The 72,089-nt window shown below is 45.1% G+C and overlaps 1 gene segment (V, D, J or C); it reads right to left on the bottom strand.

The window, feature by feature from the left end:
• Positions 1-25,065: 25,065 nt before the first annotated feature.
• On the bottom strand, positions 25,066-58,231 carry LOC127576722 (T cell receptor delta constant-like). The segment is given in 5 exon segments: positions 25,066-26,258; positions 28,518-28,628; positions 29,215-29,271; positions 29,844-30,161; positions 58,120-58,231. Coding segments are annotated over 4 exon segments (516 nt in total).
• Positions 58,232-72,089: the final 13,858 nt, after the last annotated feature.

The raw sequence follows: 72,089 nt of genomic DNA, 5'->3' as shown, positions 1-72,089 counted from the left end.
TTGGTTGTGGAAATTCAATTATTGCTTTCAAATAGGACTCGTTAAATATCTGAGAAGAAGCCACTTGTGCGGCATTGGGGGTGGTAATGGGAGGAGCTACATTTTTCTTACTGAGATCCGCTATGGACCTCAGGGGCCGAACGGCTTCCTTCCGTGCTGTACCGTGATTCCGCAGCTGCAGAGAGGGAAACGCAGTGTTGCAGTTCGAAGGCTTTTCATTGGAGTATTTCCAGCGTTGTCTGTTTTCAGTGCACGTTTCCATCATCCGCAATATTGTGCAACACACACAAAATGCTGGAGGAACTCAGCAGGTTAGGCAGCATTTGTGGAGGGACATAAATCGTCGACGTGTCGGGCAGAGACCCTACATCAGGACATCTGCCTGGCCCGCTGAGTTCCTCCAACATTTTTGTGTGTTGGTCCAGATTTCCAGCATCTGCAGTCTCCCCTGTGCATCCGCAATACTGTGTTGTTTTGCGAGAGAGATGTTGGAAGAATTTGATAACATTGATCCGCCTGCATTAGTTGACAGCGTTCACGACGTCGCACTACCTAGTTTTACCTTGCGGTTTCACTACACGATCATTTTTAGCTTGTGGTTAATACCTAAGATTCACAACTCAGCCGAAAGAGATAGAATCTAACAACTTTGCGGGTTCTCTGCCAAGCGCTTGATCTCTGCCACAACCTGAGATGAAAAACAAGTTTGAGACAGTAATTCGTTTTGTCTTGGTTTGCGAGAGCATTCTCCCGTTTCTTCCAATTGAATGCAGCCTACGCCACTGCAAACGACCCGTGACCGGAGGGAAGGGAACTGGTCCATGTTACGGAATTGGAAAGAGAAGCCACCTTGTCGAAGTATGTATTTTTCCCTCTCTTTCTATCCATATGGTTATTGACGGGCAATAATAACTATTGTTTCATTTTTCAGGAACTATGAAATAATTTGTCCTGCTGTACATGCTACGATAAAGCCCTGAAATTGTACAACAACGGCCTCACAGAAGATAGTCAGTGAGACGCCTTTGGTCATGCGTCTTGTGAAAATGAAGACCACACTTACAGGACCGCACAAAGCATTATCAAGCTGTTAATTGAGCATGAAATTGAGGTGAGCGCGGACGAAGTTCAAATGGAAGCGGGAACGAGCATGTTGCTTGGTATCGTCTCTTTAGTTTCCACTCTCTTTCTCCGAGAGTAATTGAGAGAGACAGCACGGAAACAGACCCTTTGGTCCACCCAGTCTGCGCTGACCATTCAACACCTATTGATAGCAATCCTACAAGAATACAATTTTTTTTTATTTCGCCACATTCCCAACAGCCCCCTCCATATTCTACCACGCATCTGCACACTAAATTATCCCTAGTGTGCCAACTGTCCGATCAGCCCTCACGTCTTTGGGACGTATGAGGAAACCGGATCACTCGGAAGAAACACACGCACTGTTGTCCATTGGGAGTTCTCTCCTACACCTTGCAGGTATCGAAGAACCGTGGGCTGTGGATATTCGAGTTCTGGAAAAAAACGGGCTCCACCCAGAACAGCGAGTATATGGATGCTTCCATTTCACGTAATGCTTTCTTTAAGATCAAAGGAGAAAACTAGGGAACGTCGTGCTCGTAGAGTCGTGAGAGAGTTGGAGGTAAGGGACTGGAAGATAAGGGATGGGAAGGAGAAGATGCGAACGGAGAGGAAGAAGTAATGGAGGGGTCTAGATTGGAATTTTAACACCATCGGTGTGATAGCTCTCTCGCCTCCGAGTCTAAACACCAGACATTGACGAGTTGCGAACAAAGGACGCTGCCGGACCGGTGGGTGGTGCCATTTTATAAACGACGGGATGATCTGTTTTCCTTTTGGGTTGCGATGCCCAAACCCACTGTCACCATTTCTGAGGACAGTGGGAGCCTGTGTGATTAATCCAGCGTCGTCGTTTGTCTTTCATCTGGGGAACGTCGCTCTACGGCGTGTGGGATCTTGCTGTGCACAAATTGACTGCCGCCTTTTCTTCGGCCTCAAGCTCAAGTCTTTCACGGGCGCAAAGCGCCCTGTATAATGAAATGCGCCGAACCTCCACAAGGGGGAACAGGTACCCGATTAACGACGGGAAAGACGGACGGACTGCGAGAACACAGGAGGAACAGGACTATCAGTGGGAGCATCGACTGACCATTCAGTCCCATCTTTGGTGACCTTTTACCTCAGAACTATTTTCGTGCACGAACACCATAACTCCGGATTCACCCATCAAGGAAAACAGCTTAGCCACATCTACTCTGCCCAGTCCTTTCAACATTCTAAATGTTTCTATGAGGACCCCTCTCATTCTTCTGTACTCCAGTGAGTACAGTCCATTTGCCATAGATAAGCCTCTCAGAATTTTCTATGCCCCTATTGCGTCACATGCAGATATTCAGAAATCAGAGGCCGCCCATATAAAGTAATGGGCAAAAGAACGGGAGAAGAAACGGGGAGATTGTCCTTTCCGTAAGCCAGCAACGGGCTGTCTGGGAGAAAGTGGGAGAAGGTTCGTTAGGAGCTTTCAATTTGGAATCTCGATGGGGGAAAATTCTCAATGCGGTGTCGATGCAAGGTATGGATAGATCTAACTGATTCGCTCTAACTGTGGGGAAGTTTAAAGGCGACGTGAGGGTCTAGTGTTTTCCGCAGAGAGTGGTATGTGCCTGCAATGGGTTACCGGGGTAGTAGTGGAAGCAGGCAGTTTGGTGGAGTTAACAGGCTTTTATATAGAGACATGAATATGAAGGGAGTGGAGGGATATTGATGATACACTGGAGGACATTTGGTATAAATCGGCATCAAGATCGGCAGAACATCTTGGACAGAATGGTCTGTCCAGTGCTGTACTCTTCTATGTTAGAACATAGAACATTACAGCACAGTACAGGCCCTTCGGCCCACGATTTTGCGCCTACATTTTATCCTGCTCTAAGATCTATCCAACCCTTCGCTCCCACATAACCTTCCATTTCTCTATCTTTCACGTGGCTATCTAAGTTCTCTTACGTGTCCCTAATGCATCTACCCCCACAACCTCTGCCGGTAGTGCGGTCTACGCACCCGCCATTCTCTATGTAAAGAACTGACCTCTGACATCCCCCTTAAACTTTCCTCCAATCACCTTAAAATTACGCCCCTTGTGTTAGCCATTTTCACCCTGGGAAAAAGTCTCTGACTGTCCACTCTATCTATGCCTCTTATCATCTTGTACAACTCTATCAAGTCACCTCTCATCCTCCTCTCCAAAGAGAAAAGCCCCAACTCACTCAACCTATCCTCATAAGACATGTGCTCCAATAAGGCAACATCCTCGGAAATCTCCTCCGCACCCTCTCTAAAACTTCCACGTCCTTCCTATAATGGGGCGACCATAACGGAACACAATACTCCCAAGTGTGGTCTAACGGGAGTTTTGTAGTGCTGCAACATTACCTCGCAGCACTTGAACGCAACACCCCGACTAATAAAGTGCAACACACCATACGCCTTCTTAACAACCCTATCGACCTACGCGGCAACTTTGAGGGATCTATGGACGTGGACCCCAAGATCCCTCTGTTCCTCCACACTGCTAAAATTCCTGCCATTAACCTTGTATTCTGCCTTCAAATTCGATCTCCCGAAATGTATCACTTCACACTTTTTCGGGTTGAACTCCATCTGTCACTTCTCAGCCCAGGTCTGCATTCTACCAATATCCTGTTGTAACCGGCAGCAACTTTCTACACTATCCACAACACCACCGACCTATGTATCATCAGCAAACTTACTAACCCACCCTTCCACATCCTCATCCAAGTCATTTATAAAAATCACAAAAAGCTGGTGTCCCAGAACAGATCCCTGCGGAACACCACTGGTCACCAACCTCCAGGCAGAATACGTTGTATCTACCACGACCCTCTCCCTTGAATGGACGACTCAATCCTGAATCCACTCAGCTAAGTGTCCCTGGATCCCATGCTTCTTGACTTTCTGAATGAGCATTCAATGAGGAACTTTATCAAACGTCTTACTAAAATCTATGTACACCACATCCACTGCTTCACCTTCATCAATGTGCTTTGTCACATCCTTAAAGAATTCTGTCAGGCTCGTGAGCCACGACCTGCCCCTCACAAAGCCATGCTGACCATCCCTAATCAGCCAACGCTTCTCCAAATGCCCATAAATGCAGTCTCTTAGAATCTTCTCCAGTAAGTTGTCCACCACTGAAGTAAGACCTACTGGTCTGTAATTCCAAGGGTTATCCCTACCCCTTTTCTTAAACAAAGGAACAATATTTGCCACCTTCCAATCATCTGATACAATTCCTGTGGCCAGTACAGTCGCAAAGATCATCTCCAAAGGCGCAGTAATCTCTTCCCTCGGTTCCAGCAATAACCTTGGATATATCCCGTCCGTCCCCGGTGACTTATCTATCCTAATGTTTTACAGAAGTTCCAGCCCAGCCTCTTTCCTCATGTCGACATGTCCGAGCATATCAGCCTGTTGTACGCCATCCTCACAATCGTCAAGGTCTCGCTCACTGGTGAATACTGAAGCAAAGGATTCATTAAGGACACCCCTACCTCTTCCGACTCCAGGCACATGTTTCACCTTTTATCCCTGATCGGTTCTACCCTCACTGTAGGCGTCCTCCTATCCTTCACATAAAGTACGTATAGAACGCCTTGGGGGTTTCCTTAATCCTACTCTTCAAGGACTTCTCATGCCCCCTTCTAGCTCTGCTTAGTCCATTTTTAAGCTCCCTCCTGGCGACCTTGTAACTCTCCGGAGCCATGTCTGATCCATGCTTTCTAAACCTTAGGTAAGCTTCTTTCTTCCTCTTGACAGCCACAGTTCCTTCACTCTACCATCCTATCCTGTCTCAATGGGGCAAACGTATCCAGAACCCCATGCAAGTACTCCCTGAAAAACCTCCACATTTTCTCTGTGCACTTCCAATTTATGCTCCCAAGTTCCTGCCTAATAGCATCATAATTCCCCCTCCCAGGTAAATACGTTCCCATATCGTCTGCTCCTATCCTTCTACAAGGCTATGGTAAAGGTCAAAGAGTTAAGATCACTATATCCAAAATGCTCTCCCACCGAGAGATTTGAAACCTGATCAGGCTCATTGCCTACTACCATGTCCAGAATGGCCTCTCCTCTCATCGGCCTGTCCACATACTGTGTCAGGTATCCTTCCTGGACACACGTAACAAACTCCGCTCCATCTATCCACTTTACACTAAGGAGGTGCAATCAATATTCTGGGAAGTTGAAATCACCCATGAAAACAACCCTGTTATTTTTGCACCTCTCCAAAATCTGCCTCCCGTTCTGCCCATCAGTGTCTCTGCTGCTGTTGGGGGTCTGTAGAATACTCCCAATAGAGTGATCGCTCCCTTCCTGTTTCTGACTTCTATCCACGCTGACTCAGTGGACGATCCCTCCAGGACATCTTCCCTTTCTACAGCTGTGACACTGTCCCTGATCACCAAAGCCACTCCCCCATCTCTTTTCCCTCCGTCCCTGTCACTTTTGAAACATCTAAACCCTGGAATATCCAGCAGCCATTCCTGCCCTTGCGACAGCCAAGTCTCTGTAATGGCCACCACGTCATATTTCCACGTACTTACCCATGCTCTAAGTTCATCACCCTTATTCCTGATACTTCTCGCATTAAAGTAGACACACTTCAGCCCATCCAACGGACTGCAATTTTGCCCTTTCAAATGCCCATCCTTCCCCACAGTCTTTCTACACCCTGCATCTACTTGTACATCAAATGAACCAAGGTCTGACATATCACTCTGTTTCCCGTCCCCCTTCCAAGCTAGTTTAAACTCGCCACAACAGTTCTAGCAAACCTGCCCGCACGAATATTGCCCCCCCTTCCAGTTCAGGTGCAACACGTCCCTTCTGCACAGGTCGTACCTTCCCCAGAAGAGATCCCAACGATCAACAAATCTGAAACCCTGCCTCTGCACCAATTTCTCAGCCACGCATTCATCTGCCAAATCATCCTATTCTTACCCTCACTGGCGTGTGCACTGGCATCAATCCAGAGATAACTACCCTTGAGTATCTGCTTTTCAGCTTCCTACCTAGCTCCATATACTCCCTCTTCAGGCCCTCAGCTCTTCTCCTTCCTATATCATTGGTACCAATATGTACCACGACCTCCAGCTGTTCACCCTCCTCCTTCACAATGCTGTTGATCCGATCCGAGACGTCCCTGACCCTGGCACACGGGAGGCAACATACCATCCTGGAATCTCTTTCACATTCACAGAATCTCCTGTTTACCCTCATTACGATGGAATCTCCTATCACTACCGCCCTCCTTTTCTCCCCCCTGCACCACACGACCAGGCTTAGTGCCAGAGACCTGGTCAATGCAGCTTTCCCCTGTTAGGGCGCCCCCCCCCCACAATATCCAAAGCGGTATACTTGTTATTGAGTGGAATGGCCACAGGGGTACTCTGCACTACCTGCACTACCTGAACGACTGTCTTTTCTTCGTTCTTCTGACAGTCACCCAGCTACCTATCTACCTGCCTCCTGCAGTTTAGGAGTGACTGCATCCCTGTAGTTCTTATCTATGAACTCCTCGTTCTCCCGTTGGGGCCGAAGGTCATCCAGCTGCATCCCCAGTTCCCTAACACGGGAAGCGAACAGTGTGTGTGTGTGTGTGTGTGTGAGAGAGAGAGAGAGAGAGGTGGGGGTGGGAATGAAAGAGAAAGAGATCGGTTCGACCAGCCACATATTTGTACCAATGATCCAACTGCGCTCCTTGATTGTGTGATTCTCTGACACTACGATTGATGCAGAAACGAAAGCGGCATTCCTTTGCAAGCTTTTGCAATCGGAATCCATCAGGTTCACTGTTTGTATCTGGACGGCAGGGCATTTGGCTCAACGCCACTCAGAAATATGCAACGTTTAGATTGGGTAGAAATGGGGAAATACCTTCTACTTGCAAGAAAAGAAAAATATTTAAGAAGCAGAACTCTGCTATTCAGTTTCGACTGATGTTTGTAAACTGAAAGGCTGGCATCGAAATCCAGAGCATGTCAGCGTTACGTTTTCTTATTTCAATGCAAATGCATTTTGATTATAACAAGGGACAGACAATAGAGGGCGTTCGCTGTACAAACGAAGAGACGGCACACGCTATCAACACAGCCGGCCAGATGGATAGTGCTCGGGAGGTTATTGTGACCATCTTATAAACAAGACAGAAGGTCGATTCGGGTTATGTCCCCTCCAAGGGAGCAATCCCATGAATCCATTCACACTCTCCTTATTTCGCAGTAACACCGTCTCTCTCCACCCCCCCCCCCACCCTACATCCGCTCCACGCACACTAACTCCTCATTTTGGTTATTTTTACTATTAACTGACACAGTGGGAATTTGAAGTGGCCAATTAAACTACTAGCACGTCCTTTGGCTGTGGGAAGGAACCGGAGCACTCGGCGGTGACGGAAGTCAGGGTCGAACCCTGTTTCATGACCCACTTGTTCATGACCCATGTCACCGATTTGACTGGGTAGACCAACTGGCATATTTTTATTTTTCCTAACGATAGAAAACTAGGTGGCATTGCGAGAAGGAGGAATAAAGAGGCTTCAAGGGCCTGCAGACAAGCTGAACGAACGGGCAAGAATGTGGCAAATAGAATACGATAAAGAACCGTGCGATGAGCCCCACTTTTGCGCACAAAACAGAAAAGCAGAGTACTTTCTCAAATGGTGATGTATGGTGGTGTTGATGTTTAATGGGACGAAGATGTCCACAAGTCACCGAAAACCAACAACAAGATGCAGCAAGCATTCAGAAATGGTAGTTGCATATTGGCCTATATTATTCGAGGATCTGAATACAGATGTAACGATGCCTTGCTGCAACTATATGGGGCCTCGCTGAGCCCGCATCTAGAGCACTGTATAAGGTTTTGGTCTCCTGAACTGAAAAAAAATGATATCATTGCCAAAGAGGTGGTGCAGAGAACATTCACCAGGGTGGTTCCAGAGACGCAGGGAGTCAAAAGGATCAGCCAGGATTCTGTTCAAAGGCGGATCAGACACGGGGAGGGCGGGAGTAATGGCCTGCTCTTGCATTGATTTCTGATGTTCAGAATCCTTGTATCCCCTGGAGTTCAAAAGAATAGGAGGTGATCTTATTAAAACTTCGTAAATCCTTACAGGCTCAATAGGCTTGAGTATAACTATAGCCTGTTGACAAGGCAGGTGGCAGCTGTGTAAAACTTCAGTTAGATCGCATTTGGTGTATTTTATCTGCCATGGGCCCTTCACCTCACAATCTACCTCGATATGGCCTTGCACTTCATGGTCTGCCTGCATTCCACCTTCTCAGTAACTTTTACACTTTATTCTGCTTTCCGCTATTGTTTTCCCTTGCACCATTAAATTTATTGATGTGATGAAATCATCTGTAAGGATGGCATGCAGAACAAAGCTTTTCACTGTACCTCAGTACATGTGATCATAATAAACCAATTTATCAATAATCAGATTTACCAATTTATACATGTGTCTGGTCTATATCCCACCGTAGTAACTGGAAACCTTCTGCACTATCTACAACATCATCCATCTTGTATCTGCCGCGAACTTACTAACCCACCCATCTGTAGAAGTCCCAGTGCGGATCCCTACAGAACACCATCAGTCACGAAACTCCGGTCAGAATAAGTCTCATCGACAACTACCCTTTGTCTTATATGGGCAAGCCAATTTTGAATGCAAAGAGGATCCCTTGCATCATAATCTTCTGGATCTGACCTTGTCAAACGCTTTATTAAAATCCATGCAGACAACGTCCACTGCTAGACCTTCATCAATCACCTTCTACACCTACTTGAAAAACTCAATCAAGTTCGTAAGACACGACTTGCCCCACACAAAGCCATGCTGACTGTCCCTTTATTGGGCCACGTTTTTCCAAAGGCTCTTAAATCCTATGCCAAATAATCCTCTCCAATAGCTTCCCTCCCACTGACGTGAGACTCGCCAGTGTCTAGTTTCCAGGATTATCCCTATTTCCCTTCTTGAACAAAGGAACAGCTTGCCAGACTGGAGAGGACACAGAAATCTTGGTCAAGGCCCAAACAAGATTGTCCAACCTGAGGAAATGTTAAAAACTGAAAGGCATAGACAGGGTAGGACGTCAGTGTTTTTTCCCCCAGAGTGGAAATATGAAATACTGGAGGGTATAGGTTTGAACTGAGAGGGAGGAAGCATATAGCAGATGCAAGAGGCAGCCATGACCATAATGAAAGCTGGACGGGCTGGAGGGACCTGCGGCCTCTTCCTGCTGTTATTTTCTTGAGATGATGTGCACAACGAAGGGGAGGTCTGCCCGACGGACGGATAGAAGGCGGAGATGGTGGTGACGGGTACGAGGAAAAAGGGCATTTAAAAACTTATTTTCTGGCCACCATTAATTTCCTGTTCACAATGGGCCTTGGAAAGATGGCGGTGAAACGACACTTTGAACTGCTCCAGTCCTTCTGTTGCTGGGATTTTCATATCACTGTTGGAGCGGAAGATCCAGAATTTATCGGTAGGACCGCGAGGCCTCAGTGGCGCAGGTCCAGTGACCAGGATTCAATCGTAACCACCGACGTGAGGAGTTTCTGTGGAGTTTGCACGTTCCCCCTGTGATCACATGGGTTTCCCCAGGGTGCTCCGGTTTTCCCTCACACCCGAGAAACGTGCGGGTGGGAGGGGCTCGTTGGCCGCTGTAAATTGCTTCTAATATGTAGGTGAGTGGCAGAAACTGGGGGGGGGGGGCGTTGATGAAAATGTGAGGAGAACAAGAAGGGATTGATGTAAATGGGTGATTGGTGGCCGGCACAGAAGCGGTAGGTGTTTATATGACATCATGGCGAGCCATATATTTCCAGCTTAGTATGGCGTGAAGTTCAACTATTCCCGGATGAGTTGTATTGTTTCCCTAGTCACAGACCATAGCGCCAAGCCCAGCTTCCGCTCCTGCTCCAAGAATCACAAATTTACCGTACACAACCAGGCCACTTGACCCATGGTGTCCATGCCAGTCCAGAAAGCCACAGGATCACACTTCGCGGATGCATACACAACAGCGACGCAACCTGCGATGTTGCCTCACAGCTCCAGAGACGCGGGTTCGATCCTGACCTCCGCTGCTGACTGTGTGGAGTTTGCATGTTCTCCCCGTGACCACACTATCGTGACTTGGACATGTATTGGGGAACGAGACCACTCACGAGGGTGGGGCGGTTTGGCTGGCGTTGTTGATCTTTGTAACAAATAAAACTGAGGACAAATTTAAACATGTTTTGAAAAACCAAGACAACGGAAACTGAATTGTATATCTATCTTAGCAGACACCTCAACATGTAGTGGCGGGTCGATGTCGCCATGCATTTATTAACTGGTGATTATGAACGAGGAGCCTGCAACTCACTCGCCGACAGAGTGGTGGAGACAGAATACCTCACTGCAATTGAGGATTATCCGGATAAACTGATATTGTACATTTTGTTACGACACAGAAGGAGACAATTCTGCCCATCGAGACCTTGCCGACTTGTATCTGTCACTTTCCGCCATTGATTTTACTGCAACATATTTTCTCTCGCATGCAAAGCAACTCCCCTCTAATTCTCCCACCTCAAAAGGGGTAATTTTCAGTAATCATTTAACCGACAGATCCGCACGTTTTTGGGATGTTTGAGGAAACCGGAGGAGACCCGCGCGGTCACAGAGAGGACAGGCAGACTTCACACAAACAGACAGCACCGGAGATCAGGATGGATCCAGGGTCGCTGATGCTGTGCGTCAACAGAACTGCGGTGCAGTTGTGTAGACATGCGTGAAGCATGATTACTGTAAAATCGATTTTCTGCACTAGCATGGATACAATGGGCCGAGTGGCCTTATTGTGTTCCGTAAATTTTTGAGATTCTCAGAGCAGAAGGTAGAGCTGTGTTTCGAGACTATAGAAGCAAAGCTAAAGACCCGAGGATAGCTGAACCCAGGGGTGATTAGTGAAGGCGCTACAATACTTGGGTCGAAATATACTCAAAGAGTGGTGGTCTTCACTGAAAGAGTGGTGGGGGTGTGGAATGAGCTGCCATCTGATGTGGTAAATGCGGGCTCGCTCTCAACTTTTAAGAGTAAATTGGATAGATACATGTACGAGAGAGGTCTGGAGGCGTATGGACTGGGGGCAGGTAAATGGGACTAGCCGGATAATATTTCGGCACAGACTAGAAGGGCCAAATGACCTGTTTTTTGTGCTGTAGTTTTTCTATGGTTCTCTGGTTCTATAGGGTGCTGCTCCCGGAACTTGCTTGGAGAGGCTGGGGTTTGAAGCGTTAGAGTGGAAGGGAGGACAGTGAGTTAAAAAAAAACGCCACCCTCCTTAGTTGATTCGCGATCACGAGGACCAAATCGTTTCCCTTAATTTATGATCTGTAATTCCTTGCAAAGTGTTAAGCCGAAGCTTTACGCTGTTGTAATGAAATCTGATCGACAGGAAATCGCCTGTACTGGCCCTGTCTGCTCTCAAGGTCATGAGCGATTTTCTCTGAGATTTGATTTTCTGGAATCTGCAGTATTTGGATTTATACTTGGGACTGGTTCGTTCCTTCGGAGACAAACCAGCCCTCTTTTGGATATTATCAGCATCTATTCAGAAGCATTGGAATTTATTCAGGTCCAGGCTCGCCATAAGATGGGAATTATTTTATTTAAGTATCACTATTTCAGTTTGCGTGGAACTTCGTTCTCATAATGCCGTGGTATTTAGGAAAGAACTGGAGACAAAGGAATTAAATATGAAATGGAAGCAGTAAAGACCTCAAAATAGTTCACATGGCGTTATTGAAAGAACGTAAGAACTAGGATCAGGAAGAGGCCATTCAGCCCGTCGCGCCTGTTCCGCCATTCTATGTGATCATGGCTGATCGTTTGCCTCAGCGCCACTCCTCAGCACTAAATCCTTGTCTCTTGGTTTCAGTAAACCAGGTCGTCTGTTCAAGACGGGTTTCACCACCTTCCTGAGCAGGGAATTCCCTTCCTTTTGGGAAAAGAAATGTATTCACTTCTCACCTCATATCAAATAAATCTCCCAGGGAACAATAGATCAATTGACAAGAAGCTGTGTGGAAGGGCGGGGGTTAACCGGACGTCTTTTGCGATAGGTATGAAGATATAAAAAAAACGATATATAGGAAGCAAAAGAGGCAGAGAGTATTAGGGAGAAAATTCCAGAACCTTGGCCCCAGGTTCCAGCTATTTCTTCCACTTCCCGACAATATAGGTACTTGTTTATGACCACTGGTACAACTGGATATTGATACCATCGGGATCTAAGTTGTTAAGACACACCCGCATCGATGGAGTCCACAGTGGAAATTGAGTCATCTTGTCGAAAATCCAATTTCCAAAGTTATTGTATTCATTTTTGGATGTTGACTTGGGATGCTTATATGCAAAACATGCCAAGTGAATGTCCGAAAATAAATGTGTCAAGGAGATTGATCCAATCCACACAGTATGGTCGCATCGAAGTTTTTCATTGGATGTTACAATTCCTGCTGGGACCCAAGAGAGTCCAGAGAGAGGAGATTCGTTTATCTTGGAAAAGTGAAAGAGGTTAAGCGCAGATTGAAGGACGATGCTGAGATTCATGCTTTTTTCGCCTGGTGTGAAAGAAAATCAATACTGCTTCCCGCGCGAGTGTAGAGTTGAGGAATTTGCAAACAGAATAAGCAGTAGCGACCTGTAGTGTACTGTCTGAAACAGGAGCCGGAAACGGATCCAGCTGTACGTTTTAAAACGGATTCACTTCTGGGGAAAAATGAAATTCTTTGCATGATTTAGAGAATGGAAGATGCAAGACCAATATTTGTAACTAATCTGTAATTGTTCCTCTACTTCCTGGGCAAGTTCAGTCGGTCGATAAGAACTTAACATAATCGTGGGCCTTAGCGATAACAGATTTTTGTCACCGTTTAAAAACCATAATTAAATTCCTCAACATCCATGGTGGGATTTGTATCTCCAGGTCAAGGCTTCAGGCGTTTCAGATTCCAAAGCTGCAATTAACCACCGTGTCATTTGATCAGCATTCACGGGAAACGGGGAGGAGTGAGCCAGGAAAGGTCACCTGTTGCACTGCCGTTCTTTCATAAAAGTGGCGTGAGCAAAATGTCCTCCGTCCCTACCGCAGGGGTCCAGGATTCTGAGAAGTAAATTCATTGTCCCCTCCAGCAAGACAGCGAAGGGACAATGTTGGACCCGATTACTTCCACAAGCTCACTGAACAGGCTGCTTTGAATTCATAATTTAGATACTGAATCACAATAGGTGCATCGGACCGAATTTCTCTGCAGAAAACTGGAGGAAGTTTGAGCATGAAGGTTGGATTGATTTCTTCCTTCCCTCCTTCCTTCCTCCTTCCTTACTTCCTCCGTCCCTTCCTTCCTCCTTCCTTCCTTCCTTCTCACCTTCCTCCTTCATCCGTCCCTTCCTCCCTCTATTCCTTCCTTCCTTCTTTCCTTTCTTTCTTTTTCTTTCTCTCTTTCTCTCTTTCTTTCCTTCTCTCTTTCTCTCTTTCTTTCTCTCTTTCTTTCATTCTCTCTTTCTTTCTTTCTCTCTTTCTTTCTCTGTTTCTCTCTTTCTCTCTTTATCTCTCTCTTTCTCTCTTTCTTCCTTCTCTCTTTCTTTCTTTTTCTCTTTCTTTCTCTCTTTCTCTCTTTCTTTCTCTCTCTCTTTCTTTCTACTTTCTCTCTCTCTTTCTTGTTTTCTCTTTCTTCCTTTTTTCTTTCTCTCTGTCTTTCTCTCTCTCTCTTTGTCACTCGATTTGTCTATCTGTCAATCCCCTCTCTCTGTCTTTCTTCTTTTCCTTTCTGTTCCTTCTATATTCTCTTCAGAAACTTGTTTTCTTTCTTTCTATCTCTCCTTCTCTCTATCTTACTTATCTTTCTTTTCTTATAATGTTTGCTCTTCATTGCACATTTCTATCTCGCATTTCCACCGGGACGTCTCAATGACCGGAAAAAAAAACAAACGTAATCATGTTTTGCTCTCTGTATCAGTCTGAGAATAAAGAGAAACAAATTCAAAATCAGAAGTTTAAATCTGAGCGTCGTTTATTTCCATAACGTCAGAAATCAAAGCGCAGCGGATTTATTAACATAATGTTGGTAAACAGGGAACATAGCTCATTCCTAATGACCTGCCAATCAATAACTGATGGGTGAAATTCAAATGATATGGGGCCAGACAACAGGTGAAGGTGAGAGCCATGGAGAACTCGTTCCCATGTGAAATTGTTGAGGTGAATTGTTCAGGTCCATTCGCAGTGAAGCCTGAAAAGGACAGGAATGGAAGTATAACTGCTGGGGTAAAGAAATGAATAGAAGAAAACGCTGATGGGGTAAAGTCTGTGTGTGTGTGTGTGTGTGTGTGTGTGTGTGTGTGTGTGTGTGTGTGTGTGTGTGTCTGTCTGTCTGTCTGTCTGTGTGTCTATGTGTCTGTGTGTCTGTGTATGTGTGTCTGTGTGTTTGTATGTGTGTGTGTCTGTGTATGTATGTCCGTGTGTGTGTGTGTGTGTCTGTGTGTGTGTTTATATGTGTCTGTGTCTGTGTGTGTGTATTTGTGTGTGTGTATTTGTGTGTGTGCTTGTGGGTGTGTGTATGTCTCTGTGTGTATCTGGGCGTGTGGTTGTGTGTGTGTGTATCTGTCTGTGTCTGTGTGTGTGTTTGTGTGTGGTGGTGTGTGTGTCTGTCTGTGTGTGTGTTTGTGTGTGTGTGTTTGTGTGTGTGTGTGTGTGTGGTTGTGTGTGTTTGTGTGTGGGTGTTTGTGTGTGGGTGTTCGTGTGTGTGTATGTCTGTGTGTGTGTTTGTGTGTGTGTGGTTGTGTGTGTTTGTGTGTGTGTTTGTGTGTGTGTGTTTGTGTGTGTATGTCTGTGTGTGTGTGTTTGTGTGTGTGTTTGTGTGTGTGTATGTCTGTGTGTGTGTGTGTGTGTGATTATGCGTGTGTTTTCGCGAGGGGCTGATGAGCTGAATAATTTACATCCTTGTAGCAGCTTTTAAGAGGTCACGGTTTCAAGCAGAGTGACCAGTTCTGCATCTCAGTGTTGGAATTTGTGGAATCTAAAGAGGCTCCGAAAAATGTTAGTGTAGGTGCTGTTGAAGACGGCAGTCTTCGGCCAAGGAACAATGTTGATTAGTTGGTAAAATGAGCAGAGAAATGGCAGGTGGAACTTATATGTGAAAATATGAGGTGTTACATTTTGGGAGAGAAACAGCATGCAAAATGAATGGCAGGAGGCCAGAGAGTGCTGAGAAACAGGGGGAACTTGGTTCACATGTCCAGGGGTCACTGAAGGCAGAAACCCAGATATATGAGGTGGTTAAGAAGACCTACAGCGCTTTTTTTCATTCGATGGTGGATGAGCTTAAGAGCAGGGAAGTCACACAAAACATTAGTCAGACGACAGATGGAGTACTGCGTGCAGTTCTGTTCAACAGCATATGAAGGGTGTGATTGCACTGGGGAGGTTGGAGAAATTGACCAGGACGTTTCCCGGGAAGGGACTGACGAGGGAAGACTGGAGAGGTTGGGTCTGCTCTCCTTGCAGCAGAGGAGGCTGCGGCGGGGGCGGGCTATCTGATGGAGATGATTGGATAAGATAGATAATTGAGGAATAATTACCCTTCGTGGGTGTCTATAACCAGAAGCCAGAGTTTTACTTTAGAGACAGGAAATGTATAGAGTGTCATAGAGTCACGGAGATTCACAGAGTTGAACGGCAGAGAAACAGGCCCTTCGGCCCAATTTCCCATGCCCACGGTGAAGCCAGACTACGCTAATACAATTTTCCCCCATTAAGCCCGAATCCCTCCCCTCCTGTCCTATTCAAGTACCTGTCTAAATGCCATTTAAAGGCTCTCATTATATCTGCGTCTACCATGTCCTTTGTCAGCTCATTCCATGCACACACCAGCAACTGTGTGTCAATCCTGCTCCTCAGATCTCCTTTATATTTGTCTCTCTCAACTTAAACCTGTACCCTCTAGTTTTAGACTCCCCCACCCGAGTTAAAGGACTCTGACGATCTACCCTATTTATGCCCCTCGTAATTTTAAACCTCCACAAAATCAACCTCAGCCTCCCACGTTCCACGAAGAATAAACCCAGTCTAGTTAATTTTCCATTCACAGAGTGGTACATCACGGCAACGGGCCCTTCGGCCCTTCACGTCCATTCCGAACATTTTTGTCCCTCTACACGGATATCATTTGGCTGCAGAAGGACCGTATCCTTCTGAGCCTTGCCTATGTAAGTGTCTGGCTTAATGTCTCTTAAACGTAGGAGTTTAAATACGGAAGGTACTGATTGTGGGGTTGGTGAAGGCAGGTATTCCTACATTTATGAAATATTTAGCTGAACACTTGAAACACCAGGGACAGAAGGCTCCACGCCGCGGGCTAGCAAATGGAGAAAGTTTGGAGAGATTATTGATAGTAGGCACGGGCACGGTGGCCCGAAGGTCCTGTTTCCATCATACATGAATTGCAGGTTCCGTGCTTTATTGGCTGAATGTCCTGGACTCCCCGGTTTGCCTAGACCTGTGGCTCACCTTATCCACGCTTCATCCTGATGATCTGGACGAGCGTACCACTAGGCGCAGGGTTTGGTGGTGGTGCTGGTGTTAGGGGAGGGGGTGTGGGTGTCGCAAGGCGGAGTTTCAGGCGGAATATTGTGTTCAGTTTTGGTCACCCTGCGATAGAAAAGATGCAACTGAGCTGGAAAAAGGTGCCGAGGAGATATCATAGAATCATAGAACAGTACACCACAAAACAGGCCCTTCGGCCTACAATGTTGTGCCGACCTTTAAACCTCACCTAAGACTATCTAACTCCTTCCTCCCACATATCCTGCTATTTCAAATTCCTCCCTATGCTTATCTAGCAATCTCTTGAATTTGACCAGTGTACCTGCCCCCACCACCGCCCCAGGCAGCGTATTCCATGCCCCAACCACTCTCTGGGTAAAAAACCTTCCTCTGATATCTCCTATGAACTTCCCACCCGTTACTTTAAAGCCATGCCTTCTTGTATTGAGCATTGGTGCCCTGGGAGAGAGGCGCTGGCTCTCTACTCTATCTATTCCTCTTAATATTTTGTACACCTTTATCATGTCTCCTCTCATCCTTCTTCTCTCCAAAGAGTAAAGCCCTAGCTCCCTTAGTCTCTCATAATGCATTTATGAGGAGATTTACAAGGATGCTGCCAGGGTACGAGGGACTGAGTTATTGAGAGAAGTTGAGTAAGTTGGGCCTTCCATTACTGGAGCATAGAAGAATGACGGATTATCTTACAGAGGTGTACAAAATAATGAGGGACACAGATCGGGTCAATGCGCACAGTCTTTTTCCCCCCAGGGTTGAAGAATCAAGAACTGGTTTAAGGTGAGAGGGGAGAGATTTAATAGGAACCTGAGGGGTAACGTTTTCAACCAGAGAGTGGTCATACATGGAATGAGCTGCCATGGGAAGTGGTTGAGGCAGGTATATTAAGAACATATCAAGGATACGTGGACAGGTAGATGGACTGGAAAGCCCTCCACACAGAGGGCCATAGACTGCTCGCCTGCTGCCATTGACATTAAAACACTACTTTTGGAATATAAAGGATAGCCAAACTGCTTAATTTCAGGCAGACACGAAAACATTAAATATATTTTGCATACAAATGAAAAGAGAAATAAAGCATATCTAAACAGGAAGAAAGAATTGACGAAAACATCATAAAAGTGAAGCATTCGTCCATCAGGTTTCTTATCTCCTGATGGCACATAAAGAGGCTATTCAGTCCATCGAGTGTTTAACGGATCTCTGAGCCCATCCATCACCCACTTAATTCTCTGACACCTTCTCTCTCTCTCTCTCTCTCACATGCCCACCGACTTCCCTTTGATCCTTCGACCACCTACAGGAGCGACCATTTGTAGTGGCCACTTAACCTGTCAGCTAGCCTTTGGGATGCGGAAAGAGTAGCCGGGGGAGCCTTTCCGTTTCAGGGACAAAGTGTGAATATCACAGAGACAGCAGCCGGGGTCACCTGCTGCGCCAACGTGTTTTTGTTTGGCACACTCCGACGGTATAGCCACCTCCGTTAGTTACAGAGGGTCCCCAGGGATTGTTTAGCTGAATGCGATACAGTTTAGATGAGAAACCTCCCAAGTCAAGGGAAATCACCGTGCAATATTCACAAAACATCACCGGAGGTCTGCATCGCACCCCGGGTTCATAGAGATGTGGGCGGCACAGAGGCACAGCGAGTAGAGATGCTGCCTCTCAATGCCAGAAACCCGGATTCAAATTTGACCTCGGGTTCTGTCTGTGTGGAGTTTGCACGCTCTCCCTGTGACCGCTTGAGTTTCTTCCGGGTGCTCCGGTTTCCTCCCGCGTCCTGAAGACACGCGTGTTCGTCAGTTAACCGGCCGCTGTAAATTGCTCCGAGTGTGCAGGCGATTGAGAGATTCTGGGAGAGGAGGGATTGATGCGAATTGGCGAAGAGTAAAAAATGAGCTTTATCTGGGATTAGTTGACTGTCAGCACAGACTCGGTGGGGCTAAGGTCCTCTCCGTGCTGTATCACTCTATCACACTCTACTGATGAGCGATCGGCTACCATATGTTGCTGTCCATTTCATATGATGATCCCCTGAATCACATCCTTTACACACAGGGAAATGTTCAGCACAGAGCGCCTGAGTGTTGGTTGAAAGAGGCTATCCAAAGATGGTGAAGGGGTAGGGAGAGAAGAGGGAGGGGATTTTCGAGGCAAAATGTCGGGCAATCTAAAGGATACTGAGAAAGTTAATTTATAACAGCTCAGCTCACTGGATTAACACTTCCATTGGTTCATTCGACTACGTGCAGAAAACGTACAATTTGAAGCATGAGGTTTATTTGAATTGCTGCGCTGAAGCGAAAATGATCACAAGCCAAAATCGGAGAAAGCAGTATCTCAAATATTTCCTGATAGTGGCCATTGTTGCAAGGGAAAAGGCGCATAAAACCGGGCAATTTCAATGCAATCTCGCAGCCCACCGGTGAGGCGTCTGGGGTGCTGATTCCTGTTGTGGTCTTCATGTTCAGGAATAATCTGGTGAAACTTCTCTGGCGGTAGCGCAGAGGAAGTTCAGCAGGTTACTTTCTGGGATAAAGGAGTTGATGTATGAATCAAAATTACAGAGTCTTTATTCATTGGAGTTTAGGAAAATTAGACGTGGTGTTATTGATAGAAGTGGTGATATTTGTTACAAGGTTAATAACCAAGACCTGCTATAATATAGCACCGTTCGCGTCGTTCTGAGACAGTCCCAAAAGACATGACAGCCACTAACTTATGATCATCAGCGCGCCAGCGAGGTATTATTGATTGAGGAACACATAATGGTCCGACCCTTGGCCAGTCTGCTTTTCAAAGTAATGCCAATTGAGACTTTGATAATAGAGTAGATGGGATCTCGGTTCAACGTCTAATCAATAAGAACGGTCGAGGGACGGCAGAGCGTTCCACAGCACTGCACTGGGCACTCAATACTTTTGTTGATTGTTAGGTAGTGCTTGGACTCGGAGCCTTACGACTCCGAAACAAAAGTGCTGACGACCAGGCCACACTTAGGACTTCGGTCTCCTTCCTGTTCGTGAATGGGACGTTTCTTTTGCAGGAATCTGGGGTGAGGGCAGGGGGAGTGGTCCAAGTGGAATAAAATGTCAGCACAGCCACTGGGGACGATAACTGCCCTCTGTGCTCAGTGGCAATAGATTGCTGATTTCAAAAATGCTTTTCCAGCATTCAAGTTATATTTCATTCTGCATGTTTGTAAATTAACGTAAGGACCCGCACTGATTTTTTTTTATTATTTTGGTGTGGATAAAGCGTTTATCAACAATGATTTTCCTGAAAGCTGTGAACACTTGGAGAATATTGACTCCATAACTAGCGCCGATTTATTGAAGGCAAATCCTGTTTGACTGAACTGTACTGAAAGTCTTTATGAAGACAAAGATAACGTGCGGTTCACAGAACTGCAACACAGTCATGCGATAATTATTTCCCTTTGGTTGTTGTCCAATAGTTTGATACTTATAAAAAAAACAGATCTGCTGCAGGCTGACATGCTCAGAAAGTCGCTGGTTGATCTTGAAAATATTTTGTTTTCTTGCTTATTGCAGCATCCGTCCGCAACATCCCTCCCCTTAACTGCCACCTCGCTTCACCAGGTTTCAGTCGGAGGTGATGAAACTGCGGTTTCCCCGTTTGAGCAAACAGACTCAGCCTGCTAGCGCATTTGCTGAAACCGCACCTCCAACACATTTCCTGCTGCCGTTGGTTGTCATGTCAACCGGGCCTCTGGTTCCACCAATCAAGAGGAAGCCCGTGTCTCCTTATCAGCGCACTGTTACTGTCGAAACATGCAGCCTGTATTAACACTACCGGTACCGGTTGTTTTTAAAGTAAGATTTACAAAATGTATTATCTTACAAATCCCATGAACAGATCCAGGCTCCAGAGGCTTGTGTCTGTCAAAAATAGGCTACTAATTACAAAAGGGTTTCTTTGACAAGTTAATTGTCCTTCTCTCTTAATGTTCGAAGAAGAATGTAACCAAATGCCCTTTTGATAAGCAGACTATTCTGTTTAGTTTTGATGTTGGGGTCGATTTTATTAAAAAATAACCGGCACCCAGAAGATTTCGCATTAGTAAAAACATGATATTTTTCAATTAAAATATACTGCAGATGCTGGAATTGTGAAACAAAAACAGAAAATGCTCCAAAAAATTTCGGCAGGTCAGGCAGGATTTGTAGAGAGAAGAACAGTCAACGTTTCGGGTTTGTGACCCTTTATTAGAACTGGAAAAGAGAGAGATGCAAGTTAGCCTTCAGTAGGAGAGAAGGTGGCTGTTGAGCAAAGGGAATGCCTGTATTAGGACGAGTCGAAATGGCTTGATGGTGGCAGTTACCAGGACATTAAGGCTCTTGGTTTGTTGTAATGTGTTGTTAATGGGAAGTTGGCGGGATCCACCCAGCAGGCCAGGTTGAGTCGTGTAGGGTAAGATGGTAGGACCTACCCGGCTAGACTTAGAGTGGTAGAGTCGTAGATAGATAGAGCACGCAAATAGGACATTCGGCCCATCAAGTCCCACCGACAATTAACCACACATTTGCAATAATCGTGCATTAATCCCATTGTTATATTTCCCTCACATTTCCATCAACTCCCGCCCCCCCCGTTCCGAGATTCTACCAGTCACCGACACACAAGGGGCAATTTACACCTGCCAATTAACCTACCATCCTGCGCATCTCTGGGATGTGGGAGGAAACCAGACATCCAGAGGAAACCCATGCGCAAACTCCACGCAGACAGCAGCCAAGGTCAGGATCGAACCAAGGTTCCTGGTGCTGTGAGACACTCTCTGGCCACTGTGCGCCCAAAGTAGTGGCAGGATAAGAAAGCGGAAATGCTGGAAAAACTCAGCAGGTTAGGCTGCGTCTATGGAAAGAGAAACAGTTCACGATTCAGACGAGGGACCCTTCACCAGATCAGGGAAGGATAGAAATAAGTTCGTTTGGGCAGCAGCGAAATATAGATAGAAATAAAATGTCTCAGATGGAGTGAAGGCATCTGGCAGAGGGGATCAGATCAAGCAATTATGGCTCTGCAATTTATTGCTGATGTAGTTCTGGTGTATGAGGATATGCTCAGCTGGATAGAACATAGACAGCGATGAAAGGGGGTTAAAGGAATTTCAGGCAGAATTGGGTCCTGTCATGGGTCACGGGAAGAAAAGTGTGTTATCCAAATTTAGAGAACTTAAAATTGAGTTGAACGAGGTCTGCTTGTTGCCCAGAACTAACATGGGGTATGATTGCTGTGGCGTGAGAACAGAGAAGCTTCATAAGGCTGGTTCCAGGGATGGCGGGTCTGTCATATGAGAAGAGCTGGGATAGATAAGACCTGTATTCTCTGGAGTTTAGCTGGATAAGAGGCGATAGTGAAACATACATAATTCTCAGAGGGCTTCACAGGATGGAATGCTTCTCCGTGGACCAACGGCCCAGAACTTGAGGTCCTCATCCAGGGCGATTTTAGACTCTAATGAGGAGAAAGTTCTTCTTCAAAGAGTGGTGAAACTTTGGAATTCTCTGTCCTGGAGGTGTGTGACGGCCGAGGCACTGCTTATGGACAAAGTGGAGGCCGATACAAGAAAATCATTTTTTTAAAAAAGGAAATGCAACTCCCGGCAATCTGAGAGAAAACAACATGTTGGAAACTCTCAGCAGGTATGGCAGGACCCGTGGGAAAAAAGGATGGAGTTATCGTTTCATTTGCGTTTCTGACGAAGGGAGTTTGAGCAGAAGCGTTAATTATGTTTCTCTGGCCTAACCTGCTGAGTATTTCGTACATTTTCTGCTTGTATTCCAGAGATTGATAGATTTCTGTCCATTAATGATATCAAGGGATGTGGAGGCAGAGAATGAGCGTGGTGTTGACATACATGATCAGTAACGATCCTGGTGAATGATGGACCTGGCTTGGGGCCTAGGATCTGGCTTCTGCATCTTATGATCTTCAGAAAGTGCCGTCACGGCAGATAGGGCTCGACTAATGAGATGAAATTTCTGAAGGCACAGAGAATATTTTTGTAGGGATGGTAATCCCCACAACTTGCATTGATTACCAGAAGAGGCTTGATAAAGAGAAGGTTTCCCGAATTGAGACGCAGACATGGGTCAATAGGACAAGAGACAAAAATTTGGCTTAAGGGCCAACAACAGAATTGTAGTGAAACTTGATAAATAGTTGTTTAAAAGACTTGGCAGTACTTAGTAGCATCAGTGTAGGGGCCACCTTCAGTTAATACACTACCAATGAGTTAGATATGAATATTTGGGGTAAATAATCAATATTTGGAAAAGGCAGAGTGCTCGGAAGTTTTATAACCATAAGGAGAATAGTAATCGTCTGCAAATGGGCAGACATAGGTTGAAATTGGGCAGGCGAGTGGCAGATGAAGTTTAGTATGGACAAGCGTGAAGTGGAACGGTGTGGCAAAAATAACTAGCAGACTTATCAGGATAATTCCTGAAGGTGTACAACAATAGAAGTTTCTTACTGTGCCTGACCGGAGTAGGACACGTTGATAGATTGACTGATGACGCAAAAAGCATCCCTAGATTCGTAACTTTGCGGAATCTTTATTAAACACTGGTTAGTCTACAGCCGGAGCATTTCTTTCGATTCTATTCGCCACAGTTTAGGAAGGGGATCAAGATGAAGGGGGTGGGGTGAAATTTTCTGGAATGCTTTCAATGAAAGGAGTTGGCTTGCTTAAACACTTCAGAGCGGAGAAGCTGGGATTGGTTTCCTCGGAGCAATGGAAGTTGTGAACCGGTTTGATAGAGATGTAAGATCATTACTGGTTCAGGTAGGCAGCAGGGAGGAAGGTATTCCTATTAGAGGACAGATTGAATACCAGGGCACACATTTAAAAGGGGGCGGGGAAGATGTAAAGGGGATCACTTTTATATAGAGAGATTTTGCGGACTACCAGCTGGAGAAACAGCCAATAAAAGCTTTCAAAGGGAAAGCGCATGGCGGTTGAGGGAAGATAATTTGCAGGGAGTCAAGGAGTGAGATATATTGTTTCATTGGAGCTTGAATGGGCCTAACAGCCTTATTCTGCTAAACAATACTTTTCTGATTCTATATTAACCGAGTAATGCCAATTTTCACAAATTTTTGCTTGGAGTATTGAAGACGCAAGAGACTGTAGATGCTGGAACCTGCAGCAACAAACAATCTGCTGGAGGATTCCAGCGGCTCGAGCAGCTCCTGTGGTGCGAAAGGTATTGTCAACTGCTTCAGAACTGAGAGTGACGAGGGGAGATGGCCGGTAAAAAGATAGGGGCGGGGGATAAGTGGTGAGACGTGGAGCGGCATGTGATTGGTGGACCAAAGAAGGGTAAAGGATGATGGGCAGGATGGGGAGGCAGAAGGGTGGTGTTGGGAGCCAGAGGCGGGTGGATGATGGACACGAGGCAGACAGAGTCAATTAGGGAGAGGGGAGGGGAGGGTGAAGGTGGAGACAGCCAGGAGAGTGACAAGCAGGAACACAAAGGCTACAAGTGCTGGAATCTAGTGAGTAAGAAAGGGAATAATAGGAACCAACCAGATGGAGGAGACGAGGCTGGAGACGGAGGGTAAAGTGTGCGTTTAGTTTGTGGACGGAACGCGTAGCGGGAGGGAGCTTGGAGAAGAGTTTATTCCAGTTATCAAGAAGGATATCAATTCATTGGAGTGTAGGAAATGAATGGTATACTGGAGTCAATCTACAGTTTATTTGGAGACATTTCAAACACAGAAATTTCTTTCTGCAGAGGTTATAGAAGATTAAGTGGAGGTTTAATATCAAAATATTTAGAGTTCAATAGAAAAGGCAACCAGTTCGCATTCAAAAGCACTGAAAAAGGTTGGGCACCACTAACAAAACGCGCTCATCTCCCGTCACTTAAATGGCACCGCATGCACCGGATTTGCAGTGTGTGTACCACTTATAAAATGCACTGCCGCCAGTGCGAGGCGACTCCGTCAGGATCCTTAGAATTTGCACCGTCCGCCAACTGGGAGACCAGCCGCTCCAAGTGCTCTGCCGAGCTACCCACCGTCCTGACTTGGAACCATATCTCCGACGCTTCATCGTGGTTGGGACTAGATCCTGGAACTCATCCGTTTGCATCACTGTGGGGGTGGGGTGGGGTGGGGGGTGGGGGGCGGGCAGCTTCGTCATATTGTTCAAGAAGGCTGCTGAGCTACCACCTTTTCCAGCCTCCAACATTTCCAAGGGCACTAATAGATCTGAATGGATTACACGCATTCCACATACACCATGATATCCATATTAATTCAGCCTAGTCGATTTTAAGTGGAGATAAATGGAAACCACGCATCATTAAAGATAGCATATTTATTGATCACTGCAGTTAAAACAACAAGGAGGATATTATACTGGGTGCCGTCATTCAATATAAGATTGGCTACCCTCACATCTAACCCAAGGTAACACTGATATTCTCTCTGAGCAAAGCATTCAATACATCCTTGATTTTCTGCTGCGCAAACGATGATATTCTATCAAATTCCTTTTCTGGGGAAAAAAAAACCTGGCAGTATAATGGCAGAGCTAATCCTGTGAGCAACGTTTTTCAGCATTTCGAATGCAGGAATTGATGTTGGCATCTAGCGTTGCCTTGCATTGTATAGAATGGCAGCATAGGAAAGAAAGTCGGGGTATGGCATGGGGACACTGAATGACCTACCACATTGCCCGCTAAATATCTAGTCAGACTGAAGCCCATTATAATTGGTTCGTGGACCGAAGGCGAGGCGATCAGTGAAAACCTCCCGTTCTCCAGCCATCCGCCAGATTGTAGAAACGCCGCGCTATTAATATCCCTGAGAATAAATAACTTCGGGATACTTTAAGCCTATTATTTCCCAGCAATTCAGAAGGGAGTTGAATAGTTAGATTGAGCAATCTATCAAAGGTGTGCACCTGAAGCGATTAAACAATATATAGTAAAAATCAAATAAATTCAATTAAATGATCCGAGGCAGTGAACAAAAGAAATGTAGGACAATGGGGAAAGTGAGATTTGTGGTGCAGGGGCGCAAATGGAGATGTTACTGCCACAATGAATCAAATAGCCTCCTTTGTAGCTGTAAGGTTCTATAATTCTAAGAAAGCAAATAAAATACTTATGCATTGAATATAAAATGCGGTTGAGAACAGGATTTAGACCAGTCTAAATACCGAGAGCTGATGCTGAGCTCTACACATGCGCATCTATGGTGCCCATACGAGTAATTCATTTTCTTTGCCGATTACAAGCTATAAGATGTCCGGCAAACACAACAAAGCCAATGCATTACCGTAACTGGATAGAAGTTACCCAGAGGATATAAATTAGCAGCGTTCGGAAATATTGGACTAGTCATTTAAAATCTGCTGTTTTGCGTATAGCGAAGGGGCAGCAATCGGATTTGAAGTCTCCGGCACTGAGTTCCCCGCGGTGTTTTGCTGCCGTACGAATCCATTCCAGCGGAGGGAATTCTTCTGCGATAAAATAGCACCCGGGCCAATGACTAGAGAGGGATGAAGGACAGGGTACAGAGAATTAAAAGGACGTTTAAATTTAGAGGTGCAAGAATTGCTCTTTCCATCTTGTTAGGTACCCCTGATTCCCAAATTCTTAACTTCCTGAAGGTTAGTGCATAACATAGGAAGGTTTAGAATCAGCAAAGGGGATGCAGCCCCCTTTTGGATTCTCCAAAATTCCAGGGGCTTACGATAAGTCTTGGCCTGAACTCTATTTTGACAGACTTTGCTGGCCGCCCCTTGATGTTTCAAACTGGCACATCTCAATCTACCTTTTGTGCATTGGTAATCCGCAAGGGACACAACATTTCGATAGCACGGAAATCGGCACTTCTGCTCACCGATCCCACGCCAACCACCAAGCATCCATTTATATTAATTCTCTTCTCATCCATTTTATTCTCCGCTCATTCCAATCAACTCCCCCAGATTCTACCATTCACCCACGACCGAGGGTCAATTTGCAGCGGCTAATTAACCTACCACCTCACACGTCTTTGGGATGTAGGAGGAGACCGGAGCACCCAGAGGAACCCCACGCGGTCAAAGGGAGTACGTTCAAACTCCACACACTCGGTGCCGGAAGTCAGAATCGAACCCGGTTCGCTGGAGGGACGGGGCAGCGGCTCTACTTGCTGCGCCACTGTGCGGGACTGCAGTCCAATTTCCCGCTGGTCCCTGGGTCAAGCATGCTTGATCCGTTCCCTCTTAAGTATCTCAACATTGGTTTACCTCAACGTGAAATATGTTTTATATATCGCGTGCTATTTTGACATTATAGAATCCTCAACTGGATGAGTTCCCAAGGAATTACAGGCTATGTTATAGATAGTTGTTTGCAGAACTTGCATTCAAGAAAATGAAATGGTGGCATAGGACAGAGGAATTTGGAGCAGGACTAGATCGTCTGGCTCTTCGGATCTGTTTCGCTATTCGTCGAGGTCAACCTTTTCACACAGACGGTGGATGGCGTATGTACTGAACTACCAGAGAACGCAGTAGAGTCATAGAGTTGTACAGTACAGGAAAATGGCCCTTCGGCCTAGACGTGTGCATGACGACCAAGACCTATATTCAAGCTAATCCCATTTCCCAGCACTTGGCCCACATCCGTTTGAACTCCTGGCATCCATATACCTGTCCACATATTTCTTAAACGTATCCTATGTACCTGCCTCAACCACTTCCTCTGGCAGTTGTTTCCATATATCTACCACCTGCTGTGTAAAAATATTGCCCCTCAGGTTCTTTTTAACCTTTCACCTCTAACCTTAAACGACGTCCTCTAGTTACGATTACCCAACCCGGGAAAAAAGACCGCTCACTCTATCTATTCCCCTCATGATTTTATATATGTCTGTGTGGTCACCCACAGTCTCCTACGCTCCAAGGAGTAAAGGCCCAGCCTGTATAACCTCTCCTTGCAACTCAATTCCTTGAGTTCTGGAAATACCCTTGCAATTTTTTTTGTAGTCTTTCCAGTTTAATCACACACTTCCTGTTGAGGCGGGTACAATTTCAACGTTTAACAGGCATTGCAGAGGCACATGGACCGAAAAGGCCGAGAGGGATACCGGCCTAAAAAAGTAAATTCTACCAGTTCGGATGGACATATTGGTCAGCATGGACGAGTAGGGCCGAAGTGCCCGTTTGCGTGCTGTATGACACAACGATTCTATGATTCTAAGGTCATCGCTGTTCTACCCCACCTCCATTTTCCAGCAAGATCCTGTATCCCTTGATTCTTTCAATGCCCAGAAATCTATCTGACTTGAAGGAACTCAACGATTGAGCCTCCACACACCTCCGGGGTAGAGAATTCCAGAGATTCTCCAATCTTTACAAGGGTAGTTCTCCCCCTGCTCAGTCATAAATGATTCAACTCTTATTCCGAGTCAGTGATCATTGGTCCCAATCTCTAAAGCCAGGGAAACACCTTCCTGCATCCAGCCTTTGGAGCCCTTTTACAATTTTACATGTTTTAGTGAGGTGACCTCACCTTCTCCTACACTCCAGGGAAGGCAAGCCTAGTCTGCAGGATGTCCCTTCACAGGGCAAACTCGTCACACTGGGAAGCATTTCAGGACTGCATTCACTGCTTGGCCTGACACAGGCGTGGGAGTCAGGCCGCTGGGTGAAGAGATGGAGCCTCCGCAAACTTGAATTTAACCTATTGCTGCATTTAGACGTGACACGATTTTCTGCACGAGGGTGTCGTTATGTGAATTTCCGTCAGTCGGCCTCACCTTAAATGACCCAGGCTCTGGCTGTCATCAAGACATTGAAGGCAACGCTCTTAAAAAAGAGAATTCTCAACCCCATCACCGTCAAGGACATAGAATTCTCCTCCGCTGGATCTGTAATGGTTATTAAAACAAATCATCAATTTAGTTGATGTGCATCGTTGTGTTGCAACCTCAATAATATCCATGCAGCATAAAAGGACATTTTCTGGTTTTCACTTCCCAGTTCTCATAATTTTGTCAGTATATCTACGTGACGATTTAATTATGTCTTGCCTGTCTGTCTATGTACTTTAATATCAACCAATCCATATGTCTACGTCTCTCGATATTTCTATCTCCATCATTCCCCCTGTGTGTACCTGCCTCTGTCTGAATGATTATTAACCTACTTATGTACTCATTTGTCTGTCTTCTCTCTCTCTCTCTCTCTCTCTCTCTCTCTCTCTTTGCCTGTCTGCCCGTCTGGTTGTCTGTATTTCTGTCTGTCTCTCTATCTGTCTGTGTGTGTTTCTCTCTATCCAAGTATCTCTCTAAATAGTTCTGTCTGTCTCTCTCTCTATCTATCCATCTATATATCTATCTCAGTAACTATCATCAGTAGATCCACCCATTACTGTGTACACCAGTATATTATCTATGTAGCTTTTATTCTTTCTCTGTACCTCTCGGTCTCTCTGTTATTTTTTAAGCTGATTACCTGTTTGTGTCTGGTTGCTGCTTATCCCTGTGTGGCAGTTGACCGGTGCGCTCGTCGCTGCAAAAGAACAAATAAAATATCAATCGGGATCGCGACCTCCTTTACATCACTAACATTACCAGCACAGTTCCTATTCTGAAGACAGTCACTACACTTATTGACGGCAACAATCTGGAAAAGCTTTTGATTATTCTGCTGTGCTTAAGGTCAGTCACAGAAGATTTGCGAAAGCTGTGGCTCTTTGGTCCCACACTGGTCGGTGGGTTAATGAGCCTCTCTAACATCAGAGGCCGGGTGCATGTTCCACTCTTGACGCTGCAGCTCCGAGGGAGCACAGCTCTCACAGAGATGCAAGCGTTTGGATGAGAAGTTGAACCTAATTCCCCGTCTACTCCCTTGCAATACCTAGGACAACATTCATGTACTGGCCATTTTTTTAATTTCAAAAACATTTTCTGCTTTCGATCACATTGGTCCTTGTGGATCCACGTCGTACACAAATTGTGTGCCTGGCTACCGTGCAATTGAACGGCTTTTATCATCAAAAATCCTTCTTAAATTACAAACACCTTCCATTTAGAAGGGGTTATGTCAATAATAGATTCTTTGCCATAATCCTTAAAACTCACTAGGTTCAGATTTCTTGAAGGTAATACTTTCCGAGTGTATGTTGCCACTATGCTTTGCCGTGCACGTGATGTTTTCTGGACCCGCTTTACTGGAGAACGGTATGTAATTGGAACTGTGGTAATATCCGTCGTTTGTCACCACACTTGTATTCGTGACTTTGGTTTCTGAGCCACGAGTCATGCTGACTTCAATCTCCTTGGGGTAAAATTCGGAGAGCAGACATACTGCTGCCGTGTCGGAAGAGTCTGTGTCAATCACTAACATATTCACGGGTGGGTAGAAGATTGACAACGTTGGTTCTTTATTTGGCTTTGTCTCTAAAATCCAGAAAAGGAAGGGAAAACAATGATCAGAATCAACTCACGGGAGTCGGTTGTGACGGATAAAGCATGGATTGTTAACAACACGTAATATAACCATTGAAACATCGATTAGTCCAAATTCAGTACCCAGTCTCTCCTTTCCCCCCATCAGTTCATTTCTTTAGTCTTGGACGTTGTACATAAAACCTCTTGAATATTCGAGCTTAATTGGGGTCAACTTCCTTCTGTGGTGGAAACTTCCACAGGATCATCATTTTTTTGGGTGAAGGAATTTCTCCTCACCGAAGCCCTTAGTGATCGAACCAGTATCCTCAGTTTTTTCCCCTGTTGTGAACTTACTCGCCTGAACTGAAAAACCCTGTTTTGGGATTCATAGTTTCTTTTTCCTAGGTTAAGGTGATAATTTTGGCTGTGGAGCCAAAGCAGGTGAATTGGAGAAAAGGACAAATTGGATTCAATTGATCTCAATGTAAGCGGTCGATAGAGGGTCGTTAATCCACCAAAAAAAACACATTATTATTTTATTATCGCTAGGGCTTGGAACATGTTACGTGGACCTAGGCCCTCGCCAGGACTTTACTAGTTTCAGTGAGGTCTCCTCTTTTTCAACTGCAGTGATAATCAAAAAGAATCCACACACACAGACACGGACACACGCACGCGCGCGCGCGCGCGCGCGCGCGCACGCACGCACACACACACACACACACACACACACACACACACACACACACACACACACACACACACACACACACACACACACAAAATTAAAGACCTCTAATCGCTCTCACTAAAACCAATTCCTGATTTCAATCCACTTAGCGGCGTTGGCTCCAGGATGATTAGGACCTTAGCCAAACGAAAACATATATGTATCCCAGTATTGACCTTTTCCCTTGTAGCTCGCTATCTTTTGCGTGACATAATGGGTCCCGACATGGTATATCGGCAGCTTTGCTTTGATTCTGAGGCTGCTACACTTTATGGGCTCCCCCGACTGACGAAATTATTTTGCTTTATGCAGGTCGGTATAAAATCTGCTATAAAAGTTTTAAGGAAAACTGTCTATATCAACCCGGAATTGAGGGAAGAGACATAGGTATCAGGAGACGGGCTGGTAGTTGGATCTGAGTTGGAAAAGTTAACGTTGTGGTTAACGGTGCCATGTTCGGACTGAAGATTGAACCTCTTTGGCCCTGAGGGAACTCTTGAAATGGGCCACGTTTCAATTACAGTAACTGCGATCTGAATCACGGATCAGATCAGAAATGGTGTTATTCAAAATAGAGGCAGCGTCGGGAGTAGGGAGTGGGAGTAGACTCCTTTTTAATATGTAATAAAATCCTTGAAGCAATTCCCTTTCAATCATCACCAATGCGCAAAGGACTGTACGTATGGTTGTAAATTTGCCTGACACCTCACTTCCGATTGTGAAAAATCAGGATTCCTGTATTTCCATGTTACGGCACATTTAAAAAGACAAACGGTATTATTTAATCAGCTCTCTTGTTTCTCCCTTCCCTTGTTTTATTTTTGTCACAGTTATCATTCATGAGACGTAGACAATTTGGACTTGTCCAAACTTGCATTGATTGTGTCTCAAGTGACCAGTCGTGAGTACATCTGTTCTGGACGCCCTCCACCCAGCCAACACAAACAGTTTGAACTTTTCAAACAGGCGTCCATTGGTGAATCTGTAAGTTCTACATTAGACGCGTGAAAGTACCACAAACTTTGGAATATAGTCACAGCCGTGGTGTCATACAATACGGAAACAGGCCACGTGGCCCAGAGTATCCGCACCGACAATCAAACATGCATTTACACTGATCATAGACATGTCCCATTTCTATTCTCCCCACATTGCAACCAACCCACTCCCCCAACACACACATTCAAGGTTCCCCGTTCACCTGCACACTGGGGTCAATTTACGGTGGTCAATTAACCTACCAACTCGCGCTCCTTTCGGGAGTGGGAGAAAACAGGAGCACTGAGAGGAAATTCATGCAGGGATACGTGTAAGCTCCACACAGACAGCACCGGAAGTCAGGATTGACGCCAGATGACTGGAAGAGCGAGACAGCAGGTCCACATCCCGCGCCACTTGCCTCCAGGGCATAATAGAAAGATAAACAGATAATTTTTCTGGTCGGAGATCTTCCTGACGAAGCGTCTACAATCTGAAAGGTTATCTGTTTCTCTGCCCACATACGTTCCTGGCATTTTAAGGGGTTCCAATGTTTTGAGTTTACATTTTAGACTTCCAGAATCTGCAAACTTTTATTTTGTCTGCAGGAATGTAATTGGTGCTTGCATTAAATTAAGGTCCCTGCATCAATCCACGTGTAACGGTTGTACGGAATAAAAATAACATTTGGAAGGATTAAGAAGCAGTGTGTTTGACGAACTGAGCGGGCCGAGCAGCGTCTGTGGGAGGAAAGGAATTGTCGACGTTTCGGGTCGAAACCCCGCATCAGGACTGAGAGTGGAGAGGGGAGAGGGCCGGTGCAAGCAGGAGAGGGTGAATGGCGAGGCAGGATCCCCAAGTTATTGACAGACTGATGCAAAGAGTGAAGGGCAGGTCTTGCTAGGTAGGGCAGGGGAAAGATGGAGTTAGGAAACAGAGGCAGGTGGATGATGGATGGAGGCAGACAGCAAACGAGAGGCAGAGGGAGCGTGGTGGGGAGGGGAGATCAAAGTGCAGACAGCTGCTGGAGGGTGGTAAGTAGCTAAACAAAGGCAACTACTGCTCTTCCCGCCGAGTTATTGCAGCAGAATGTTTGTTGCTCCAGCATCTGAAGACTTCTGTGTCTCTACTTGGAAGGATTAATGGGACACGCAGCCAATTCTGCTTTTTGTTTCTCTCCCGTACTTTGAACCTGTCGCTTTTTACAGTTAATCGGCGTTCTCACAAAACATATGTTTCTAACTTAGAGGTGGGCGAGAGTTCTGGTTTTCTTTAGTAAACATATACATGGTGTAACTACGATCAAGATCGCCGCCAATAGTTTGATTGACACCCAAGGCAGCGGCCAAAAATTCTTATGTGTTTGCATTTACCAAGTGTAGCGGGACTGAATTACTGCCCTCGCCAACAGGGTGGTTTATTTCAAATTTTCTATCTCAACCTGCCTAACCTGTATAGTTAATATTCTTTTCTGATTTTGATCGGATTTTCCGCGGCCTTTCAAAGAGGATTTGCAATCACCTGTAGGTCAATATCTACCCCAATTGTCCTTGAATGGCGAGATTTATTGTCCAACCTCTCTCATGGGTTTTCATTCCAAACATATTCGAGGGTCAAGGACTCATGGAGACGGAAAGCAGGAAAACGGGTCATTTGGGCCACAAACTCCCGTGTTAAACACGAAGCATTCATTCATACGCATCCTATTTTATTATCTCTGTGTTGCAATCAGCTCCCCCGAATGTGCTACTCAACTACACTAGGGACAACTTACAGGCGTAGGAAGGAACAGGACCACCCGGAACAAACCCATGCGGTCATATGGAGAACGCGCACACTCCACACAGTCAGCACCAGAGCTCAGGACGGAACCCGGTTGGCTGAAACTGAGGGTCAGCAGCTCTAAGTGCTGTGCCACTGTTCCTCCCACCATCCTCAATCTATTCTGTAGAGCCCTCTGAGAAAATTATACGCATCACTTAGATCAGCTGTCACTCTTCTTAGTTCTAGAGAAGAACGGCTTCATCAACTCAACCTCTCCTTATATGGCAGAAAAGCCGTGGAAGAAACCAGTCTGGCGAATCTCCGCCGTGCTTTATCTAAAGCAAGTACATCATCTTCAAGATAATGTCCACAATATCTCAAGCGTGGTCTCACCACGACCAATTTAACCAGTAAAATTTCTTTGCTGCTGAACTCAAATCCTCCTGCAGAGAAGGGCCCACACGTGCCTTCCGAGTTTTTAACTCTCCATTGCATTCATGGACCAGATAACCTTGTTCACCCCGGTTTTACCCACTCCCAATGTCCCTACAACTTAAACAGTCCCTTTTCTCTCCTTCCCAGTTCTGAGCCTTTGTTTATCTTCCCTCTGATGCGACCTGAACTGCTGAGTGTCTGTAACGTTGCCTGTTTTATTTTAGATTTCCAGCATCTGCATTTTTTTTTGAATTTTCGTGCATGCTGCTCAGCCACAATGGCTTTCACTGACTCATTTCGGAGTTGATCCAGGATCGTTTGAACATTAACATTTTCCGATCTTTAAAAGGAAACTGTCTTTCCAGTTTTGTTTCGAGCTAAGAAGGCAACTTCACCTGTTTACACTTGTCCCATTGTTTCCCACTGAAGCCTGTTTGAGTCACCGCCCCCTTTCCCAATTAGTTTTGTGTCATCTGAAATCTTGAAATGCTACATCTATTCCCGTCAGCGATTCTTTGATATATATTGTGAGTCAACCACGTAAATACCACGGTTACAAGCGTGGGTCAGTGGTTCGGTACCTTGCGGCGAGTTACTCATCTGATAGAACATAGAACAGTAAAGCGCAGGAACGGGCCCTTCCGCCCACGCTGTCTGTGCCGAAGAAGATGCCAAATTAAACTGAACCTCTTCTGCTTGCAAATAGTTCCTATCCCTCCATTTCCTGCATATTCATTTGCCTATCTAAAAGCCTCAGAAAGGCAATTATTGTATCTGCTCTCACCACCACTCCTGGCAACCCGTTCCAGGCACCCACCACTCTTGTGTAAAGCTGCAAAGAACTTGCCCCGCACATCTTCTTTAAAGCTCCACTCTCACCTTAAATACATGTCCTCTACCATCTGACATTTCTACCCCGGGAAACAGATTCTAACTGTCTCCCCTATATATGCTTCATAATTTTATAAACTTCTCTGAGGTCTCCGCTCAGCCTCCGACGCTCCAGAGAAAACAACCCAAGTGTGTCCAACCTCCCCTCATTACGCACACCATCTAATCCAGGCAGCATTCCCGTAAACCTATTCGGTACCTTTTCCAAAGCCTCCATCTTCCTGTAATAGGGCGACTAGAACTGCACACAGTACTCCAAGTGCGGCCGAACCAAAATTTTATACAGCTGCAACATGATTTCTTTACGTTTGTACTAAATGCTCCGACCAATGAGGGTAAACATGTGGCACGCATTCTTCACCACTCTACCTACCTGCGTGGCCATTTTTTGGGAGCTGTGAACTTGGACCCCAAGATCCATCTATGCATCAGTGCTGCTAAGGGGCCTGCATTAACTGTATACTTTCCTCTACTTTTGACTTCACAAAGCCTAACACCTCACATTCCCTGACATACCAAGGCCCTTCCGCCACCTACAAGGCGCAAGCCAGTGTCCTCGGTTAGAAAGGGATTGTGGGCCTATCACCCTTTTAGAAATGGACATAAATGCTGGCCTTGTCAGCGAAGTTCAGACCCCGAAACCGAATTGTTGTAGTTGGGGCCCAAACACTGGTTCCTGCGTTACTTCGCCAGTCACAACAGTTGGCCCGAGAAGGAACCTCGTACTGCCACCCTTTGCTTTTCATCTGTAACCAACTCTCACTCTACTCTCGTATATATCCCACAGTCCATATGTTCTGACCTTGTTCACCAATCTTCAGCCTTGGACCTTAAAGAATGCCATTCCAAAGCACAAGTTCACCCTGTTGTCCATTCCCTCCTCGTTTTATCAACCGGAGCAGACAACAGAGGGTCGCTATGATTTGGGCTGTAAGAAGAGAAACAGCGATGTTCCCCAGGGATTGTTGTTGGGATCTCTAGATTTTCTGATTTTTATTAATGACCTGGACTAGAGTGTGCAAACCATATCTTTTAAACTTGTGGATAGCGGAACATTTGGCAGCATTTTAAACAGGAAGAGGAGATGTACCAGGATATAAGTGGGCTAGTGAAGCGGGCAGATGAATTTGTCTGCGTAGAAATGTGAGGTAATGGTGGAAAGAAGAACGCGATGGAGAATACTGTGCTGAAAGGGATGCAAGAATTACTGAACATGGCAGGAGGACGAGAAAGGGTGAAAAGGCATATAAAGTTGTGGGCTTTATCAATGCAGGCAGACGGCGGATAAGCAGTGCATCAGTGGAGAGCCATTACAAAACACCGGTGCGGCCTCGTCTGAAGTATTGCTTTGCAATTCTGGTCGCTCCGTTAAAGGAACGATTTTGAATGCATCAGAGAGAGTCCAGAAAAGATTTCGGATACTGGTTTCTGGTATGAGGGCTATAGTTACAAGGATAGATGAGGGAATTCGGGTTAGCTTTCTTTGGAGAAGAAAATGTTGAGGTGAGATTTGATGGAAGTACATAAAATGACAAAGGGTCTGGACACAATGGGTCGTGGGAGGTTGGTTCTTTTATTGGACGGATGGAAGACTGGAGCTCACAGGTATAAAATAAAGGGAAAGAGTATTTTTTGTGACCAGGTTGTATGGTTGGAATCTGAAATGGCCTGAAGATGTGTTTGTTTTCATATTCGATTGTGGGTCTCAAGAGGGGATTGTATTAATATATGACGGAGAAATCTTGGAAAGATTACATAAAGGGAGTAGGTTGCACTGGTAGACAGCTGGGATGACCATGATGGGCCGATCCTCCTTCTGCGTTGTAACTGTTCTGTGATTCTATGAGATACCTTTTTAAAGAACTCCATTGAATTTGTCAAACAAAATTGTTTCATGAATCCGTATTGCCTCTGCTTAATCAGAGCATTATATTTTAAGTGGCTGAATGTCACTTGCTCGACAATAGATTTCAGTATTTTACCAATATATGTCAGGCTGAAGTTCAGTAGCTTCATATCTTTTCCCTCCTCCCCCCTGCAAGGCATTTGGTCACATTTGCTACTCTCCAATCTGGAGTATCTACATCTTGGAAGACGTTAAGAGGATAGCCAATTTTCTAGGAATCTCTCTCAAAACTACATCCTCTCGGGTACAAGTGCTTCTACTTCCTCAGGAGGCTAAATAAATTTGGCATATGCTCTTTGACCCTCACTAATTTTTATGGACGCACCATAGAAAGCATCCTATCTGGATGCATCCCGCCTTAGTTATGGCAACTGCTCTGCCCAAAACTGTAAGAAACCGCAGAGACATGTGAACACAGTTCTGGACACATCACGGAAACCAGGCTACACTCCACTGACTCTGCTTAGGCTTCTCGCTGCCTCGGTAAAGCAGCCAACATAATCAAAGACCCCACTCACCCGGCCATACTCTCTTCTCCCTCCTCCCATCGGTTTGAAGATACGAAAGCCCTAAAGCGCTCAAGGACAGCTTCTAACCCGTTATCGGACTCTTGAACAGTCCCTTTGTATGATAAGATGGACTATTGACCTCAAAATCCAACTTTATATGACCTTGCACCTCATTGGCTGCCTGCACTGCACTTTCTCTGCAACTGTAACAGTATATTCTGCATTCTGTTATTGTTTTCCCTTGTACGACCTCAATGAACGGTTAAAATGAAATTATTTGTATTGGTGGCATACAAAACAAAGATTTTCACTGTACCTCCTTACATGTGACAATACTAAACCAATTTACCGATTTGTCACTTTGAGACTCATTATCTTCTCAGGAGTCTTTCCCCCCACTGATATTAGTTTCTTTTACTTCATATGAACTGGGCCCTTGGTTCTCCAGATTCTCTTAAATGTGTTATAAAAATATTCTCCGTGGGAAGAGAAGAGATATTTGCCCAATTTCTCTGCAGATTCCTTGCTCCTCGTTGTAAATACTATAATTTCTGTCTGTAAGGCGCCTGCACATGCTCTCAATAATATCTCTTTCCTTTTGATACACCCATTGAAGGTATTAGCGACCATTCCTCTCTTACTTGTTGATGTACTCCTATAGTACATTTTCCCTTTCTTTGTCGATTTCATTGACATTCTCACCAACACTTCCAATCCTTTTGGCAGCATTGCTGGCTGGGTTGAGAGAGTAATTGTCCACTGTAAATTACCCATAGAGTAGGTTGGTGAGAGGAGAATCAGGGTGGAGGTGATGGACATATGAGACAGAGTGGGTTCGCAAGGAATTAAGTGGAGGGTGGGACCCGAGAGATTTCTCAGAGAGATGACATTGGCCTCATTGTAAGTAGAAGGGAAATAATCAGGGAAGTAACATAACCTTTAGACTTAATACTAGCTTTCATTTGTTCCGCAATACTTGATTTGACCACTTCCTGTTATGTTTTTCTGACTTACAAATGAACATTTGTTGCAGATAATTTTTGTATTATTGAGGTCTTCTCAGTGTCTGTCCATTTGCGGAGTATTTAAAGGCCTTTTCCAATGCCAGCCTGCTCTTCAAAGCTTCATAGTTTATTCTGTTTAGTTTCAAAACCCTTTTTGACGACATCACCTGCGAAACTAATGGAATAAACTATCTCATTTTGGTCACCTTTACTTGGGGACCCTTTGTAACTTGATCAATTTTAAACCTTTCTTTTAGTGTTTGATCTTGTACGGTATCTTGCACGAGGTTTGATCTACCTCGTCATGGCCTTGCACCTTATTGTCTGCCTGTACTACACTTTCTCTGTAACTGTAACGCTATGTTCTGCATTCTGTCATTGTTTACCCCCTGTTCTGCCGCGATGTACTGATGTGATGAAATGATCTGTACGGATGGCATGCAAAGCAATTTTTTTTTCACTGTACCTCCGTATACAGGCCACAATAATAAACCAATTTACCAATTTATCTATTCGTGTCTCAATATCATTGCCTTTATTGTGGATTGCAGCATTTTTACCAGCAATCGATATCAATCCTTGAGTTAGATTTACCCTGTTTTTCTCCCCCCTTTCATAAATCGGGGGTGGGGGGGTGGGGGTGGGGGTGTGGGTATGGGGAGAGGGTTACATTCGCTGCCCTGCAATTCCAGGACGTATGAAGTTCGTTAGATTACAAGTAGCTAAGCCAATCTCCACAGTGAACTACATTTCTAGATGTGAACTAACCGGCTTCATAATGCTTAGTGCTTTGAAGGCGATGCTTTGTATATTTTCGCAATGGAAAATAATTCAGTGTATGAAGAGCCTCAATTGGCCCCCTTTACTAAACTGGTAGCAGCCGTAAGTATTCTAGCTCCGGACTGATTAAGAATAAATGATGACAATTCTTCTACCAAAAACGGGAAACCTGTTTCTCCCTCCACACCAACTGCCTGAACTGCTGATTTTTCCAGAATTTTTCTGGAACTTTTCTGACACATTGAATATTTCGCAATAAATTGGTTTCACTGACACTTTACTCTTTGGCTTCAGTTTAAAAAAATGAAAAGGAAGAGCTTTCTGTTTTCAGTGGCAGGTGGCTGGCAACAACATGTACATAAGAGCAGTCGACAGAGGTGCCTGGTGACGTGGGCCAGATTTTTAAAATTCAAATAATGAGTGGTTATGATCAAGAAAGGTACCAGAAGCAACTGAACAGTAACATACCGGGGAAATTTGATCCCTTCCTGAAAAATATTTGTAGGGAGTAGGACGGAAAATAAGAATGATGTTTGAAACGTGGGTTGACTCACGGCAGATTTGTTCTGGATTTAGCTGCAGTTGCATAGTTATAGACAAGGACAAATCTAAAACATTTCATTCGGCCCGTTGTCTCCCTACTGACCTTTAACCACCAATTATACTATTCCTGCACTGATACCATTGTAACCTCCCTACATTCCCATCATCTTCCCCCCTCCTCTATACTACAACTCACCAACACACTGGGGATAATTTCAAGTGGTCCATTAACCTGACAATCCTTACGACTTTGGGATGTGGTGGTATGAGAGGAACGGAGCACCGAGACGAAACCCACGCGGTCAAAAACTCCGCGGAGACCGCACTCGAGGTCAGGATTGAACCCTGGTCTCTGGCTATTTGAGGCAGGACCCCTACCAGTTGCGCCATTTTGCAGAGGGCTCGAGTCTCAAGTTCAATGCAATGGCAACTTGGGCCAGGTGCCTGTATCCCTTATGGTGATTTATAAGCGCCTTTGGCTTCATTTCAATTGCCACCTTTGCTCTCTGCCTCCAGCTGGCAGCCGGCAAACACACACACACACATCTATCAGGAGAGGAAGCTTACACTTACGTGGCACAACAGTCAGTTCTGTCCCGCCGCCAAATATTAGTTTCCAAGTCTCATAATCTCACAGTAAGAATGGCCCAGGAACAAACCCTTTCATTAGCCAAAACAGGCCCAGAATCCACCTATTGCTCACAAATAGCCCCCTGTGTTGCACGAATCTTTTGTATCCATGTGGATGATACAATCACCTAGTGAATGCTGGTCCGAGACAAAGCAAGAACCCTTTCCCTGACTGAGAACGTCAACATGAACGCAAATACTGAATATTTGTGAGTGAGGGAAAAATCTTTGCCCAGCGACCATTTACTGCAGCTTTTATTGGGGCGGGCCTGCTAGTTTTAACTGAATGGGGGGGGGCGAAGGTTCACTTTGAAAGAATTAGAGACAATTGCCCGAGCTCACAGGAGAGGGGGGAGGGTGGAGATGTGGTTAGAATTAGTACAAGGAGACATTATTATCACGAAGGGCCAAACGACCTCCTAACGTGGAGTAAAGTTCCGGGAGGGCAGCTGTCATGGGCCATATTAACACAATTCTCCCCCAAACAACCAAAACTATCACCGGCAACTTCCCCCCACTTTCACCCCCACAGCCAAACTCCCTTCCATGTACACAAATCTTACACCACAGGGTTACTTCACAAGTAACATGCGATGGGAAAACACGATAATTATTGTATTAAGGTTATGAAAATGAAAGGGAGATGACTTACTTGGTTCCACGGTGAGTTTGGTGCCGCCTCCAAAGATAAGCTTATCATAGCACGGTGGCATCAGCTGCTACAAATACAGCTCTTACCACATGAAGAGACCCCTCAATGTTAGCTTAGCAAGTTACCTTGTGCTGCAATTTGAGGGCACACTGAGAGTCCATTTGTTTCCAATTTGACAGTGGAACGGACATATTGCAACCCACCCTTCCACTGTCACAAAGAAGCTCCATAAATCCAAAATTGCAATTTGCTGTTCTATCAGCTCTATAATGATACGAAAATGCAGCACACGCTAGGGGTAGCGGTGGGAGGTGGATGGGCTGAGGTGGGAGAGGGTAGACGTTCCAGTAATTGTCATCGTGAGTATCGATACCTTCCTGATGACAGGGCAAGTGTGTGAGAGATTGGGGGAGATGTCGGTACCAATAATATCGTCTGGGCAAATAATGGGGACTCACGGTTGGGCTTTCAGGAGCTATGGCGGAGTTCAAAAGTAGGACCTCGAAGTTAGTTATCCCTGGATTACTGTCAGCAACCGCCCACCGCTCCAGCTGCCAGCAACACTTCCCCATTCGACAAAAGGCACGATGGGAAATAATGTGTGGCATTTCGTGCATTAGGGCAAACTGCATTGTGGGGGGGGGGGGGTGGTTGTGGTGGTGGTGGTGTGGAATTCTCGGATTCTCGAGGCATTGGGACCGGTTCTGCTACAAACGCATCTATTTAATAGGAAAGTATGAGCATTCAAAAGGAAGGTTTACTGGTGGGTTGCTGGTGGTGACGTGGTGACTTTAAAATTATAGTGTGTTGTACCAGTATAGAGAAGAAAGGAGGAATAAAGTGTAATAAACACGGAAGTTACGGATTATATTAGAGTAAAGTGTCCTACTACATTAAATCCGGGTAAATCAGATAACTGGGAGGAGTAGAAAAGCAAGCATAACGCACAAAGTGTGAGTAATAATGCTGGCAAGTTGCAAGGACAAATATTGTTGGGAATATTATGTCGTAACTTAAGAACATGAGAAAAGAAATAAGAGCAAGAACAGGCCATCTGACCCGTCGAGCCTGCTCCGCCATTCAATGAGATCATGTCAAGAAGAGAAACGAGGTTCACAAATGGTTGTGGTTCTGCGCTTGATGTGCACTGTCGTGTCTCTATGGTGATATGCAAAGTGTTGAGAAAAGAAAGGTGGGCTGGCCGTTTTAATTAGCGAAGACATTAACTTAGTCATGGGGCGATACGGCACGGAAACAGGCACTTCGGCCCATTGAGTCCGCTCAGCCATCAACCGCCCATTTACAGTAATCCCACGTCAATCCTATCTTTATTCTCGTGATCACATACTCCCAGATTCTACCGCTCACCTACACACTAAAGGCAATTTACAGTGGCTAATTAACCGACCGGACCCTTATTGTGAGCTTGTGAGCCGTGGTTCTTGGCAACCCAGACAGAAGGAACATCACCTCTCCATTTGCTCTGAAATGTAATGATGTTGCACATTTCAATGAGGTCAACCTTCATATTTTTTGCTAAACTTAAGCGAGTCTTGGCCCATTCTTGGTATCCCTTCTCATGATACAAACCCACCACCACAGGAATTAATCTGGTTGATCTTCGCTGAACTCCCCCCTCCCCTTTGCAAATATATCCTTATTTAAGACCATCGCTACACAAAATATTCAGGTTTATTCTAACCAGAGATTTATATAATTGGAAGAGGGCATCTCCATTCTTATATTGGAGTGCATTTGCAAGAAAGGCCTGCACACCACTTGTTTTCCCAATTCATATGCATGATCAATCTAGTGCCCCCCACAAGATCAGATTTCAATCTCTCCATTGAAAAGTACTCCTCGTTATTTTCTGACGAAAGTGGGCGATCTCATATTTCCACGTAATAATCCATCTGCTATCTTGTTTCCAATGCACCTCTTTACTCTCTTCCTTGAGATACCTCTGCATTCGCCTTAAACCCGACACTGCACCGTTATGTGCCAGAGGCAAAAGCAATTATATGACCCTTCATCCCGTGATCTAAAACTTTAAAACAGATTGGGAAAAGCAGGGCGGGATCCATCATTGATCCCTGTTCCCTACTTTCCAAGAGCCAACCGTTTTCCAATTCATTATTCAGGTTTCGAGGCATTGATCCCAGTCTTATTAAGCAACGCACAAACACCGCCCGGTCCCTCAAGCCCGCCTCGCCATTGAATATGACAGTGGGTAATCTATACTGGCCTCAACTCCTGTTCCAGTTCACCATAACTCTCAATTCTTCGATATTTCAAGTATATAATCCAGCTACATCTTTGATATATCCAACTACTTGTCTTTCACCACCCCTCAGTTGCAGATAATTCCAGAGATTCACTGCCCTCTGCCAGCAGAAATTTCTACGCCCTTCAGTTTTATATGTGCTGTTCCTTATTTTGTAACACTGTCCCATGTTTGTAACTCTCCCACGAGTAGCAGCATATCAATACCTGCCCTTTCCTGCACTATTAGGGTCTCATATGTTTGAATAAGGTCATCGCTGAATCTTGTAAACTTCAAAGGATACAAGGACAATCCTCTCGTCCAAAGAATGAGCCTGACGAATCTCCTTTGAGTTACCTCCAATACTGCTGTATCATTTTTGGTAAGAGCACCAAATCTGTGTGCCGAACATCAGGTGAAGCATCATCAGCACCATGTTGAATATCTCCCTTGTTCTAAACTCCAACCGCTCAGCAATAAAGGCCAAAATATCGTTTACCTTCTTTGATGGACCTGTCTGTTAATGATTGTGATTCATGCGCTAGAACACCTAGGTCCCTCAGTATTCCCCATGGAACAACACCCTCTTTACCCGGGATCTGAACGACCGCGATTCCCCTTACGCTAAGTTGCACGTGGCTCAGATAGTAATACATAGGTTACCAACTCTATGGTGATAACGTTATATATTGGATTTGCTGGATATATAGAGGGCCTGTCAAAGGGAGAGGTTGGCCAGTCTAGGCCTTTATTCCTTGGAGTGCAGGAGAATGAGGAATGATCTTAAAGAGGTTTATAAAATCATGGGGGGAACAGATGAGGTGGATGATAGCAATATTTTCCACAGGGTAGGGGAGTAGAAAACTAGTTGGCGCAGATTTAAAGTGAGATGGGAAAGACTGTGTGCCTAACTTCCCGATATTACGACATGAGCATCTCTCAGGCACCAAAGCCAGAAGGAGTTAATTGGTGTCATCTGTAATTTCAAATGTCAGCCTGTTGTATCTTGTGTGTGACTGAGAGAGAGTGAGAGAGAGAGAGAGAGAGAGAGACAGAGAGAGAGACAGAGACAGAGACAGAGAGACAGAGACAGAGACAGAGACAGAGAGACAGAGACAGACAGAGACAGAGAAGGAAATATGGAGGGAGAAAGGGACAGAGAGAATAAGAGACAGAGACAGAGACAGAGACAGAGAAACCTAGAAAAGAAATAGAGAGCGACAGACAGGGAGAGACAGAGGAAGGGAGAGAGAAAGACAGAAAGAGCCGCACAGAGAGAGATGGGGGGGGGGGGGGGGAAGAGACAGACACAGAAATACAGAGACAGATATAGAGAGATGGAGACAGTGAAAAAAAGAGACAGACAGCGATAGAGAAAGAGACAGAGAGAGAAACAGGGAGAGAGAAAGATGGAGAGAGGGGCAGACGGACAGAGAGAGAGAGAGACAGACAGAGAGACAGAGAGACAGAGAGACAGAGAGACAGAGAGAAAGAGACAGAGAGAGACAGAGAAACGGAAAGAGATTGAGGGGGGATGGAGACAGAGATGCAGATAGAAATAGAGGGATAGAGACAAAAAGAAAGGAAGATAGAGATAGAGAGGGAGAGGACGACAGAAAGAGCGAAAGGGAGAGGTGGTGAGCGACAGAGACAGACACAGAAATGAGGATCCAGATACAGAGAGAGGGATAGAGACAGAGAGAAAAAAGACAGACAGACAGAGAAAGAGAGAGAGAGAGAGGGAAGGGAGAGGGATACATAGAGATAGACAGACAGACAGAGAGTGAGACCGACAGTACAGAGGGGGGGGGGGGAGAGAGAGACAGGAAAAAAAGAGAGAGAGACAGAGAGAGAAAGAGGGGAGAGAGACAGACGGAGTAACAAGGATTGCTGTTATTTCAGCAACTGTACTTATTTTGAATGTCTTTGAAGGTGTCTTTTCCCTGGGTGCCGTGCATTAACTTCTGCCCCTATACTTGATTTCCTCTATGTTTGCTATAGTCCTGCACTTTTTAATTAAAACTTGTAAAGAAATGATTGGGTCGAAAAGGCGGACTCATATTTATTGCAATTGAGAGTTTCTTAGGGGAACATTCCCGATGGGATTTTCCCGACGGGGTACCACTGCACACCTCTGTCCTTTACTGAAACATTTCGTTACCGAGGCTATGGACTGAGGGGCGGCTTAGCCTGGATAGACTAAAATGTCAGTGAGACACGTTCATTCGCTAACTTGGCTCTCCGCCGACATTCACTAGGAAGCAGCTGGCATAAAACAGCTCCAATAATGAGGAGAGGAAACTCACACTTACTTGGTAAAACTGTCAGCTGGGTACCACCGCCGAATGTTAGTTTAGCTTCACACAGTAACAACAGCCCGGCACAAACCATTTCACAGGATTAACAGGCCGAGTTTGCAGCAATTACATTCATAGCCTCCTTTGCTGCAGGACTCTCATATGTTTGAGGCTCATGGGATCACTCAGTGCAAGTTCATCCAAGTCAATGCAATGGCCCCTTCTCTGACTTCAAATAAACCTTTACAGGAGAGGAAAAGGTTTTACTGTGGAATTATCTGCTGCAGTTTTTTTTAAAACTTAAGGATGCCAACATTGAATTTCCTTCCAGTATTAATTGGATGACACTTTCCTTTTCTTGAATGATAGAGAACCCGAATCTGAGAACACGAAACAGGAGCAAGAGTTGGTACGAGATAGATGGCTTTTCTATTGAGCCTGCACAATCACAGAGGGATGAGGAACCTCCCTTTATGTTGTAAGATTCCCGCAGATAATATTGGATCCCAAGTTGTCAATGGTCATTTTACACCTAGCAACTACCACCACAATTGTTACACCCCGGTCCAATTTCCCACTATAAATAAATTCAAGGTAACATTACAGAAGTAATTTGCAGACACATTGCAACAGGAAGTCATGGACATCCTTCCAGTAGGAGATACAATGGGTTCCACATTGAGTTGAGTGCCACTTTCCAAGGGTAAGCTTGGTAGAAGCACTTGGCTAACAGCTTCTGCAAATATATCTCCTGTCACACAAGATAACCATCAACTTCAGCCTATGAGTTGCATCCCTGCCTTACTTTGGGTTTTGGGCACATCTTGAGAATCTAACTGTTTCCATTTTGAGAGCATCTACCTTCCTCGTACCAGGAACAAATACAACTGAAAGTGGGACACAGGCAGATAGGGTGGTGAAGCAGGCGTTTGGCACGCTTGCTTTCTACGGTCAGGGCATTCAGTATGGGAATTGGAACTCATGTTACAACAGCACATGTTGGCGACACCTCACTTGGAGTATTGAATGCAGTTTTAGTCGCCGAGATAAGACTATTGAACAGTTCCCTCTAACTCTAAGATGGGCTCTTGACTTCCCAATCTACCTCATTATGACCTTGCACCTTATTGTCTACCTGCACTGCACTTTCTCTGCAGCTGTTACACTTTATTCTGCATTCAGCCATTGGTTTACCTCGATGCACGGTGAAATAAATTGATCTCTATGAATGGTATGAAAGGCAGGTTTTTCACTGCACCTCGGTACATGTGACAATAATAAACCAATTCCAATCCGAATGCTCCAATTAGGCTAGAAATGGTGCATAAAATATTCACAAGAATGTTAGCGGGTCTGGAGGGCTTGAGCTATTAGGAGAAGTTGGATAGGCTGGGCTTCTTCTCTGTGAGTCGGGGGCTGAGGGGTGACCATTAAATCATGAGGGGCACGGATAAGGTGAATGGTACGTCTTTTTCACAGGGTATGGGAGTCTAAAAATAGAAGGTACAGGTTTCAGGTGATAGCGGAAGAATTTGTAGGGGACTTGAGGGTAAGCTTTTCACATAGAGAGTGGTCGGTAAATGAAACGAGATACCAAATGAAGTGTTTGAGTCAGGTACAACTGCAACTTTATTGACATGTAGACAGGATGACCAAGGTTCAGAGGGATATGGGCCAAACTCAGGCAAATGGGACGAGCTCGGGTAGGCAACTTGGTCGGCATGGACGAGCTGTGACGAAGGTCCAGTTTCCGTGCTGTATAACTCCATGAATCTATGACAACGATCCAGGTTTGATCCTGAACTCTTGTGTTATCTACATGGAGTCTGCATGAGCTGACTGACTGACAGACACCCACCCCCCCCGGGTTTCCCCAAGTTCTCCGGTTTCCTCCTATATCCTAAAGACGTACGGGTTGGTCGGTTAATTTCCCGCTGTAAATTGCCCCGAGTGTGTAGGTGAGTGCCATATTCTGAGGGGCGTTGATGCGAATATGGGGAGAATAAATTTGGATTGGAGTAAGATTGATGTAAATGGGTGGATGGCGGTCGGCATAGAATCGGTGGGCGGAAGAGTCTGTTTCCGTGCAGTGTGGTTCCAGGACTTAATAAACATCAACGACTCCCTGCTTCTTCCACCCAATATATTCAGGCAGCGCACCTCCAAGAAATGTAACTTCAGATTCTCTACCATCTGTTCACCTTCTTGGGTATCATTAAATGATCATCGACCCAGCCACTCAAATTAGCAGCAACCACAGGAGGACTGTATTGACATCGTATTACTAACTTACTCAGAGTGGGAGTGTGTGGCATTCATAGAGAGAGAGAGAGAAAGAGAGAGAGAGAGAGAGAGAGAGAGAGAGAGAGAGAGACAGAGACAGAGACAGAGACAGAGACAAAGACAGAGACAGAGAGACAGACAGAGAGACGGAGAGACAGAGATAGATAGATAGATAGATAGATAGATAGATAGATAGATAGATAGATAGATAGATAGATAGATAGATAGATAGATAGAGAGAGAGAGAGAGAGAGAGAGCGCCAGAGAGCGACAGAGAGACAGAGACAGAGAAAGAAACAGGGAGAGAGAGGGTGGAGGAAGGAGACAGAGACAAAGATAGACGGAGAGAAAAAGAGAGAGAGATAGAGAGAGACAAAGAAAAAGAAACAGGGAAAGGCAGAGGAAGAGAGAAAGGCAGAAAGAGCGACAGAGAGAGAGGGAGAGAGACAGAGACAGAGAAAGAGAGAGAGACAGACGGAGAGTCAGACAGAGAGTGAGTGAGAGAGAGAAAGACAAAGGAGAGTGAGAAATGGTGGGGTGGTGTTGGCTTGGGGAGAGGATTAGGAAACGGGTAGTATGCAAAGGGGCTTTGGGGTGGGTTGAGATTTGACTTCGTATTTACACTCAAGGCATGTATAATGGAATTATTGACGGGAGACACAGGGTGACAATTCAGAATTCTGCCTTTGGCGGAGGTATATTTTTGATGAATTCAGCTTCCCCAGTCCGTTTCAGGGCTGGTCTTGTTTGGAAGGACGTGTCCCTACAGCTGAGTACTCATCACCTTTGCTCTCTGCCGACAATACTCAGAGACCGTTCAGCAGAAAATGACACGAGTCAGAAGGAAATGAAACGCACTTACTTGGCACAACTGTCAGCTGGGTCCCTCCGCCGAATATGAGCTTTCGCAAACACAGTAACAATTGCCCAGACACAAACCTACCACAAGACCAATGTGCCCATGTTTCAGCTGTTACACAAGCATCGTCTTGTCCTGCGTGACACTTCCATTTTAGTGTGAGTTATACGAACTTCCAGTGAATGTTAAACCCTTGTACTATCCAATACAGCAAATATAAACTAAAATAATGAACATCTGAGAGGGGAGCAAAGGTTTTGTTCAAGGACCAGCAGAAAATGACATCAATCAGAAGCTTAGCGAGCTGGAACTTACTTGGCAAAACTGTCAGCTGTGTTCCACCGCCAAACGTTAGCTTTTCTCTCCTATGTATTCTCACAGCAACAGTCGCCCAGACAGAAACCTTCAAGTGAACAACGGACCGATTTCTCTTATTGATTGGGCCAAGTATTTGCAATGCTAACTATAGCCAAGGAGTAGCAATGGAAACCGTGATGTGAGCAGTTTTCGTCTGCAGTTGCATGACTGTATCCGAAACCTATGTAACTGCTAATTCAAGGCGTAGATATTTAGTCATATTAATAATAGCCTACAGGCAAACTGAGAATTGTTGCTTTATAGAAAGAAGATATTCATCCCAACGTGTTTAGGTTGGTTGTTTCTGGAGCTATCCTATTGTTCCACATTTCCTTGTTCTATCCCCGAAGTTCTGCAACTTATTTTCCCCACTTTCTCCGGTGCAGTATTGTAGCCAAAAATGGCTCAGCGCCGGAAACATCCCAGTAAACCTTTCCCCTCTCAATGACCTTCAGACCCTTCCATGAAATTGGACACCGAAAAACTCCAGTGGTGGCCTAACTAGTGTTTCGTAAGAACAACATATCCTCCATTCTTTTATACACTATGTCTCCACAACCTTTATGTATATTAATGGAAAAAGAGTAACGAGAGAGAGAGAGAGAGAGAGAGAGAGAGAGAGAGAGAGAGAGAGAGAGAGAGAGGTTCTCAATGAACATTTCTCCTCTGTTTTTACCATGGAGCAAGGCATGCAGGCTTTGGAACTTGAGACAGTTAATGGGGCTGTCTTGGGGATAGTCTGCATTACAGCAGAAGATGTACTGAGTGTCTTAAAGTGTATGGAGGCAGATAAATCTCCTGGACTTGATCAGGTAAATACAAGAACACAGTGGGAAGCTCAAGAGGAAATTACAGCAGTTTAGGCTGAGACATGCATCATCGGTAGCGACGGTCAAGTGCCAGAAGACTAGAGGGTGTCGAATGTTGTTCCTTTATTTAATAAGGACTACAAGTCTGCATGGCTTAGTGTATGGGAGACCATATCTCACGAATGTGATTGTGTTTATTGATGAAGTAACCAAGAAGCTCGATGAAGGCTGGTGGTAGAGGTCGTCTATATGGAATGCAGTAAGGCCTTTGATAAGGTTCCACATGGTCGACTGCTATGGAAAGTTAGATCCAATTGGTTGGATACACAATTGGCTTGATGACAGGAAGGAGAGGGTAATGGTGGAAGGTTGTTTTTTTGCATGGGAGGCCCATGACTAGGGGTGTTCTCCAGGGGTCGGTGTTCGGCCCACTGCTATTTGTCATCTACATGAATGATTTGGATGAGAATGTACAAGGCATGGTTAGTAAGTTTGCAGGTGACACTAAAATAGGCAGTGCCGTTGACAGCGAAGATAGTTGTCAGGATTTACAGAGGGATATTGATCAGCTGGATAACTAGGCCGAGGTCTGTCAAATGGATTTTACATCGGAGAAGTGCGAGGGTTTTCATTTTGGGAAGATAAATCAGGATAGGACATTGAAAGTCAACGGTAGGACCCTGGGGAGTGTTGTAGAACAGAGCGACCAGGAAGTACAAGTAGATGGCTCCTTGAAAGTAGCTTTGCAGGAAAACAGGGTGGTGAAGAGGTGTTTGGCGCGCTGGCCTTCATGAGTCAGGACACTGAGTATAGAAGTTGGGATGTTATGTTGCAGTTGTAACCGACGTTATTGAAGTCACATTCAGAGTATTATGTTCAGCTTTGGTCATCCTTCTCTTGGAAAGATACCATTAAGATGGAAAGAGTACAGAGGAGATTGCTGGGACTTGAGGGACTTGAGTTACGGAGAGACGGTGACCAGATTGGGACTTTTTTCATTGGAGCGGAGGAGAATGAAGGATGAACCTATAAGGTGCACAAAATCATGAGGGGCATAGGTCGGGTCAAGGCGCATAGTCTTTTTCTCAGGTCTGGAGGATCAAGAATCAGCGGGCATAGGTTTAAAATGAGGGAAGAGATTTAGTAGGAACCCGAGAGTCAACTTTTTCACCTAGAGGCAAGTCAGTATGTGACATGAGCCATCAGAGGAAGTTAATGAGGCAGGTACATTAACAACAGTTAAAGGGTACTCGGACAGGTACATAAATAGGAAAGGTTTCGAGGGATACAGGCCACACGCGGGCAAATGGGACAAGCTTAGATGGGAATCTTGGTCAGCATGGACCAGTGGGAACGAAGGGCCCGTTTCGGTGCTATATGCCTATATATGAATCCCAAGATTCCACCTATTTTACTAACCAGTCACCTTATGCTCCGTTACTTTCAAGAATCTTGGTCGGTACAAACCTAGGTCTTTATATTCCTGTATAAATCTTCTGTTTCTCTCGATTGTGGTTCGAATTTCGTTCTGCAAAAGTGCATTGCTTCACACTTCTATACATTAAACTTCATTAGACTCTTGTCTTCCAATTTGTTCCAAACATGAGGCCCCGATTTTTCCTTTCTACAATCAATTTTATCCCGTCAGGATATCTGTGGTTCAACGTGGTACATGAAAGGATGACGTTCTAAATTGTGCCATAATACAAATTCAGGGATTCTAACGCAAATCCCTGTTCCCTAAAACCCTGAATGGAATTCGAAGAAACTTCAAAGAAACTTAAATAAAAACCTCCAGATACTGCAAACCTGTTTCTCAACCACAAAGGAGGAGATCCATAAACCAGTCAGCAGATCAGGCAGACAGCGGGTCTGACAAATAGTCTAAGATTGGGGACGTTAACACTGTTTCGCTTTCCACAAATATGACTCTGTAACCCACTGTCGACTCCCCCATTCCTCCACCTCAACCATCCACTAAATGCAAGTTACTATTATAAACTCACTCTTCACCTTCTTGATATCACTAAATTAACATATACGCGACAACAACCACGTTACTAAAATATTAGAAGTCGACTTATGGTGGCATCCTTTTGGACATGCGTAGGAGAGGGATGATGGCCTTGGTTTAGCGAGGGTAGGGGGTCAGCAGTGTGCAGGGTGCTGTGATAGGATTTAATGCGTGAGACTGGCTTGAGAGTCGACTTCCTATTTGCACACTCCAATTTGCAGTTAAGACTGAATGTGATCGTGGGTTCTCCGTCAGGACAATAATACACACCTCGGCCCTTTGTTGGCGTATTTTGTATCAGTTGTCTAAGTTTTCAACATCTCGAATACATTTAAAGGCTGATTGGGGTTGGATTACTCTCTCTACTGCAACTAAGTTGTCGCCACATTAGCTTTCTGTCGGCAATAATAAGGCGCCATTCAGCAGAAAATATCACCTCTCCCTTACTTGGAACAATAGTCAGCTGAGTGCCGCCGCCAAATACTGGCTTCCACTGACACAGTAACAATGGCCCGGAGGCAAACCAGCCACTCGAGTAAGGAGCCCGGATACCAACTATTGCAATAACGGCCTTCTAACTTATTGATTTTTGTATGCATGATTTTTGTGAATGATAAACCCTTGCACAGATTTATAAAGTAAACGTGAATTAAAGTAGCACAACTTTCAGCGCAAAGGAAATGTTTTGTTCAGGGACCAGCAGCAAATTATATCAATCAGAAGCTCAGCGAACTGAAACTCACTTGGCAAAACTGTCAGTTGCGTTCCACCGCCAAACGTCAGCTTTTGTCTTGTGAGTTCGTAATTCTCACAGAGATAGTAGGTCAGACAGAAACCCGCCACTCAACCAACGAACTAATTTCTGGACACTGCTTGGGCCATAAGTTTCTAATCCTCACTATGTCCAAAGGTGCAGTAATGGAAAGCGTAACATGTGTGAGCTGATTTCATCTGAGGGAGCATTCAGGTATCTGCACCCCCATGCAAACTGCTAATTCAAGAGGTAGTTATTTAGCTACATTAATAACAAGCTTCAGAGAATCAGAGAATTACTGCTTCACAAAAAAGAGGCCATTCGTCCCAATAAGCTTAGACTGGTTGTCTCAGGAGCAATCTCGTTTTTCCCGATTTTCCTGCACTATTCCCAAAGCTGTGCACATTTCTTTTCGTATTGTCAGTTCATCTCTCTTTTGGAAGTCTAATTGCCTCTGGCTCGAACATTTCTGTCGGGAGAAAGCACCACTCTCCACCGCTCTTCCTTAGGCCAAAGAAAGAGTTCAGCACATCTCATCTCCGCCGGCTCTCATAGAACGCCCATTTCCCCCGCTTACCTCCCTGCAACCAGTTCACCCCAACATGCCCATCGACTCCCACCATTTCGTCCACAACCCACCCACACTGGGGGTAATTTCAAGCAGCTAATTAAACGCCTTTGGAAGGTGGGAAACAGGAGAGCTGGGGAGAAACCCAAGCCGTCGCAGGGAGAACGGGCAAACTCCACAAAGGCAGCACCAGAGGACAGGATCCGAACCGGCGTGGCAGGAGCTCTGAGGAGGCAGGACCACGAACTGCGCCGATGCCCCAGATGGCACTTAAACCATCTTGTAACTGGGATAACCTCACTGTATATATTCTATCCAAACTATTATTTTGTGGACATCTGTCGAATCTATCTCTTCCCAGCAGCTCTCCCTTCACCAGTGTAGCATTCTAGCAGAAATCCCTCATCCCTGGAACCATCTTCATGACCTTCAGATCCTTCCTTCAAACAGGGCACTAGAATACTCCAGATGCGGCCAGACAGGGCACTAGAATACTTCAGATATGGCCTAACAGGGCTCGAGAATACTCCAGATGTGGCCAATCACATGAAGAATTTATCATTTTGCTAATTTATCAAAAGTTAACTTCTGCTGGCATCTTTTTGTACATGCGTGTGAAATGGATAGTGGCATTGGCTTTGGGGGAGAGATGGGGGGGGGGGGGTCGGCGGTGTACAGAGTGCTGTGAGGGGCTTCATGGTGTGTGCCTGCCTTGAGAATCGATTTCCTATTTGTTATTTTAAGGCATGTATGAGGGAAAGTATTGTGTTCAGACTGAATGTGATCGCGGGTTCTCCGTCAGGACAAGAACACACAACTCGGCCTTCTGCTGCCATATTTTGTTACTGAAGCCCAGGTTTTTACATCTAGAGTACATTTAAAAGTTTATGGGCTTTGGATGACTCTCTCTCCACCGCTAAGTTACCGCCATATGAGCTTTCTGACGACAACAATAAAACACCATTCATCAGAAAATGTCACCTGACAGAATGAAATGAAACTCACTTACTTGGCACAACTGTCAACCGAGTGCCACCGCCAAATATTAGCTTCACCCTAAACAATAGCAATGACCTTGGCACTAACTTGTCTAATTGACTAACGAAGCCCGATTCCAGCTATTATACCAACGGCCTTTTGAGCTATTTTACGCTCACGATCTGTCAGTGAATGTTAAACCGTTGCACTTATTGATAAAGTAAATATCAACTGAAATGCTGAACCTTTGCGCCCGGAAGGAGGATTTGTTCAGATAGCAACAGAAAATGACATCAATCAGAAGCACAGCGAACTCAAACTTACTTGGCAAGACTGTCAGCGTTGTTCCACCGCCAAACGTTAATTTAGCAGTCCTGTCATGGTAAGTTACACAGCAACAACCGTCTAAACGTAAACCTCCCAATGGACCAAAGGACATTTCTAGATATTGCTCGGGCTAAGATTCTGTAATATTCACTATAGGCAGAAGATACAAAAGCCTAAAAGCACGAACCACCAGGCTTAAGGACAGCTTCTATCCCTCTGTTATAAGACCATTGAATGGTTCCTTTGTACGATAATGTGGACTCTTGACCTCACAATCTACCTCGTTGTGACCTTGCACCTTACTGTCTACCTGCACTGCACTCTCTCTGAGACAACACTTTATTCTGCACTCCGTTATTGTTTTTTTACCTTGTACTACCTCAATGTAATGCTGTAATGAATTGATCTCTAAAGACGGTATGCAAGACAAGTTTTTCACTGTACCTCTGCACATGTGACAATAATAAACAAATTTACCACTTTACCAAAGATGTGTCAATGGAAACCGTATAGTGTGTTTGTACAGGTTTCATCTTAAGTTGAAACTGCGAATTCAATGGATAGTTATTTGGCTCTATTAATAACAAGGTTTACAGAATCAGCGAAGTGTTACTCAACCGGAAGAAGCCATTCGTCCCAGTAGGTTCAGACTCATAGGTTCATTGTGTTACACAGTACAGAAACAGACTCTTCGTCCCCCCCCTCCCCGTTCATGCAGATCAAGTATTTTTACGCCAATCCCATTTTATCCCTAGAAACCTTTCTTGTCCACGTACTTTTCCAAATGTCGATTGAACGTTGTAATTGTACCTGCCTCTACTACCTCCTCTGCCAGTTGCTTCCATATACACATTCTATGAAATACCTGACCCTTAGATCCCCTTTATATCTTTCCCCTCTCAACTTGAACCTATGACCTTTGGTTTTAGACTCCTGGGAACAAAGAGTGTAACTATCTACCCTATCTAAGCCCCTCATAACTTTATAAACCACACTAAGGTCACCCCTCAGAATCCTGCGCCCAAGGAAAACATTCGCAGCCAAATCAACCTCTCCTTATAATTCAAGCCCTACAGTCCAGGCAACATCTCCCTGACTCTTCTGCACCATATCCAGATTAACCACATCCTTCCTACAGCGTAGCGAGGAGAACTATGCACAATGCTCCAAGTGCGGCCAAACCAAGGAGTTGTAGAACAGGAACATAACGTTCCAACTCCCGTCCTTAATGCCTCGGCCGATGAATACAAAGATACAATATTTCTTCTTCACCATTCTGTCTGCCTGTGTCGTCACTTTCAGGGAATTATGTACCTATACCCCAAGATTTCACTGTCAATAACTCCTCAAGGCCCTGCCATGTACTGTGTATGCCCTGGTCTGGTTTAACTTCTCAAGATGCATCATTTCACACTTCTCCGAATTAAATGCTGGCTGCCATTTCCTTGCCCTCTTTCCCAGTTGAACTATAATTTGTTGGAACCTTCGATAATCTTCTTCACCCTCTACCACAGCACGAATTATGGCGTCACCTGCGAGCTCACTAATCATGGCACCAACATTTTCTTCCAGATCGTACATATGACGAACACTGAAGGACCAAGCACAGGACCCTGCGGCATACCACTGTTTAAATGTCACCGATCTGAAAAGAAATCCTCCACCACCACCAACCGCTTCCTTCCAGCGAGCCAAATTTGTGTTCAGTTTGCTATATCACTTTGGATCCCATATGTTCTGACCACCCCCCACCACCGGACCTGGCTACCTTGCAGACCCTTGTCAACGTTCATTTAGACAACGTCCTCTTTAATCCACTTGTTCACATCCTCAAAGAACAGAATCAAATTTATGAGACATTATTTCCCACGAACAAAACCGTGCACACTATCCCCAATCAGCCCTTGGCTTTCCAGATGCAAATAAGTTTGAAGTTTAACAGAATCCCTTCCAGTACACCCCCCCCCCCACCACTGATGTTAGACCCACCGGCCTTATACAGTTATACAGCACGGAAACAGGTCCTTCCGCTCAACTCTTGTTTCCAGACCAGGTTGTCCACCCAAGTTATTCCCATTTGCCCGTGTTTGGCCCACGTCCCTCGAGACTTTTGCTATCCATGTACCTGTTTAAATGTCTTTAAAACATTGTAATAGTATCGGCCTCTGCAGCTTCCTCTGGCAGCTCGTTCCATCGATCCATCTATTCCGCGTGTTGAGCGGACGGACCTGTTTCCATGCTGTATAACTGTATAAGGCCGGTGGACCCAACATCAGTGTTGGGGGATACTGCAAAGGATTCAGTGTGAAAAGCTTGCCGCCCAGGTCCCTTTTAAATCTTTCCCCTCACACGTTAAACCTATGTGCTAGAGTTCTAGTCTCCCTTACCCTGGGAAAAAAGACTGATAATTCACGTTATCTACGCCCCATCCATAAAGTCACCTCTCAGCCTCCTGCGATCCAGGGAGAAAAAAATCTCCGTCTCTCCAGCCTGCGGTTATAACTCAAGTTCTCCAGTACCAGCCCCCCTGAATCTTTACTGGACCCTTTCCAGCTGTTAGTTCCTGGCTTTTCCTTGCAGCCCTTCTTCAATGAAAGCGCAACATTGGCCACACTCCAGAGAAAACCCATCATTCCACCTTCCCTTGTTCTAGTCCAGGTGTCTTGTAAATTATGTGTTCCACTTTCTTCAGTGTAATAGCCGAAATCTCATATCCCTGTAAATGTTCTGGAAATCCTTGCCCCCTCTCTGTGATCTAAACGTCGCTGTTTAATAGAACCACAGAACACTCCAATGGTGCACTGTGTCTCGTAAGAACAACATAATCTTGCTTTTGTACACTGTCTCTATATATGAATCACAACAGTTCATCTGCCTTATTAACCGGCCTTCATGTGCCACACTACTTCCAAGAATCTCTTCCTGTGTAAACCCAGGACCATATTATTCATGTACCCCCTTTATTACTCTGCCCTTTGCTCTCTATCGTGGCTCCGCATTTTCCCTGATAAAGTTGTGACTTCACACATCTGTCTATTAAATTGCATTTCTTATTGCGCACCCATTTGCTTCAATTCTGCAGCGTTGATTTATTTAGGTCCACAATAACATTGATCCCATCAACAAAGTTCTGTGTTCATTTCAATTAGTAAGGAAAATGTTCGAAATTGTGCAGGTAGCCAATTTCGGGGACCATACATGTGAGGTTGTCAATAACAATGAAAGAGAAAATTAGCAGAGACAGCAACGAAACTTTTAAAAACCTCCAAAGACTGCAAATCTGCTGTTTAAGAAAAAAGTAGAACATTCTCGAAACACCCAGCAGATCAGGCAGTATCTGGGTCTGATAAGGGTCTTGGAAGGAACACTGTTTCTGTTTCTGCAGATAATAACCGACCTGAGGAGACTTCCTATATTATTCTCTTTCTATTTTAATTATTTCAAGAGAAACCCCCTAGCTATAGAATTATAAGCGTGTGCTGCTCGTTCTTGCAGGAACATTGGTAAAATCAATAACACAGGGACAGCGAGTTTAGTAAACGAGGAAAAGAAATAGAAGAGGTGACATAACTTTCAGTGAGACGAGGTTTGCATAAAGCATTAACACAGACATAGAGATAATAGCAGCATACTGACCGGCAATTAGGCCGCAGAGCCTATTTCCCATTATACTGATTCATGCAGATCTATGCACTGAAGTTCGTCAATTCCTGAGATATATGACTGTAGCCCAGAATTTAGAGAAAGGAAATATGAGCGTGGAGAAGCATACTGACTGGCAACATGTAACACCCATTGCAGAACAGTGTCTTTGGTATTATATGCAGGTCAACTGATTAGATGGACGAACTTCTTCCCAAATGATGACACGCTGGGTTTTTAACGGAGATTTAGACTGTATTGATTCAGAGCTTACAAGCTAACCGCCGGGAAAACATAAATGTTTACCCCTGTGAAGAACTGCTTCAGTACATGGAGTAGAAATGAAATTGTCAGGTTAATTGCATTGGAAGGAATACAGAGGAGATTCATCAAGATGTAGTCTGGATTGAAAGAGTTTAGTAACAGGGAGAGATTGTTTTCCTGGAGTGAAGGATGCTGATATCTGACCTGACAGAAGTATATAAGAATATGAGAGTCATAGATCGGGTGGATATTCAGGCTCTTTTTCCCATGGTAGCGGTGTCCAAAACAAGAAGCATAGATTTAAGGGCAGAGTAAGCATTTGAAGGGGACTTGAGGGAAAAACGTCTTTTTACTCAGAGTGTGTTTAATATCCGGAACTTGCTGTCAGAGGAGTTGGTTGAATCAGATAAAGTCATTACTTTTAAGGGACATTTACACAGGCACTTAAGTAGGCAAGGTATAGCAAGATACTGTCCTTACTGCGGGCAAATTGTATTCCTGTAAATGGGCAAGAATGTCGGCATAGACATGGTGGGTCGAAGGGCTGCTTTCTGTGACTATGACTCTATAACTCTGTCAGTTGTAATTTACTTCTATTGTAGGCTCATTGTGCAAGAAACAGGGCAGAGTTCAAGAGAATGTGAGAGGGAAAAGGAGGGGGCGACTGAGATTGATGGAATTGCTTTGGGAGCCCGCATGGACTCCCTTGGCCCTATAGACTTCCTCGATGCCGTAGGGAGCAAGGGAGGAAACATGAGAGAGCCAGTGGCTAGAAAAAGGCATGCATTGGACCTGGATTGTAGAGCAACTATGAGAATTGGAAATGGAGTGCATATCATGGGTTAAATTGGACTGCTCTTGCACCGACCAGGACACAGTTGGGAGGCCAAATACTCTCCTTCCACACTATAACCTTTTTTTGTGATGATGAAGCTTACCTTTCATGATGCTGTTTTCACATTTTTCCCTCCTCCGGAGTAAGTGACCAGATATGTAAGCAGAATAACAGTATTGAAATTGATATTGATTTACTCACTTGGTTCCACGGTCAATTGAGTCCCGCCGCCGAATATTAGCTTCTGTGTATACACCACATTAAACCCCCACCGCAAAACCTATCCCAAAGCACAGGACTTGAAACCTCAGGACCACATTATAACCAGTAGTTCCCCCAGTACCATATGATAACCAGAAGTTCTCCAAGTACCACGTTCTTTTATGAAATTAAGCCTGAATTGCAATGCCAGATATTCCTCGATTAACAATTATTTTTTAATATTTTTCATGCCAATTCAAATAAGAATCAGAGTGGAAAATTTAATCCAAACTGTGGAGACTGTTATTGCTTGATTTTTCCCCTAATGAAATTCCATAGCCTTACAGAATTCCTACAATTGTAGGTGGAATTTGAGATGGTCTCCATCACCCCATAAACGTAGCTTTGAGCTGCGATCAAAGCTGTTGCGAAGACATGTCTGTCTCCCTTTTTATCCTCCTGAAGTATGCTGCAGAATGAAGCCTTAAATTTCTTTTTGCTAAAGAACGCATCAAACAAGCCAGGAACGAGAACAACAACAACAACAACAACAACAAGTTTGCAGAACCGAAATCGCCTTGACAGCTCTTCCAAAGAATCGCTTTGTCGATTGCTGTCATATATTATAGAACTTTATGATTCAGTAGTTAACAACACACTTTAAGCAATCACCAGTGATTTGAATTGGTTTGTATTTCTTATGTAATAACCAGATATCATTTTACTGGATTTGTTTAACTAAGGCATAAGTTCTTAAAACGACAAAGGTCGATCATAATATGCACAAGTGTTGTCTTAATCGGGTATAGTTTACTTTTGCCAAGTCCATCAGAAGGCCTAAACTCATAGAAAGCAAACAGCAGATTTGTTGATGAAGGTTTGAGTGTTGCAATGACTAAGAAAGAGCTTGAGCCAAGCTTGAAGGGACACAGACACTCTGCTTATTTTTGCACAGCACCTCCCGGGAAGTGTTTCTGAATTGCACTGCATGGTTCGATTTACTGGCCAGTAGAACATCGCTCGCCAGCACATTCACTACTCCGTGCCAGATGTCGAAAACATTCTACATCATTCCCTGACACGCTCTGACTTGAGAAACAGGAGATTGAAGTATAGTACTGTGCTGACCATCAAAACTACTATCCCTTTCTCAACTAACTAATATGACTGGACATACAGTATATCAATTATCTGATCGACTATCCTGCTGAATTAAGTTTTCTAATAGTAAAAGAAAAGAGCAGCAGAGGAACATGTTAAAGATAGAGCACTTACTGGGTTCAACGATCAGCGTAGTCCCATTTCCAAAATTGAGCTTAGCTTCCCCAGTGTTACACACAGTTATACCCTGTTACAAGATCGTTCGGGATTCCTTCCACATCTCCCGGTCATCTGGTGTCTTGTTGTCCGATGATCAAACCAGTCAAGGAACAAGATTGCCTTCACCAGCTGGCGATCCTCGCAATACGGACAGAGCCATAGCTATCCAGTGACCAATGAATAACGGAGAATGATCATTCAATACAACGGAAAGGCTCCGGTTGCTGAAGTTGATTGATATTAGCCGAGCTACCGTCTGGATGACCAAGGTGGTCCGCTGAGAAGTTAATGTATGACCACGGATGACAGTTCAACTACTGTGCGTATCCCAATCACTGTGTTACACGGCAATACAAAAACCCTCTCCTCGCTGTTGCCCGCAGGGTCACATGACGTCAAGTTCTACTGCACAGCGCATTCCACGGAGAGGAACTTCTCAAAGTGTTTCACATGAGCGATCTCCAACACAGTCTGATATAAGGGGTTATTACGGGGCATTAGAGGGGTTATTACGGCAGTTGACCATCGATAGGAACAGGAAATGAAGCCTCTATCCGGCAGAATACCTTGCAGTATTGACAAAACCAGTCATACCCAGTGAGTCACACAATAGAGCAGAGCGAGCACAAGATCAAAAGAAAAACCACAAGGCTTCCGCATGTAAGCGGCGTTTGAAGTAAAACAGTGGGGATGTCAATGTGTTGCAACTGGGAGGTTAATGTACGGCAACTAATGGTGTTTCAACCACTGTGCGTACTCCAGTCCCACAGTGAAACATGTCAATACAAAAACCCTTCTCTCGCAGCTGCCCACAGAGTCACATGATGGTTTGCGCAGCGCTTTGAAGGCAGTGAACACGTCTCGAAGCGCTTCACACGAGAGATAACGAACGCCAGCAAAAGCCACATGAAGAACTTTGATGGCAGCTGACTAGAATCGCGGTCAATGAGATGACCTTCAGGAGACCAGGACACAGAACGGTTGGAAGAAGCACGATGTCTCGAGTGTGTTCCACCATTCAATAAGATCAAGATGGATGCGCACTCCGGTCCATTCCCCCAATTTCCACACATCCTTCGACTTGTTACGTGTCCAAAACTATACTAGCGACTAAGTCTGCGCAGTCGACTGGGAGTGAAAATTTTCCAAAATTACCAATGCTCCCAGCAAAAAATTTCTGCCGATCCCAATCCCTGATTATCTGAGTCCTTATTCTGAGGAAGTGCCCCTATTTCTAGATTATCGAGCCCAAGGAAGGAAACTCGGCATTTCATTGCCAATCGCCCTCAGAGTACCATATGCCTTAGAAAACCATTTACTGTTCTAATCTCCACTGACATTCAGCCATTCGTACCCAATCTCCATTCACTGGTCATTATCCGTCATCACCAAACCACGTCTGCTACCCGCCACAATTCAGAATAACAGATTCACACAAATCTCTGTAACCGTAACATCACTGTGCTGCCCTGACTCCAAGGCAAGTATCTGCTTTCTTCAAGAGAGCGGACTGGATATTCTACCCCAATGTTCTCTCACCGAAGTTCTGCATCTTTTCCCTTTGCTTTACCATTTCTCTGAAAGTTGGGGACATAGCGATCCTGACCTGCCGGGCATGCCTTCCTGCTCGGCATTTGGTAACTCCTCCGTTATTTCATTGATGTTCTTTTGTCTGTGTTCTCACTCTCTAACTGCACCCTTTCACTCAGCGATGAGATGACCTTGCTTACAACTTAGATCTGCGGTCAACCCGGTTCTGCCCTGTCAGCAACCCCTTCTCCCGCCCTCTATCTTGCGTCGCAAGCTTCTTATGTCTCCTTTCCACTTCTGACGGGGAGCCCTCCACCTGAAACGTTAACTCTTGTTTCTCTCTTCCCACTGATGCCACCTGACCTGTTGAGTATTCTCCGCATTTTAAAAGTTTTATTTTAGATTCCCAGCATCTGTATTTTTTACTTCTCAAACCAGAGGGTCTTTACAGGTACAGATGGGGACATTCAAACTTCAAATTCCAGGGACAGCGCCTCGCGAGCTTAAAGGACGACCATTTTCCGGTCTAAGAGGGTAATGGAGGGTGTGCAGGTCAGTGCATGGAACATAGGACAATACAACACAGGAACAGTCCATTCAGCCCATTGTCTCTGTGCAGACCATGATGCCATTTTAAGCTGCATATCTGCCTTCACGTGGTCCATATGCCCCAATTCCCTGTATGCTGATGCATCTTTCTAAATGCGCCCCAAAACTTGCCATCGTATCTGATTCTACCGCGTTACAGGCACCTTTCACTCTATATGTTTAAAACTTGCCTCATGCAACTCTTATGAACTTTTCCCCTCTCACCTTAAACCTCTGCCGTCTAATATTTGATATTACCGCCCTGGGATAAAGACCCCGACTCTCTATCCTTTCTCTGCCTCTCATAATTTTATATCGATCGCTCCTCAGCCTCCGACGCTGAAGAGGAAACAATCCACGTTGGTCCAAACTCCCCTCAGAGCTAGTATACTCCAATTCAGCGAACATCCTGCTGAACCTCTTCTGTACCCTCTCCGAAGTCTCCACACCTTTCCTATAATGTGGCCACCACAACTAGAAGCAATTCTCCAAATACGGCCGAATGAAAATTTTACATAGCTGCAACATGACTTACCAACTTTCATACTTAATGCCCCGACCGATAAAGGCAAATATGCCGCACGCCTTCTTTACCACCCCATCTGCTTGTGTTGTCACTTTCCGGGCGAAATATACTTGCATCTGCCTTCATGTACCTCAATACTCCTAATGTTTTTGCCATTTACTGTAGACTTGCTTCTTGCAATTGACCTCCCGAAGTGCAACACCTAACAGTTGTCCGGAGTAAATCCCATCCGTCATTTCTTTGCCCAACGGGTCCAGACCTACTGAGTCCTTTGACAACCTTTCTCGCTATCCACTACTCCGCCAATATTTTGTGTCGTCTGAAAACCTAATTAGCAAACCTAAAATTTCGTCCAGTCATTTACGTAAATATATCACAAACAGCAGCGGTCCCAGAGCCGTTTCTTGGGGAACACCACCGGTCACAAAGTTCCTCCGTCACTACCCTCTTGTCGTTTATGTCCAAGCCAATTTTGAATCCAAACGACAAAGTCTCCATGGATCTCACGTGCCTTAATATTCTGGATCACGAGGGACCTTGTCGAAAGCTTTACTGAAGTCGATGTGGACAACATCGCCTGCTCCACCCACACCAACCATCTTCGTCACCTTGGTTGTTGGCTGGACGCTCACTTTGCTTTCTTGCCTTGAGCGGGGAGAGGAAGTGGATGGTCGGCTATGCATCGTCCATTTGTATGTCTGTACTCTACCAGGTACAATCTACTTGCCACATAATTACGAAAATACTGTGAATCTTCTGCACAAAATCAGACAATTTCACCCAACGAATCCATGCTGGAGTTAAGAGCTCCGCTTGTCATAGTTTACACCCCTTTTCACTCCAAAAACTAATCAGCATACCATTCGGTTCTCCTCCTAAATTACTGCTGACCGTGCTTGTTCTGCACATCTTACCTATAGCGTGTGGTTACGAGCTCCACAGAGTAAGCAACCTCGGATTCAGGACGTTTCCCTGAACTCCCTTTGAGAATGACGGAGGGAAATCCTTTATTTCGGGTAATGCAAACAGAAAATATTGGAAAAGCTCAGCAGGTCGGGCAGGATCTGTGGAGAGAGAAAAAACGTGCTAATGTTTCATTTCTGAGGAAGGAACTTGGACCTGAAACGTTAACTCTGATCCTCACTCCATAGATAACAGCATCATCTGTTTCAATTGTCGATTTGCAGCAACTGTAGATTTACTTTGATATTCCTCCGCTGAGTTTAGGGTAAATAGATTTGTCCTTCACGCAACTGAAATGTTCTTCCACAATGACGCTCTCAGACACTTAAAATATTTGAGAGTTCCGTGAGCTACCCTTCATCAGAACCCATCCATTGCATAATGTTCCTTGGAACTATTTCCTGATAAGTGTAACCTTTAGTTCTGGCACATTCATAATCAGTTAGAATCAGTTAATAACTAGGCTAAACCCGGCTAGGATCGATCAGGGAAACATGTGCCTGGAGTCAGAAGAGGTAATGAATGCTTTGCTTCAGTATTCATCAGTGAGATAGACCCTGACGTTTGTGAGGATTGCGCGCATCAGGCTGATACGCTTGGGCATGTCGACTTGAAGGAAGAGGATGTACTGCAACTTTTGAAAAACATTAGGATAGATAAGTTACCGGGGCCGGACTGGATATATCCAAGTTTGTTACGGGAAGCGAGGGAAGAGATTGCTGCGCTTTTGGCGATGATATTTGCGTCCTCACTGGCCACAGGAATACTGCCAGATGACTGGAGGGTAGTAAATGTTGTTCCTTTGTTTAAGAGAGGGAGTAGGGATAACACTGAGAATTACAGACCAGTGAATAGTACTTCAGTGGTTGACAAATTACAAGAGAAGATTCATAGAGACAGGATTTATGGGCATTTGGAGAAGCATAGGGTGATTAGGGACAGTCAGCATGGCTTTGTGAGGGGAAGGTCGTGCCTCACGAGCCTAACTGAATTCTTTGAGGATGTGACAAAGCACACCGATGAAGGTAGAGCAGTGGATGTGGTGTACATGCATTTTAGTAAGGCGTTTGATAAGTTTCCTCGTGGAAGGCTTATTCAGAAAGTCAGGAGAAATCGGATCCAGAGAAACTTGGTTGTGTGGATTCAGAATTGGCTCGCCCATAGAAGATGGTGGGTGGTGGTAGATGGAGCGTAGTCATTAACGACAGAATTGATCTAAGGTGTTGACAGAGAAACTTGAGGCAAGTTGAAGAAAATGCTTTTCAACTGAAAATTGAAAGGTTTGGATAGGAATAGGAATAAGAAAGGTTTAGAGAAACATGGGCCAAACCGGGAAAAATGGAACCAGCTTGAATGGGCATCTTGGTTGGCATGGATAAGTTGGGCCGAAGGGCCTGTTTCCATGCTGTATTATCTATGACTCCAAGACCGAACTCTGCAGCGGTGACTGCAGAGAACGCATTGAGCTCGTTGGGTGGCGGAGGGCTGTGGTGGGACGCGTTGTTTGTGATAGTGCCCGATTTCGTTTCGTAGCCCCTTATAGCGCAATCGACGGCTGGTCAGGGACTCAAGTTTGGACTGGCACGGAAATAATTCATTTTCCGAAGCCATCTGATCTAAGATGGGATTCATTATTTGAAAGGGTAGTGGTCGCAGAATGGTAGTCGTGGTTATAGACACAGGAAGAAGGTACTTCGCCCCAACTCGTGTATGCCGACTAAGGTGCCTTCCAAACCATCCAGCTCAGCAACATCCTTATGAATCAGTCATACAGTCAATATAGCACCGGTGCAGGCCATTTGGCCCAACAAGTCCATGCCGACCACAGTGCCCACCCAGCTAGTTCCAATTTCCCGCGTTCGGCCGATATCCCTCCAAGACCCTCCCCTCTGTGTACATAACCAAGCGCTTCTTAAATGGAACTATTTTACCTACCTCAACCAGTTCCTCTGGCAGCTCGCTCCATGCACTCAACACCCTCTGCGTGAAAAAGTTACCCCTCAGGTCCCCTTTAAACCTTCCCCCCCCACCCTGAACTTATGTCCCCTAGTTTTGCACTCCCCTACCCAGGGAAAAAAGACTTCCATAAGGTCGCACTCATTCTCCGACGTTCCACGCAATAAAGACCTAGCCTGGCCAACCTTGTCCTATAACTCAGACCCTCGAGTCCTAGAAACATCCTTATGAATATTTTGTGCACTCTTTCCAGTTTAACCACGTCTTTCCCATAACAGGGTGACCAAAACTGTTCGCAGTACTCCAAGTGCGGCCTCACGAACGGCTTAGACAATTCCAACCCAATGTCCCAACTCCTAAACTCAATACCCTACTGATGTAGACCAGTGTGCTAAACGCCTGCACCTATTTCAGCTTAATGACATCCTTCCTATAGCATGGTGACCAGAACAGCGCACAATCCTCCAAGTACCACCCCACCAATATATAGTACAGCTGCAGCATGACCTCCGAACTCTTGTGTTCAACCCCCTGACTAATGAAGGCAGTTTTGAAATAGTTGAAACTTTCAAAACAGAAGGAAGGTAAAATGCTGGAAATGGGGAGAACAGAAGGGAATAGTTGAATCATGGAACACAAGAACACAAACAATAGGAACGAGAGTAGACCACCACAGGCCTGCCTCGCTAACTAATATGGTCATGGCTGATCTATGATGGCCTCAACTTCTTTTCTGTGCAGGTCTCCACAACTCTCAACATGGGAATTATTCATTGGAATAAAGGCAACGGATTCTATAAAGACAGAAAATGTTGTAAGCATTCAGCGAGTCAGGCAGCCTCTGTGGAAAGTGCAACAAGAGGTGACATTTTCTGTCGCAGACCCTTCGTAGGAAATGTGAAATAGGGAAAACAGGTTAGTTTTAGTTGCAAAAGGGTTGGGAGGAATGGATGAGGCAAAGAGTATATCTCTGATAAGGCGAAGTCATCCGTAATATTGGCTCCATATTTTCCCCTTAGAACAAGCGATATGCTGGGAATGTTCGCCACCTGTAAAGTTCGCAACGTTTCAAGTTCCGTTGTGTTTTATCCTCTCTAACTGTCCGCATTTTTTATGTTTCTTTGCCCACGTTCTCTTTCCTCAATTGTCCTCACTGACCTATCAACCAGATGACATCATTTACAGATGATCTCCATGGGAACTCAGGTTTCACCCCATCATTGCAGCATATTCCGTCTCTTGCCCAACGCTTCTCACTCTCTGCAAGTGAAAACTGACGTGCTTTCTCTCCCTATCAGTCTTGACAAAGTAACGTCGACATCTCTCGTTCCACTGTTGCTGTCCGTTATACTCAGTGTTTCCAGCACTCCTTTTGTTTCTATGAAGTGAAAGGTCACTACTTTCGTTGTACTTCTCCAGTCTCCCTCGCAGACCGGGAACGAACAAAGGGCTGTAACTCACATTCTCGACAGCAGCCTCCTGTAACTGAGACCATAGGTAGATACAGCACAGTGGCCGGCCGGTCGATGCACCGAGTCCACACCGACGACGGTGCCAACCCAGCTGGTTATAATTTTCTGTTGTCGGCCCACATCTCTCAAAGACTTGCCCCTCCATATACCTAGTCAAGGGCTTATTAACGATATTAATGTACCCGCGTCAACTACCTCTGGTACCGCCCTCATATTTACAGTAATCTTTCACTAACCTCGTGTTTTGTTCTCCCCGTATTCTCATTACACCCCGTCCCCCATTGCAGAGTCTACCACTCACCCACAAACGTGGGTCAAAGTAAGTGGCTACTTAACTTACTAAGCCGCTCGTGTTAGGGATGTACGAAGAGACAGGAACACCCGGAGGAAACCACGCGGTCACGGGTAGAACAGCGTATTCCCCTCACAGACAACACCTGAGGTCAGGATTGAACCTAGGTCACTGGAGCGGCGAAGCAACGGCTCTACCAGCTGCGCTCAATATTCCGAGCTCAGCCATGGGAAAAGATTGCCAGACGGTGGAAGGAAACAAAGAACACCGAACAGTCCAGCTTCAGAACAGACCCTTCGGCTCACGATGGCTGTGCAGACCATCATGCCAATTTGAACTGCACATCTGCCTACACGTGGTGTATATCTCTGAATTCCCTTCGTATTCACGTGGAATGCATGATACAAGCATATGCTCAAAACCTCCATGAAGAAGTGCAGCATTCCCACTGAGAACATTTGGCCCGTGTCCGTTGAAAGTGTAAAAGGAGTGTTCGTAGTGGTATTGAGTCAATGCACTGGGAGCATAGTGAAACCCTGCGTAAATGTCCTGTTAGGGATTTTCTGCCGCATCTGTGGAAATGTTTGCGGTTCCCACATCACTAACTCAGAGTCCATCAAGCCAGATTGCATGCGAATCGTTATCCATCCCCAAGGGATCATTAAGAGAAGGCGATAATGCCGTGGGCACTAATCATGTGAATTATCCCATGAACAGAAGCGACATCATGTTAGACCATACCAAATTGCTATGAACTCAATGAGGAACCAATTAGAGAGGATCTGAGAGTGCATGTCACATATGTGGCATTTATTTTTTTTCTTTAAATTGCATGGAGTGCAGATTGGATTAGATTGAATCAAATTAGATTAGATTAGTTTCATATACGCCGGGGTGCAATAGAATTCGCGTTCGCATGAAGCTCACAGAGTCAACAGTGTACATACTAATAATAAATCCTAACAACAAATACAACGACAAGAGCATTGCAGAATGGTGCAGACTGTAGCACAGCAGCAAAATGGTGCAAAAATTGTAGGAGTACTGTATGATAAGGAGATGTTAGTAAAGGGGCAAGCGTTGTTCCTGTAACAGCGTGCTCTGAGCAGTTATGACTCAGTTCCAAAAAACTTCGAAACTGAGGATGACGTAAATGCTGTAAGATTATTGGAGAAAGAACGATCACGCCTCAGTAATGGACAATCACAAAATCAGAAAGACTGATTGCTCGTCTCTTGGAAGAATACAATGGAATTTTCGTATCTCCATTGAAGGGATGTGGGCTTCCGAGGCTAAGCCAGAATTTAATTCCCCTTTCCTAGTTAGCCTTGAGAAGGTGGTGGTGAGCTGCCTTCTTTAACCACTGCTGTCCTTGAGGTGTGGATGCACCCACATTGCTGTTAGTGAGGGAGTTCCAGGAGTTTGACACAGCCACGGTGAAGTAACGGTTTTAGATTTGCAAGTCAGGATGGTGTGTGGCTTAGAGGGAAACACCAGGTGGTGGTGTTCCCTTTTTCTGCCCTTACCCTGGTAGAGGTCGTTGACTTGGAAGGTGCTGTCCAACGAATCTCGTTGCGTTGCCGCAGTGAGACCTGCAGATGGGACAATCTGCTCGTGTGCGTCGGTGGTGGAGAGAGCCAACGGGAGGAAGACTGCGGTGATCGGTGACTAGGGAGAGGGCATGATTTGAGTGAGAGACGATGGTATCTGCCCGCCTCTCGGTATTCCCCAGCAGTTTCCTGTGCCCGGAAGTTTTTCACCAGCTCAGGCGCCAATCGGTTGGCTGTGCTGGCAGCGCAGTAATACACAGCAGCGTCCTCCACCTCAGTCAAGTTCATCTGCATATACAAGTTTGAGCGATAGGCTGTAGCCTTCAGTCGGTCTTGAAGTTCAGGAGCATAATTGATATTGGAAGAGTCGAAATATCTCGCCATCCATTCCAGGCCTTTCCCTGGAAGGTGCCGGTACCAGTACATGACGTAGTCATCAATGGAACCTCCCATCATTTCACACCAGAGTAGCCCAGTGCCTCCGACCTCTGAAGAAGCAGAAGCCGGCTGGGTCAGAACGGGTTCGGATCTGGTTCCTATTCAGAGAAAGGGAGGGAAAAGAGAGAGGCATTTTAAGAGAAAATATTCAAACCAAACGATACACTGGCGATACCGAAACGATCGCTTTGCGAGAGGAACTCAGTTACTTCTGGCGGGCATGTCATCGCCCTCACACACTCTGGGCTGTATGTGGTTGTTAGTCAAAAATAACGCGGGGGAACCCTAGCTAACATGGATCAACAAGCCCCGGTTCAATTCCAATGAGGCACGAACAATATATGTTGGCCTTATCACGGATGTCACCGTCCCGTGAACGAATTAAACAAAATACATTGAAATATTAACTTTGTTTCTCTTTGCATCGAACTGCTGACAATTCCCAGCTTCTGTGTTTTTATTTTAAATTTCAGATTTAAAATCCATGAAGAATTTTATTTTTATTATTCGAATTATGTGCATAGGGAGAAACGGAATGAAGCCAAACAATCTACTCCCATTCCTTGCTTCAATGTTCTCCTACGACACTTTTCCGTTCGGCGCATCCCTCCACTATAAAGACAACACGAAATAATGAAAACGCAGATGCTGGAAATCTGAAATAAATACTGGAAACATTCAGCAATGTCGTGTGACGAATGGTCCCGGATCTAAAAAAAATGACAGTTTCTCCCTCCGTAGTCGCTGCCAGACCTGCTGTGTGTTTCCAGAATGTTCTGTTTTATTTCACCCCTCCATCGTTCCTTCTGTTCCCAAAACAGCGAACCTCAAGTTCACACGTCTTTCATTAAATAGACACCTCAATTACTGCGTGGATTTTTTTTATTTCTATTGTATTTGCAGAGCCAAGTGCAAATCCCTCATGCGCAGAAGCAACGGCTTTCGATTTCCCCTTGCAAGGGGTATCACAATTGCAATGGCCTCTATTAAAGGACCCCTTCCCAGTCTGTATTTACAGTTGGGCTTTTCCTTTCTTTAACACCAGTTTTTCATCATTATATCCTATAAAAATTGGGGACAGGAACGAAACTCACTGAACGCACGGGTCAGTATCACAACGAGACACATAGTGATTTCCATTTCACGCGTAATTCGTCGGCCTGCAGAATCTGGAGGCACCGCCGTCGAAATAACTTGGTCCCGAGTGTGAACAGGGGAGCTGAAGTGTAGTTCATGAGCCCAACCCAACCACATGAAATCTACGTCATCAGACGTCTAATCAGGGCATCAGTTTGGATTCCGTGCAATCAGAAGCTGCGTTGGCAGCCTGCAAACATTTCCCGTGTTTTATTGCTTTGCGTGTGAACTGTTTAAATACACGATCAGTTCAATTGAAAGGACTAGTTTATATTGTATTTTCACCGTATTTGCTTTCATTGAGATGCTGAAATGAAGCAGTTAAACGTCTGAAGTGGCGGATATATTTTCATTGGCAGGGCGCCCCGTAACTAAATGGCAGAGTTAATTGTAATATAGTTTAATGGGCGTTGAAGAATGCAGATGTTGGAAGACTGAAACAAAAATATAATTTGTTAGAAACCAAGGGTCTTCTACCTGAAACGTTGACCTGTCGAGCCTTCCAGGCTTTTCTTGTTTTGGACGCAAAGAGTGATATCAGAGGTGAGACAGGAGGGTAGGAAGCGGGTGCCCTTGCATGGAACATGCAGCCTCAAATAGAGCTCATGACATCCGAAGAAGTAACTGGGAAAGCACGTGAAGCACAGTATCCTGCAAGGATAGAGCTGGGAGCTGGACAACAAGATTATCCGATATAGCTTTGTTTTCCTTGATCTGGCAAGGAAAAGGATAGGCCAAATAGCCTCATTTTTGTGCCATCAAGAGATTTATATGGTTAAGGCCTCAGTGACTATTCAAATGAAGGACACTATAGAGTACACCAGACAATGACTTAGCCTGATAACTATGCTTTCTTAATCGCGATTAGTACAAATAACTTAAAAGATTGGCT

Source organism: Pristis pectinata, chromosome 12 (genome assembly GCF_009764475.1).
Source record: "Pristis pectinata isolate sPriPec2 chromosome 12, sPriPec2.1.pri, whole genome shotgun sequence".
NCBI lineage: Eukaryota > Metazoa > Chordata > Chondrichthyes > Rhinopristiformes > Pristidae > Pristis > Pristis pectinata.
This window is presented reverse-complemented; position numbering and strand designations above follow the sequence as displayed.